Genomic DNA, 72,089 nt, shown 5'->3' with positions numbered 1-72,089 from the left:
ACATAGGCTGGCAACACTGCGAACATCTTCCCGGAAGCAGGGATAGTTCCCTCTGTGATGTCAAGCACTTCCAGGTTGTAGGTAATGTACGGTCAGCCAGAGAGACCAGGGGGACATGTTCAGTGCCCTCGGTGGTATGGCTCCCCAAGGCTCCCCACTTGTCTCCTGTCATAATCAGCTGCATGTCACTCAGGATTTCAATGGTGATTTTTCTAAAAAGATTTAATTTATTTACTTGAGAAAGAGCGAGAGCACAGAGGGAGAGGGAGAAGCAGACTCCCCACGGAGCAGACAGCCTGACACGGGGCTCAATCCCAGGACCCTGAGATCATGACCTGAACTGAAGGCAGCAGCTTCACCGACTGAGCCACCCACGTGTCACGGCAATGGTGATTTTTTTAAAGTAGCTGCATGCATCCCTTTTTAAAAATTGCTTCCCAGTATTGTGACTTTCTTAGAAGGCATTTCCATTACCAAAATTATAAAATAGATTCTTTCATAGTTTTCTTTTTCATAGTAATAATAATTACAAAGAGGCTCCCACTTGATTTATTGTAACATGGCTTCTGGTTATCCTGGCCCCGCTGACCCATCCATCTCCCCTCACTGATCTGATAGTTTGGCTGCATTTAAAGGGAGGTAGCAATTCTTTCTCACTTAAAATCTGTACATCTTAATTCCACTTCCTATTGGACATATCCTGCACTGTCGTTGGCATTACTTTTTACGGTTCAGAGTTACAGACTGCAGTTGTATCCCACTAGCCTCTGAGGAGAGCTGAGCACTGAGAGAGTCAAGCATTCAGACTTCCTTGCTCACAGCATAGATAGCAAACCATATAATTCTCAACCGCAGGCACTTGTCACAGGAGCTCAGGCTCTGGAGGCTGTTAAGGGCTGACTTGCATCCTCTCCAAATTCATAGGTTGAAGTCCTAACTCCCAGTACCTCTGAATGTGACTGTATTTGGAGACAGGGCCTTCAAAGAGGTAATTACATCAAAACGAGGTCATTGGGGGGGCTTCAATCCAAGGTCTGGTGTCCTTACAAAACAAGAAAATTAGGAGCCAGATGCACACAAAGGAAAGACAGGTGAGGAAGCAAGGTGAAGACCACCGTCCACAAGTCAAGGAGAGAGGCCTCAGGAAAAACCAACCCGGCCAGCCCTTGGATCTCAGACTTTTAGCCTTTAGAACTATGAGAAAATTTTGGTGCAAGTCTTAGAAGTTCAGATAGATCTACCACTGGGTCAGGTTCCCGGGACTCTGATGGAAATGTGCAAACAGCAGGAGCACTGGGAGTGTTTACAGGAGCCACACCGGTGAGGATGGGGGGAAAGGAAGCAGGAAGAAGGAGAAGTCGAACTGTGATGTCATTGCAAGAGAGGCCTCGGGGGATCTGAAAGGGAGCTCTGGTCCTGGGATGGCCTTCAGGCTTGCCAGACAGAGGCAAGGGCGTTGGCTTTTGTACCCCAGCAGGCTGTACCCTGAACGAAGGTGTCAACTTCGGTGAGGAAGCTCTGTGTGGCTGAGGGCAAGTGCCAAGAGGGCCTCGGCTGTGAGCCACCAGTGTCCAGCATGGTGGCAGCAGGAGAAGGGGTGCTTGGGCCTAGAGAGGGCATCTGGTGGCTCCCACACCCAACATGCCTACCTACACAGAAGGGGATTTGTTAGGAGGATTCGGGGGAAGTTCACAGCATGGAGGCACAGCCTGGGAGGCACCCCCAGAAAGGACATGGCCCAGCGGCCATGAGGATTTGCAATTAGGAACAAATGGGACAGTCTGTCTAGGCAACAACATGGGGATGAATCAGCCCAACCATCCTTAGACCATTCCCTTCAGTATTCAAATTCGTAGGAGAGAAAGCCTACTTAAGCTTTGATCACCTGCTTGCCCTTTGGGCAGAGGAGGCCATGGCCCCTTGAATGACATTTCCTGGAAGGTTGTGCAGCTTGGGAGAAGGCTGGTTCCCCAAAAAGACCAACTACGTTGTCATCACCAGAAGAAGGGGGACAGATACTGGGTAGATGAAAAAACACATGGCTGTTGGGCCTGCATCATCTGAGTTGGAATGTTTTGGGGGCAAAGAGCTTGACTTCATAAAATTTTAAAGTGCTTCATCTGTAAAATAGAAATATTATCTACCTCATAAGATTTTTCAGTCTTAGATTATATCTATATCTATACTTATATCTCTCTACCTGTATGTGTGTATGTGTATCTGTCTACATAAAAGAATTATGTACACACATGTATACACACAATTATGTAATCTATATATGATGCCTGTATAATGACAATCACTATTTATTTGAATGTCTGTAGTCCCTAAGACCTCACCAACTCTTTCCTTTTATTGTATCTGTGCATGTTTTGCCTTCTCACCTCTTCCTTGAGAGCAAGAGAAGCACCGAATGGCCTAATTCTCAAATTCCAGATCTGGAAACCCCTTTAGAAATGCTGCCTCCTTTTACAGAAAGAACTATGGCCTTGCAAAGTTTTACAACTTTATATTCCTCATACTGGGTGTGGGGGTGTGCATGATTTTGCATTTTTTAAAAAAGATTTTATTTATTTATTTGACAGCAGGGGGAGGAGCAGACAGAGGGAGAAGCAGGCCTCCCACCAAGCAAGAAGCCCGATGCAGGGCTTGATCCCAGGACCCCAGGATCACGGAGGTAGATGCTTAACCGACTGAGCCACTCAGGCGCCCCATGTATTTAAAAAATAAATTAAAATGTCAGGACTGGAAGGGTGCCTGGCTGGCTCAGTAGGCAGAGCATGTGACACTAGATCTTGGGGTCATGAGTTTGGGCCCCATGTGGGGTATAGAGATTACTTAAATAAATTTTAAAAACAATTTATTAAAAAAATTTTAAAATAGAAAAGTCAGGAGTGGAATGAGAAAAGCAAAAGGAGAGTTTGTCTGATATATAACCTGCTCCCTGGGGCACACACAAAGCCTTCTCAGGGTTCTCCACACCAGGAGATGTCAGACAGGCTGAGAGCAGGATAGCCAGGTGTCAGGACACCCAAGACTGCCTAACAAAGGTCAGGTACCAGTGAAGTTCCAGAGTGGAGCACACAGTCCCATTTCTTTCTTTGCTGATTACAGAGAACAGCATTTATCTCGGGACCAGGCTGACCTGAATGGAGAAGAGAGCCGTGAAGAGAGAGTGGGGCGAGGGGGGAGGGGCTGGCATTTTCTCCCATACAGCTATTTTCCAGAGGAGATCTAATTCCAGCAACAACGTTTCAACTTCACTCCCACCAAGAGGGATGGCTCCTGTGGATGCCTCTCAGCTTGCAAATGTTGCCTCTCCGAGGTCACACAAATAGCGAATACATCCATTTCCCTGAAATGAATGCCATCATGGAGGTCTTCTTGTCACTGTCAGGGGTTATGAGCAGTGTTGATGGAGTGGGGTAATGACATCGCAGGGTGATTGAAAGGGTTTGGGATGTGATTTCCTATTTGGTTCAGACAAAATAAAACCATTATCTGTGCTTCATCTTTTTTAAAGACATTGTTTCCCGGGCTCTTCAGCGCTTGAACTCTGTTGCAGCACGGAGGAACAATATTAGCCTGTCACGATTATAGATCAGTTCATCACCACAGTAAGCCTCCAATCTCCTTGAACTCTTTCCAAGCGAAATGACTTTCCGGGGTCTACCTTATCCCTGGGTATTTTGCCTTTTGAAAAAGATGGCGCAGTGGTCATCTGTTTGCTGTGGAGGGCTGTCGGGCAGCACGTGGCCAGGTACCCTGGGGAATCTGCAGACAGCCGGCTAGGAGAGACAGCGACCCCCATTAGCTCATGGGNGGAATGAGACACTCAGGCACGTGGATGTGGTGGGGGGCAAGTGGTTGCTTAAACGGGTTAGAGATACACTTGCTGTTGAAGGACATAGGGTTCCCTGGTGCATTTCTCATCTGTCACTAAGGCAAGCCCAGCTCAGTGAGCTCATATGGTCAGGCCACAGTGAGGCTATCAGGAGGGCTCTCAATACTCTCGTCCTCACATTTTTACTTCCGGCCAATCTAGGAAGCCACGCCATTACTGTCCTGGCCTCCAACCCCGCTTTACTCAACAACAGCCTGTCACCAGACCTCCTGTCTAAGTCCCAGGTGCCGGATTGTTAGCTCTACACTGCAAAGAATTTTCCATCCCAGGGGTCATCCGAGCAGCAGGCTTCAACCCAGCCCTGCACACCTCCACACAGGGAATAGAAAGTCCCGTGGCCTGTTGCTTCTTCCAGAATAAAAACATCTTTAATTCACCTCCAGGCAAATGCAGCACATATAAGCAGCCATCAACCACTCAGCTGGTGGGTTTTTTTTTTAATTGTGGTCAAATACATATAACCTAAAATTTACCATTTTAAAACATACAATTCTGTAGTATTAAGCGCATTCACATTAACGTACAACCATCGCCACCATCCATCCCCAGAACTTTTCCATCTTCCCCAACCGAAACTCTATATCCATTAGCTAACTGTAACTCCCCATTCCTCCCTTCCTCCAGCCCCTGGCAACCACCATTCGACTTTCTGGCTCTATAAATTTAGCAACTCTGGGTACCTCATGTAAGTGGCATCAGACAGTATTTGTCCTTTTGCAACTGGATGATTTCACTTAGCATAATGTCCACAGAGTGCATCCACGTTGTACGGTGTGTCAGAACTTCCTTTTTAAGGCTGAATAATATTCCATTGTATGTACATAACACATTTTGTTGGTCCATTCATCTGTTTGTTGGCCACCTTTAGACTGTTGCGGGTAACATTGTTGTGAATGTGGGTGTATAAATATCTATTCAACTTCCAGGTTTTGATTCTTTTGGTGTTTAGGTATATTGCCCAAAGCAGGACTGCTAGATCATACGGCATTCCATGTTTAATTTTTTGAAGAACTTCAATACCGTTTTCCACAAAGCTTACACCATTTACATTGCACGATTCACAGTGCACAAGGGTTCCAATTTCTCTACACCCTTGCCAACATTTGTTCTTGTCTGTGTTTGTTTGTTTTTTTTATAATTGTCACCGTAATGGGCGTCCTGTTGATGTTTTTAAATGTAGTGACCACTGTTCATTTAGAAAGTTGCTTCAAAAGGAAGGGAAGAGAAGGAATATGGAAAGAAAACCAGTGAAGAGAGGTCATTGAGTGCTGAACCAAGAAATTAGTGAGTTAAAGAGGAAAGTAATGGGGAGTAGTGTGTGTGTGTGTGTGTGTGTGTAGTGTGTGTGTGTGTGCAGTGTGTGTGTGTTGGGTGCTGTGTATATATGTTTTACAAGATAACAGCCACCATCATCAATCATGTTGCTGGTGACTGGACCTCTTTTGAATCTGAGAAGATGGACATTTCAATCATTCATATGCCTAAATTTTTTCATATATATTCCTAAGTTACAACAAGCTTAGACTATTGTCATTCTCTTAATCTATTAGCTCCACAAAACTAAAATATATTTATTAATAATAATATCAATAAAATTAGGTAAGTAAAGGGGCGCCTGGGTGGTTCAGTTGGTTAAGCATCTGCTTCTGGCTCAGGTCATGATCTCAGGGTCCTGGGATCGAGTTCTGCATGGGGCTCCCTGGTCAGCGGGGAGTCTGCTTCTCCCTCTGCCTCTGTCCCTCCACCCTGCTCATGCTCTCTCTCTTTCTCTGTCTCTCTGTCTCAAACAAATAAATAAATAACATCTTTTTTAAAAATAGGTGAATAGATGACCGCCTGGGAGGAAATATTTGCAGTATTTAAAACTGATAAGGGATTAATATTTAAAACATATAAATAACTCCTATAAATTAATACAAAAAATCAAGAAATCAAATGGAAAAGTGGGTAAAGAATATAAATAAACAGTTTGCAGACAGAAAATGAAAGAACGAAAAGAAGTACATGAAACAATCCTCGGCTTGAAATAGAGACTAGAAATCAGAGAAATTACAATTAAAACAAGGAATCCACCTTGCACTCCTTAAAACAGCAGAATGTAGAAAGATAACAAACAAAAAAACAAGTGTTTGTGAGTAGACCAAGAACTCACACACACACTGTTGGAAATGGAAAATAAACTGATGGTTTTTCACTACATTAACTTTGTTGAGGACAAAGGAGGCCGAAATCCCTTTCTTGAAAATCTCAGAGAAATTCTTGGACAGGCATGTAAGAAAATACGAATGAGGCCCTTCATCACAGCGTGGTGTGTGGTACTGGGGGGGAGGGAGAGGCAATTTGGTGCCCGCAATGGGGCAAGATCAACAGAACTAGTGGACATGGAATACAATGAAGGAGTCAGAAACAGCAGTTTGAAGCTACATGCAGCAGCAAGGAGCTCTGGTAAGACAAAATGTTAAGGGAAAAAAATCAGGAAACAAACTGAGATAGACAGCATGTGACCTTTAATACATTATGTACCATAAAAGCTCACACCAACACAAAACAATGCTAAGATTTTTTAAAGACTGCAGGCATATGAGGGACGCATGTCAGTACATGAGTATGGGTACCTAGGAGGGGGAAGGAGGATGGATGTGAGAATTAGGAATAAAGAGGAAAAGAACAAAAATAAACAAGAGAGGGGACTTGCAGCAGACTAGTGATGATACCGTGCTGAAGATGTTCAAGAGAAATGAATATGGTTAGCTCAGGGTTCCTTAGCTGGGGCCAAACGTAAAATAAAACAAAGGGAAAAAAAGCAGAAGAAGACCCAGTGATCAACATCTGAGCTGATCGCTTGCCTTACATCATGACATTTATATCTATATATCTATATCCCACTACCCAGAACATTTCAGCATAGAGAGCGAACAGTTCTCCATAATAAATACAAGGGCTTTCCTCATACTTGATAGTGAAGGATCGAATGCTTTCCCCCTAAGATCAGGAACAAGATGAGTCTGCTGTCATTACTTTTATTCAATATTATACTGGAGGTTCTAGTCAGGACAACCAGGGGAAAAAGACGGGGTGGGGAGAGAGAAAGAGATAGAAGAAAAAAAGAAACACAAGGCAGTCAGACTGGAAAAGAATTATTAAACTATTTCTATTTGCAGAGGGTACGATCTTATCCACAGAAAATCAGGTTTAACAAGATTGCAGAATACAAGATTAGTGACAAAAATCAATTGTGTTTCTATATACTAGTAGGGAAGAATGCGAAAATGAATTTGAGAAGTTTACACAAGAATCAAAAAGAATAAAATACTTAGGAATAAATGCATAGAAAGACATAACAATAAGATGGCAATACTCTCAAAATTAACCTACAGATTCAACACAGTCCCTACCAAACCCTAGCTGGCCTTCTTGCAGATGCAGCCAAAGTGATGCTAGAACTCATACAAAAATTCGAAGGACCCACAATAGCCAAAACAATCTTGAAAAAGAAATACAAAAGGGAAGACTCATTCTTTCCAATTTAAAAACTTACTACAAAGCTACACCAATTAAGTCAAGGTGGTACCAGATAAGGATAGACATTTAATCAACAGAATGGGAAAATCCAGGAATAAACCTTTATATTTATAGTCAATTGATTTTTGACAAGGGTGCCAACACAATTTAGTTGAGGAAAGAACAGCCTTTTCAACAAATGGTGCTGGGACAGCTGGATATCCACATTCAAAAGAATGAAGTTGGACTCCTTCCTTACACCACGTGCAAAAATTAACTCAAAATGGATCTTAGACCTTAATGTTAGAACTAAAAATTGTAAGATTCTTAGAAGAACACATAGGAAGAAATCTTGTGACCTTGGGGTAAGCAGTAGCTTTTTAGATATGATACCAAAAACACAAGTGCCAAAGTATAAAATTGATAAATTGGGTTTTATCAAAATCAAAAATGTTTGCACTTCAAAGGAGACCAACAAGAAAATGAGAAGACAACCCACACAAGGGGAAAAAATATTTAAAATATTTGTGAATCGGGGAGCCTGGGTGGCTCAGTCGTTAAGCGTCTGCCTTTGGCTCAGGTCATGATCCCAGGGTCCTGGGATCAAGCCCCACATCAGGCTCCCTGCTCAGCGGGAAGCCTGCTTCTCCCTCTCACACTCCCCTTGCTTGTGTTCCCTCTCTTGCTGTCTCTCTTTGTCAAATAAATTAATAAAATCTTTTAAAAAATAATAAAATAAAAAATAAAATATTTGTGAATCATATGTCTGTTAAGGGAATCAGACAAGAAATTCAGCAATAAAAGACAACCTAATTTTAAAAAAATGGGCAAAAGGCCTGAACAGTCATTTCCTTCACAAAGATACAAATGTCCAAGAAGTACTTGAGAAGATATTCAGCATTTTTAGTCATTACAGAAATGCAAATCAAAACCACAAAATGAGATACGACTTCACACCCACTGGGATAGTTATAATCAAAAAGACTCGCAATAACAAATGTTGGCGAAGATGTGGAAAAAATGGAAACCCTTTGACGGCGAGAATTTTAAATTGCCTAGCCACTCTGGAAAACCGTTTGGCAATTTTCTATGTTACACGAAGAGTTACCCTATGACCCAGCAATTCCACCCCCAGTTATAAATTCAAGAGATATGAAAATATATATCCATCTAAACATATATGCCTAAGCATCTGTGCCGGCATTATTCATAACAGCCCCAAAGTGGAAACAATGCAAATGGCCATAAATGATGAAAGCATAAGCAAAATGTGGTATATCCATACAATGGAATACTACTCAGCAATAAAAAGATATAAGGTATTAATATGTCTACAACCTGGATGAACCTTGAATATATTACACTAAGGGAAAGAAGCTGGTCACAAAAGATCATATATGAGTCCATTTATAAGAAATGTGCTGAATAGCCAAATCTATAGACACAGAAACAGACTAGGTGTTGCCAGGGGCTTGGAGAAGGGGGCAATGGGGAGTGACTTCTAATGGGTACAAAGTTTTTTTGGGGGGTGGTGATGAAAACATTCTAAAATTAGATGGTGGTGAAGGTTGCACAACTCTGTGAGTATACTAAAAACCATTAGGGGCGCCTAGGTGGCTCAGTGGGTTAAGCTCACGACTCTTGCTTTTGACTCAGGTCGTGATCTCATGGTTGTGAGATCGAACCATGTATTGGGCTCTGTGTTCAGCATGGAGTCTGCTTGAGATTCTCTGTCTCCCTCTGCCCCTCCTGTTCATGTGTTTTCTCTCTCTCTCTCTTTTTTAAAAAACAAATAAATCTTTCAAAAAAAAATAAAACTATCAAATTGTACATGTAAAATTGCTAAGCAGAATTGCTATATGAATGTCTCAATAAAGTTGCTTTAAGAAAACAAAAGCTAGGGGCTCCTGGGTGGCTCAGTTGTTAAGCGTCTGCCTTCGGCCCAGGGCGTGATCCTGGGGTCCTGGGATTGAACCCCACCTCGGGCTCCTCCGCTGGGAGCCTGCTTCTTCCTCTCCCGCTCCCCCTGCCTGTGTTCCCTCTCTCGCTGGCTGTCTCTCTCGCTATCAAATAAATAAATAAAATCTTTAAAAAAAAAAAAAGAAAAAAGTAAAGAAAACAAAAGCTTTATTTGTTTTGATTTTGTTTTTAACATCACTATATGCAACTCTGTGCTGAAAGTCAGCATTGGAGAGGAAAAGGACTAATTTAGTGCGTTTCAAGAAGAACGCCAAATACCTTGCTTTAAATGATCAATCACTTGGGGGTGAAGTAACATGCAAAGTAAATATGGAAATAAGTATTTTTCTCCTTCTGTTGCACAGCATGAACACATTGACTGCTATGGAAAAGAAAAAGAAAGTTCCAGTAATGTTTGGCCAAATTATGTAGTTACATTTACCAGCACCAGAAAAAAATTTCAGAGCACTGGAACTGGACACTGTGAAAGGCTCTTCAAATTACCTTTCTAGATTTGATACTAGTCCTATTCATCTTGGAGAGAGTGAGAGCATAATATGCCAGAAGGGAAATAAGAAAGGGGGCTGTTTTATATATGACTTTGAGAAAGAGTTGTCCCCTGGCTGGAAATGAACAGCAGCAGGAACCCAGCCTCAGACTACACACCATCAACTTAGCTGCAGTACACCTGGAAAGACTGGATCCGTTATCCTTTGGCAGACCTTGCTCATCTCCACCAAGATAGAAGGAGTCTTACTGCCATTTCTTTGTTGTGCCTCACATAGCACATAAAATCTCAAGTGCAAATCTTCATCAGTGTCATTCATGGACATGGGCCATTTTCACCAGTGAACAAGTATCTACCCAGATCGCCATATTTATCGGACTAATGTTGAGAGTAGCTATAGGACACATTCTGTAATAAACATACTGTCCTTTATGGACGATTTCCCTTTCTAGTGGTGATATGTTAGTTCAACTTGTCTAAATTAAATAAATAGGCACTTCGGGACATGGAACTGTATATTTTATTTTTTTGTAGTCTCCTAGCCCCATGGAGCCTAGAATGAGGTCCATCAATCGATATGTACTAAATAAGTTGGAAAGAAATGGTACTGAATAGACTGAAACAATAGACTACCAAAACCAGAGAAATGAATGATAGAAGACACATCTAAGAGACCAACCATGCTTATTGGGATGCTACAACCCCAAGAATTTTCGCTTACAAGACAAGCGTTTGTTTCCAGAAGCTCAACATGGCAGGTACGCAACATTGTTTGTGGAATTAAAAAAAAAGTCCCAAATGATACAACTCAGTATTGTGTATAAAATCAATTGTTAAGTCTATTTTTCTGTCTGAGGAATTCCTGATTTTAATGTTTAGCAGCTTGTTATCTGCCTGAGGAATCTCTGGACTAATCACAAATTCGGACAAAACTGAATTTTATTCAGCCTGTCTACCTTTGTGCTTTTGTGAGCCTCGCAGGCTGCCTGGGTTGAAGATTCAGAAGTATTCCAGAATATCCTAGTAGGCACAAGTAAAATAAACTAAATGAAAAAGGCCCACATTTCTACAATAATTTTTCCTTTTTTGTTTTTTTTTAAGACTTTATTTATTTATTTGACACAGAGAGAGAGACAGCGAGAGAGGGAACACAAGCAAGGGGAGTGGGAGAGGGAGAAGCAGGCTTCCCGCTGAGCAAGGAGCCCGATGCAGGGCTTGATCCCAAGACCCTGGGATCATGACCTGAGCTGAAGGCAGACGCTTAATGACTGAGCCACCCAGGCGCCCCTCTACAATAATTTTAAAACTGTCAGATAACCAGGAAAAAAATCCCAGTCTCGTTTTACAATGTGAGGTTGGCACACTGTGCATATAAGTGATGCTGAAATACATGGATAATTGTCTGGTTAGTTTGATAATTGTACGGACAGTCAAATCAGATAACTTAAGGCAAAGCAAAACATAAATTTTTTAAAATATCTTTTCTGGGAAGCAACTGAGCTTGAAGCAACTGACTCAGGATGTATGGCATAGTGAATTCTAATATTCTAGAGATTCCGGTTACCCGGAAAAGGTCACGTGCTTCAGCACTGCAGTGACACTGAGGTCTCCCTCTCTGTATCTCTGCAGTCTTCTCCCTTCCTTGCACCCCCATCCATGAGCAGATAGGGGAGATGAAGAAGGAGACAACCCATCAGAAACCAAATCATGTCTGTTCTACACCCAAAGCAATGCCGAGATGACACCAAGAGACAATGAGACATGGGGGCAGGTTGGGCTTAAGGTTTGATTCGGCCAGGTTAGCTGGCTGGTGAAGATGGACAGTTCATTGTTTCCAATTTTATTCAAAACAAAACAAGAATTGCCATTCTTGTATTGTATTGTATTGTATTGTATTGTATTGTATTGTATTGATTTAATTCATTCTTTTTAAAAAAGATTTTACTTATTTGAGAGAGAGAGAGCAGGAGAGCACAAGCAGGGGGAGTGGCAGAGGGAGAAGGAGAAGCACGTTCCCCAGGGAGCAGGGAGCCCAGTGCGGGGCTCGATCCCAGGGCCCTGGGATCATGACCTGAGCCGAAGGCAGTTGCTTAACCAACTGAGCCACCCAGGTGCCCCTGATTTAATTCATTCTTCACTGAGTCCATAAACACTGAGAATTGCTGGAGTCATGATCCTAGCTTTCATATTCCCACTTGTTTACTGAGGGGACACAAGAATTTCCACACCTTGGGGTAGGTGCTAAGGAAACAGGATGTTACAGAAATCAAATGCTTCCAGCCCATCCATGAGCTGTATGCCTATCTACCACAGGGGAGCTCGATTTGGCCAGAGGAAAAAAAGAGCATTTAATTCCTACCACATTAAGGAGTAGCAGATGGGGTGGATGGTTGACCAACCTAGTTCAGAGTGCCTTAGGTGCACTGCAAAAGAAAAACACGCACTGGGCTTCTGATTTGTTAAATGTTTTTCAGGGTTTGTTTGGTGACAAGAATATACAAGGGGACATTGAGCCAATGCATCTCACACCAGCCTCCAAAGATTCAACTTTTCATTCCAGTAACGACTATTGATGGAGGTGAAACAAGTTCAGGTTTATCCCCTAAGTCCTACTGCTAATGAATGCTGAGATGAATATCTCAGCCTCAGTCATTGTGGAAAGTGGTAAAGCCAACTCGGATGTGTGGTTCGCAAGTCCCAGGGGAGGTCCTCGGAGGCTCCAAGGAAAACAGAGGTGAAGAACAGCTAAGTGTGCTTCTGGGGTCCAGGTTCACGTGCACCTGTGCACCTCCTTCCATAGCCACTGGAGTTAAGTGCATGTGGGACCATCCAAAACATGGGAGGGGATTTTGCAGCATGAGCCCCCAGTGAACAGAAATGGTCTCCTTCTCATGTATGACTCATTCTATTCTTCAGATTATTTTTCTTGTTATTGATGTAACTGACATAGAACATTGTATTAGTTCTAGGTGTACAACATAACGATTTGAGACATATATATACACATATACACACACACATATATCAAAATGATTAACGCAATGAGTTTCATTAATATCCATCACTACAAAGAGTTACAAAATTGTTTCCTTGTGATGAGAACGTTTAAGATTTCCTCTTAGCAGCTTTCAGTTATACAATCCAGGAAACAGTATTGCTAACAATAGTCACCACACGGTACGTCACATCCACAGTACTTATTCTCTCACAGCCAGAGTCGTGTACCTTTATGACCAAGTTTACCCGTTTCTCCTGTCCTCACCCCCTGCCTCTGGCGACTGCCAGTCTGTTCACTGTATCTGTCAAGTTCAAGTTTGTTTTGTTTTCATTTTTGTTTTGGTTTTTGTCTTAGATTCCAAATGCAAGTGAGATTATATGGTGTTTGACTTGTGTTCTGACTGACCTCACTTGGCATCATGCCCTCAAGGGCCATTCCACGTGGTTGCAAATGACAAGACTTCCTTCTTTTTTATGGCTGAATAATGTTCCAGTGTGTGTGTGTGTGTGTGTGTGTGTGTGTAATACATACATTATATATATGTTCTGTATGTTATATATCATGTATATATACTTATAGATAGAATGTGTATATATAAGGTTATATATGTTATATATACAATGTGTGTGTATATATACACATACACACACAATGTATATTGTATACACACCATATATATCTCTCACATCTTTTTTATCCATTAATCCATCAGTGGACATTTAGGTATTTTACACATCTTGACTAGTGCAATACCGCTGCAATGAACATGGAGATGCAGATATCTTTTCAATATAGTGATTTTGTTTTCTTCAAGTTCTTTTTTTAAAACACAGCTTTTAAAAACATTCTCTTGGAATTGTACTCTAGTTACCCAAGATTTCAAAATTGGGGGAAAGAGAAATGAAGTGTGCATGGGACTTCCCAGTGATCTCTATGCACCTTTCTAAGAATCTATAATTATTTCAAAATAAAAAGTACTTATAAAGTCTGTTGGTGTATCAGGCATAAAATAAAATAAGAACAGGAAGAAAACAATAGCAAGACTAGAATATCTCTTCACTTAAAAACATATGTCCTGGATGCCTATCTGTCAGGGATAATGTTTTGCTTTAGGTAACATTTGCTATATAATAACTATCATTTACTTACTGAATTCTTTCATTCACTGAATATTAATTGAGCACCTATTATACGCCAGGGCATTGCCGTAGGTGCTAGGCATAGAATGCAAAGTGAAAACAAGATTTGTCCTCATGATTCTTACAGTTTAATAAGGAAGACAGACATTTAAAAGGGATCTCAAAAGAAATGCATAAGTGTCCTTATGATAAACACTTTGAAGCGAAGGTACATGGTGAGATCATAAAAGCTTCATCTGGAATTCTTATAAGGACTAGATGAGATAGCATATGTGAAGTACTTTTAAAGCCATTAAGCTCTTTGTAAATGTTCATGATCATTAATATTTGGTGAAGACATAGAAGTCATTTGGTTTTTTGTTTGTTTGTTTTTAACTCAGTCCTTCATGAAGTGTCCCAACTAACAGTTTTTAGTAGTTTCATCTCTTTCTTTGGCTGGACGTGCTTTCCCTACCTGACGGCCCTGGGAATTGTGGATGCCACCTGCCGCCCCCCCCCCAGGCATGTACAAGCAGCCCCCACCCACACACAGCCTGAAACATAACCTGGCACAGGCCCCCGGAAAACTGGCCCCGGATTCTCTGAGCAGCTGGCTTTCCTCACAGATTACTTCAGGGCCGTCAGAAGCAGCCCTCTTCGGAGGGTCCGCTAGCATGGCGTTGGGGAGGATCCAAGCGCTTTTGAGGAATTGCCAAGTTCAATTTTCAAAGAGTGGTGCATCTGCTGACACCAGTATCTCTTCCCAAAGAAGAAATGTGACCTACTTTCCTGTTACAGAAATCCCTCGGGAACTTGCGCGTGGTCAGAGCAATTCACATTTCAAGCACGGAAGTCATGCTCAACACCCCAGCTAAGGGGCATGGGGCAAACGGGTGGGTTGTCTTCTCGTGGAAGGACTCAGATTTTAAGGAACGAGGGGACAAGGAATGTCCACAGAGAAAGACATGTCTCGAAGGGGACTATGGGAACCACCCCACCCTCAGGCAACAAGACACATGGGATTGACGCATCTTGGGGTTAAACAAGCTGTTTCTGAGATGCAATCAAGTCACCCTGTGAGCCACTTCACGTTGGGGGTGAGGGAAGCTGAGGAGGCATCAGAAATTCATGCCATCGACAGTAATGAGAGAACAAGAGATGTTGATGGGTTTGGTCCAACCAAGCTTGAAGGGCCAGACACAGTGAGGTAGAGGTGTCCCGACGACAGCCGGCAACTCATGTCTTCCACCTTGACAGGGACTGAGATGAGAGGCTGTCCAAATAGAAGAGGCCATTGAAGTGGTAGAACGGTCTCGCTCACACAGGAAGAGCCGGCGGCCAGTTGGTGACTAGGATTCCAACACTGTGGCTCGCCCAAGCTCACCTCTTGAGGAACTTTGAACTGCTACCACATTCTTGCCCCCTACGGACCCTGCACACCTCTGCCTTCCACAGAATCCATTTCTCTACTGTGTTTGGTGAGGAAAGACAAAAGCAGGTGGCCAGAGACTCAAGCTGCCATGTGGCTGACTTAGGACAAGCTACTGAACTCACCTTGCCTCAGTCTCTTATCTGGAAATGGAGATCATGGTAGTTCCTGCCTCATAGTGTTGTCAGGAATATTCAAGCTTTTAACACAGTATCTGTTCGTGCTCAACAAGCAGCTGTTACTGGGGCGCCTGGCTGGTTCAGTCAGAGCATGCGACTCTTGATCTCGAGGTTGTGAGTTTGAGCCCCACATTGGATGTAGAGATTACTTAAAAATAAAATCTAAAAAGAAAAAAGAAAACCGAAGTAGCTGTTATTAATAGCTAGAAGACACAAGAGACAGAATATGCACAAAGAAAAGGTGGTTGTCTATTTTCATACCAATATTACATAAAAGTAGCAGTTCGGTTTAGATTGTAACCAATCTAAACTAGTAGACCAAAAAAATTCATGACACTCAAAACTTAAAAATACATGTTGAACATTTGTGCATATCCGTATATGTATGTAAGCATACAAGTGTGTGGACATACACACACAGGCACACACATATGTCTCAGGATAAATTACCATACCTGTTTTTCTTCAGAACACTTGTTGCAATTACAATTTTGCATTTCTCAGTGTGGTTACTGGAAGCCTTTCTTCCCATTGGATTGTAAGCATCACGAGGGCATGGATTTATGCAACAACATAGACCCACGTCTAACACTGACGATGGCATATAACAGGAACTCCATGACGACTTAGTGGGTGAAACGATGGTTGGAAGAGAGGTTGATGATGCGTGGAGAATGGTACCCAAACATTAGCTACAATAAAAGCCTTCCGTAGACAAATATTATCCCAGCACCAAATAACTTGAGAAAACTGGATTTCTTTACTTATCTAATTCCCTAATAGACTCTTAAATTGAATTTTTGTTTTTAAAAACTTGAAGAGGGGCGCCTGGGTAGCGCAGTCGTTAAGCGTCTGCCTTCGGCTCAGGGCGTGATCCCGGCGTTCGGGGATCGAGCCCCACATCAGGCTCCTCCCCTGGGAGCCTGCTTCTTCCTCTCCCGCTCCCCCTGCTTGTGTTCCCTCTCTTGCTGGCTGTCTCTCTGTCACATAAATAAATAAAAATAAATAAATAAATAAAAACTTGAAGAATAAAATAAGCCATGAATGAATCAAAATGGATTTCTGGATGGTGACTATGTGCTATAAAATCTAAAACAACAACAAGAACAAATTTCTTCCCAGCCCTGCTCCTTTCCAATTTATGTGTAAGCCAGCTCCTTTTCTGTGTAAGCCAACCAGCAAGTATTTCCTGAGCACTGATTATACGTGTGACATTAGACCAGCACTGCGTGAAAATGGCAATGCGTGCCCCCAAAGGAGCTATGCTATTCTAAAAGACATATTTTGAAAATTAACATTTACAATAACTGACATTTATTGAATTCTCCCTACATTTCAAACACTGTTCTAAGCACTTTGCAAGGCTGACAGCTTTTTTTTTTTTTAAGATTTTATTTATTTATTTGACAGAGAGAGAGAGAGCCAGTGAGAGAGGGAACACAAGCAGGAGGAGTGGGAGAGGAAGAAGCAGGCTCCCAGCGGAGGAGCCTGATGTGGGTCTCGACCCCAGAACGCCGGGAATCATGCCCTGAGCCCAAGGCAGACGCTTAACTACTGCGCCACCCAGGTGCCCCAAGGCTGACAGCTTTTAAACTTGATGATGATTCTCTGAAGTAGGCATAAATTGTTGCCATTTTATATTGAGGAAGTTGAGGCACAGAGAGACTAAGTTACCAGCCCAAGATCACACAGCTATTCAGGGAGCTGGCTCTTGAGAGCCCATGTGTTTATCATTACACTTTATTTTCTCTCAGCAAAGTAGACAAAGGTGGGAGTTGGACGTTTGTTCAGGAATTAAGTGTATACAGAGTTTGGCTTATCTTTTTTCATTGTCCTTAGAGCAGTGTACCCAAGAAATTAAAATAATCTCCTGTTGGCTTTTCGAAATCACACAGCCTTCTTGGAGCCTCTGAAAATAAGTCATTCAGAAAATTTGAACACACAATGCAACATTGGCCCAAGAACACTATTTTTTCATTGTTTTAAATTACATCGAGTTGATCCCTTACGATGTATATGGGTTTCATTTCCTGATACTTGAAGCAACCACATCCTAATGTGTCATCCTGAAACAAAAGTCAAGAATAACATCACCGACATAGTCATAGAATTACAATGCCTTGTCACTGACTGAGATATAGTCATCTCCAAAATCATGGGAAGTCTCCAAGTAGCTACTGACCACTTATACAGTGACGTGGCGTTTCTCTGTGTCTCCTTATTAACTGAAATACAAAATGAGAAGATATTTATTTACAACTTTTTGTGAAATATCCACGTGCCACCCTACCTTTTTCAACTTTCCTGAAGCTCCGCTATTTCTATCTCTAGAATCATCAAATATAATTTGCAACTAGACGCTGCCAAGCAAGCCTAACCCACCTTCTTTCTCAAGAAGAGGTAATGAAGGGTCTCCACCATAAACTTCTCCACTTCCTTGACATTTTAACTATACCATTCTCTCTGCATGGAATGCTCTTCCTCACATTGCTCACCCGATAACCTCCTCCGCACTTCAGCAAACGTATCTGTTAGGGGTTGATTTTGATGACAGAGATTACCAAATAAGATAAAGGTTTATTTTTCTCTCTCGTGACCTGAAATTCATAAGTAGAAAGTTGGGGCTGGCATGTTGATACCTCAGTGTCTCCCAGGACTTGGTCTTTTTTAATGTTTCTACTCAGTTTTTTTTTTAAGATTTTATTTATTTGTCAGAGAGAGAGAGAGCACACATAAGCACGAGCAGGGGGAGTGGCAGGCCAAGGGAGAAGCAGGCTCCCCACTGAGCAAGGAGCCCGATGCGGGATTCGATCCCAGGAGCCTGGGATCATGACGTGAACCAAAGGCAGACGCTCAACTGACTGAGTCACCCAGGCGCCCTCCTACTCAGTTATTCTAGCTTCCTCCTACTCAGTTATTCTAGCTTCCATCTTGAAGGTTGCTTCATGGTCTCAAGATGGCTACTGGAGCTCCCACTCTAGACAGGAAGAATCAAGAAGCGGAGAAGGGAACATGATACTTTCCAGAAGAGCAGACTTTTTAAAGAACTTACAAGAAGGTTTCTTCCCATGACTTCTATTTACCTCTCAGTGGACACCGCCAGCTCCAAGAGAAGCTGGGAAATGTAGACTTAAAAAAATCTAAGTTAACTAACAACGCAGGGGTTCTGTCACTAAGAAGGGAAAGATGGAACTTAATTAGACACCTAGCAAGCTCTGTATCCTTACTGTGATGGTTTTAAAACATGTCTACAAATTCTTGGACACGCCTCTCATTGAGACGTGACATCTGTGTCCCACCCCTTGAATCTGGGTTGGCCTTAGTGACTCACTTATAGCCAACAGAATTCAGAGGAAGTGTCATTACAGAACTTGTGAGTCTAGGTCATGAAAGGCTTTGCCAGCTGCACCTGCTTCTCTTGGAACACTCACTTGCTTGACTCTCCTTCTGAGATGCTCCCTCTTGGAACCCAGATTCCATACTGTGAGAAGCTCAAGTCATATTGAAAGGCCACATATAGAATGTCAGTCCTAGCTGAACACAGTCGTTGAATCATCCCAGCTCAGGAGCCAGACAGGTGAGTGAAGGAGTGTCTGATGACTAGAGGCCCAGGCCATGAGGTCACCTGCAGCTTCAGTGTCTTTAAAATCTTAGAGAAGAAGAGATACGTCACTCCTGCTCTGCCCTACCTGGATTCCCAACCCACAGAATCTGTGAATTCAATACAATGGCTATGTTAAGCCGCTGGGTTTGGGAGTGGTTTGATATGAAGCAATATCTAGAACACCTCTCTTGCTCTGGAATGAGACAATTGCTCCTAAATGTATCTACCACTAAATGTTTGTATCAGCTACACTTTCTATAAATTCTATTACCTAGGATATATCAGTCTTCACCTCATGTTGATGGAACAAATGGGCTATATAGAGTACTTTACTTTGTTTTAGTTAATTTTTAATGTGACATCTTCCTGTTAGATTGTGAATTTTAGAGCAGGGACCATTTCTAAACTCTGTGAAATTGAATTTACAATGGCTAACTTCGGGCCTCTAATTGGGACTATACAGGAATGGATTTGGCTGCCCTCTGAAACACTGACCACAAAGATTTATATTTTATTTTTACGGGAAGGCAATATAGGCCATTCAAGCTATGTAAGCTGTTCACAGGGAAAAATCAAATCAGGGCAAAGGAATGTCAATTATAATCCAATAATGTACACAGCCTGGGCTTATAGCCCAGACTACATCACCTTCCAGGCCTGACCAACAGTCTCTACCTGGCCTCACACACACTTAGAGGTGTCTGGCCCTGAAGAGGAATGAAACAGGTAAACAGTTTAGTGGCCCGGGCTTACTTCAAACACTTCTTCCACTCCATCAGTGAGTGCCCCTGATAAGTATAGCCAAGATGCTGGGTACACTCAACATTCCCGAACTGTGGCTTGGTGCAAGGTGGTTACAGAAGTCAAGGTACAATGACAAAGCCATGGCCTCTAATGGTCCAGTGCTATTGGGCCTGCAATTTTCACTGCCTGAAATTCTACAGTGTATTTATCAGAATGGGTATACTAGGTTAGTTGCGGTAACAAACATCCCCCAAACCTCAGAGGTTTAACCCAACAAGATTTATTTCTCATTCCCCTGAAGGTCTAACGTGGGTCAGCAGATCCACTGTGACATTTGCTTACAACTGCTGAAGCAGGACAAAGGAATGTGGAGAATCACACACGGAGTCCCACAGCTCCCACCGGAAGCAACACATGTCACTTCTGCTTCCATTTCGTTGGTCAAGGAAGGTGGTGTGGTCATACCTGATTAAACAGGGCTGGAGAAGTTCAACGTACCTTGCGCTGAGCAGGTGAGAAATTGGGACACCATAAATCACACAGAGGACCATTTGAGGGGTACGCGTGCCTGTAGCTGTTGACATGAAGACAGTGTTGACACAGGGACACCGCACGGCCCATCAGCAGGCATTCATAACCTCCTGTGGTTATTAATCACAGAGAGATGACACGGGATTCTCAGAGAACTCTCCCCAGGAGTCTGCTGAAAAGTAGATAGCAAAGAGAAACTTCAGGTTGGGAGGGAAGAGACAACAGCTTTTAAAACTATCCAGTCCTGATTCTGTCTTTAAATAGCTAGAAATTCTTGGACAGACCCTTCTGCTTCTCAGCATCTTGGCTTCCAATCAATATCCGAAGGCTATTGGAAGTTGTTGTTTCTTTTTTTTTTTTTTAAGATTTTATTTATTTATTCATGAGAGACAGAGAGAGAGAGGCAGAGGGAGAGGGAGAAGCAGGCTCCCCCCTGAGCAGGAAGCCCAATGCGGGATTCGATCCCAGGACCCCGTGATCATGACCCAAGCCGAAGGCAGATGCTCAACCAAGTGCCCCTGGAGGATGTTGTTTCTAACCCACCAGCCAACCTGCCAATATATGAGATAATGGGACTCTCACAGATAAGAAAAATCACAAATACAGAGCAAGAGAACAAGAGAACGAGAAATGGCAAAGCACCTTCCCCGACCTCCCGGATTGCCGCTCCCCACAAGGCTCTTGGCCCTACTGGATTTACACTAGAGTCCTTTCAAATGGCAGGTCAGGTCGCAAAACGTTTCTCCTGTCAGTTAAAGAAGGAACAAATCTTCATTCTGGGTGGAAAGAAAAAAGAGCCAGCTCTCCTTTAGATCTAGAGCTGCCCTTGAAAATACAAGCTTATTAACCTCTGAATAAGTAAGGGAGAGAAAAAAGGGCTCATAGGACAAAACTCAGCCAAGAGAGACTCCGGGGGTAGGTTTTATTAGTAGTATAACCTCTTCCTTCAGGAATTTTATGGGGAGCTGTCAGGCAGCATGGACCTTGGCAGCAGAAGCCACCCGACTGCTCAGCATCTGAAGACCTTGATTTGAAAGCATATTCTCTGCAGGGTCCTGATGTATTTTTAAGCAGACAGGCAGGAATTACTTATTCCTCCCAGTGTATGATTTCTCATTTTTCATCCAGCAGAAATAGGGAATGAATTGCTCTGGGATTTGCAAGCTTCCTGAGCATTCGAGAGGGTGGCAGTTAGAATGACAGTAATGACTTAGGTCTCCTCTGAGGGTAGTCCCTTCATTATGGGGACAGCTTGAGCTCTGGCTCCATCATTCACACTCTGCCACTCTGTCCCCGGCTCCACTTCCCAGTCTGTCCATCACAGCCGTGCACCCTGTCTCTTTCTGGGACAGCCTGTCAGCCTCACCTGCCACCCCCCCCCCAAAAAGGGGCACAGGCTGGAGAAAACCTCACAGAGTTCCCTTCCTCACCCTCTCTGACAACACACATACACATACCCACCCCCCCACACACACACAAAGACACACATGCGCGCCCACGGACATACAAGAGATCTTGTACTTAAGTGAACACAGTAAGCGATCTGGGGAATGAATAATGAACCTTGAGCAGAGAGGTGTGGAAGTGGGATGAGCCAGCTCTGCCCTCTTAAATCTGGCTAGGGTTGAGGAGCCAAAGGTATTGGTTAATTATATGTACCAGGACTATAAAGCATAGGAAGGGACTGGGTTTCACAATCCACTCATTCACATCTCTGTCATATTTTCCTGAAAACAATTTAGAGAGTGACCATGCGGTATTGTATGTAGCAATATGGAAGAATCTCGTAGACATAATGTCCAGCAAAAGACAGAATACACAAATGTGTACTATATACTCTTTTTTAAAAATTTTATTTATTTATGAGAGAGAGAGAGAGAAAGGCAGAGGGAGAGGGAGAAACAGGCTCCCCGCTGAGCAGGGCCTGATGTGGGGCTCTATCCCAGGACCCCGGGATCATGGCCTGAGCTCAAGGTAGATGCTTAACCGACTGAGCCACCCAGGTGCCCTATATACTCTTCTAATGTGAAGAAATCCAAAGAGCTGGAGGCAAAGATGGCATGATAATGGTGGACCAGTGGCTACAAGGAGATATGAGGAGCTTCTGGTCATGTCTTGCTTCTTGGTCTGGATGCTGGCTAGGGGAGAGCATTAAATTTGTGAACATGCATCACTTTCATGCATGACATCTGATCATCTTGCTCCCCTGCTTCAAAAGGTTTCTTGACTGACCATTGTCTATACGACAGATTCTGAACACCCTGCTCAATTGTCACTTCTCCAGGAAGCCTGCCATGATTTCCGTTATCCCTCATAACTCTGCTGTAACACAGACTCCATCACATGGCAACACGTCTGATCTTTGTGTGTGTTTCTCCAGTTAAATCTCAGGAGTCCCTGAGGCCGCAGCTGGGTCTTCCTCATCTTTTGGGCCTGGGTGCCTATCACAGTAGCTGGCATGTAGTAGACACTTGATAAACAAATAGATGAATGAATGAATGAATGAATGAATGAATGAATGAATGAATGACTTCTGATCAATTCCCTCAGAGCCCCAGGTCATCTTGGAACCAGAAGCACGGGGTCACAGGCATGGGGAGGTATACTGGGAGTCAGCTTCCTAGGGTCATGGCTCCCTCTCCTTGATATACAGCTCACCCTTGACTCACCCCAATTTGGCCTCTGGCACTACCACTCCACTGGAAAAATCTTTAGCTTTGGTCAACAATGACATTATAAATGTCAAATCCATTGGACTTTTTTTGAGCTTCATTGTGGGGGACCTCTCTGAACATTTGACATCCAGGGGCACTTCCTCTTCTTAAAACATCACCTTCTGCTGTCTTCTAAGACAGTACTCTTGTTCTCTTCCTACCCCCCTGACAGCTCCTTCTCTAGCTCTTCTCCTAGCTCCTCATTCTCTGTTCCCAAGCACTCATACCTAAGGCCATCTTCTCTTCCACCCCCACACTCCAGACACCCATCTGCCATATGCTGATGTCTCTCCTCCCCAGAATGTTAAGATCCTTCTTAGGTGCCCCCATTGACATCCAGGATCCAGTATCTGACACTGAACTTAAACTTTTCTCTCCCAAAACTATTCTTTTTTTTTTTTTTTCCACAAAACCCTTTGTTTTGAAGAATGGTGCCACATCTGCCCTTTCCCTAAACCACAGGCCTGGGGGAGATGCTGGGTGCCTCCCTCTCTCTCACCTTACCCAACAAATCAGCTCTAAGTTCTGTAAATGGTTTCTTCTTAACATCACACTGACCTAACTGTCTTCTCTTCACCCTCATTGCTATCGTTTTTTGTTTTGTTTTGTTTTGTTTTTTTGTAATATCGTCTTTGTCCACTTCCCGTCTTCATTCTAAGCCAGTAGGATCCTCCTAAAATGCAAATCAAATCACGTCACTTCTCTGCTTCAAGCCCCTGGAATGCTCCCCCTTGCCTGCAGATTCACTCCGAAGTCCTTGATATGGACTACCAAGGCTTTCTGTGATCCTGCCCAGCCTGCGATTTCCAGTCTAGCCTTATCTCTCACCGACCCCACCTCATCCTCAGCATTCGAGAACTTACTCTACTTCAATGACCCAGAGGTGCCTCTGTGCCTTTGCTCTTGCTCTGAGCACTCCCCTCTATCTATGCCACCTAGTAAGCCACTCGACCGAAGTGTCACCCTGCTGAGCCCTTCACCCTTCCAGGCTCAACTCAGGGTCACCTCCTGGAGGCTGCTTTTCTCGAGCCTTCATTGCCCTGGCAGACCGGGCCGTGCTTCTTCGGACTCCCACCTCTTCCCCAGCACCAACAGTACTGCATTGCCCTTGATGAGTTCCACATGCACCTCCTCTGAAACCTTGGTGGCCATGATAATGTTTTGTTTGTGCCTTTATGTGCGATGACCAGCAGACGGTCTGAATAGGCGCTCAGTAAAATGTCCATGGAATGTTGTCACTGAATGTGTTTCTCAGAAACTTTATCTTTGTAGTTCTCACCCAGAAATGGAGAAACAGCACAGAAAGGCAAGCCCGCAAATACAGTATGATGACTTCTGCAATACAGAATCACTTTTTTGCCTGCCTTTTGCTAAAAGCCCCTCAGCCTCCCTTTGGGAACCAGCTTCTTTCCACTGCGCGCAGTTCCTGGTAGGCTCTCGGGGGGGGGGGGGTGTCAAGCAGACTCCCGGAAATCTGAAACTCAAATGAATCTTACAAGGACAGAAAACGGTTCCTCTGTCTAGTCTCAAAACCATTCTGGTTCCCATCCTGTCTCAGACGTGGCTGGTCATATTGTCTTCCTATTATTAGAGGGCACTCATAGCCCTCTAATAAATTGCATTTCTCCCTTCTTTGCAGTGAAGGGAGTTTCTCTTGCTTGCACTTAAAGAACCCGTATAGATATAACAATGCAAGTCATCACGATCTTGTTTTCTGTCTCATCTTGCCCTAACTGCCGTGTTCCCAGAAGTCCTATCTCAGCTCAGGTGATTTGCCTGCTGGCTGCTTTTTCTTGTGAACACCTGCTTCTCTACTTCTCTTGTCACTACTACTTCTGCTACTTAGCTGGCCATGATTTGAATGAAGGATTTGTTAGAGAAGCGGAGCCTCAGATCCCTTAAAAATAAGGGCAATCCTTACTACTTCTTGGCAGGGATGCTGCCTGATTTGGCAGGAGAGAGTGGGGAAGGATGCGTGTGGTGTTGGGGTTGGAATTAGGGAAAAGATGAAGCGAGGTGAGGGTGGGAGAGTCACAAAAACTGACAAAGTGGTCACAAAAGAGGACTTCGACTACCTCTATTTTAACCTCAAACTTTCTAATTAAGTTCTCTCTTAACTCAGAGGTGCAGTATCCCTTGATGGGAACGGAAACTACCCCCTCAAGCAATAAGGACCGCCCTGAGCCAGCAAGACATGCCAATGATGGATTTGACCTTCACTGCCCACCTGCGTGTCCCCACCAACCTTTGTCCCACATTTTCCTTAGATACACTTGGAAGTATTTTTGGCACTTTGGAGACAGTCTTTGAGAGCTAGTCTGCTGGCTCTCTTCCCTCTTTTGACCTCATTGAAACAAATTCCTTTCTCATTTCACCCCCACTTGTTTCTGTGCGTTTGGATTTTGCCAGCGGTGAGTGGCTGAACCTGGTCTGTGTGGGACCCCGGGGGCAAGGCATTCTTGCACCTCTGTGCCCCGGCTACAGTCAGAGTAGTAAAACATTTAAACTACCATCGGAAGCCAAGGTTGAGTCTCATGGACTTTGCTTGAGGACACCTGCTTTTATTTTACCGGGGGTGGGAAGAGTAAGGGCACATGGGTATTGGGGCACGGGGAAACAGAGCACCCCTAGTCTCTGAATACTTACTTCCCAGAATCTCGCTTGTAGAGCTGTCGCGTGGAACTCACAATGTACTTTCTCATTGAAATAATGTAATAAACGTTGGCTGTGAAGACCCAAGTTAAGCCAAATATGGGCGGGGCTGCGCCATATGTTGGAGTCACTAGCTCCTTCTGGTCTTCCCTGAATTTTGCTAAATCCTGTGGGCGGAGCTCAGGAACCACAGGTAGGCAGTGGAAAGGTAAGAGGGACATGGAGTGTGGCCCAGGTGCCAGCCATGCCCCGCATCCGGGGTGCGGAGAATGGGGATGTGAGAAGAGTCAGGGAGTCAGGGGCACAGGGATAGATGCTCTGAAGAGTCAGATGTTTCTGCCTGCAAAACACATTCCCACCGCTTCTGGTAGCAACGCCCCTATTTCCTTGGGGGCACTGCCCTTCCCCCAACCTCAGCCCACACGGAGTAGGAGTAGGCAGAGCTGGCCCCACCCCCGATCAGCAGCCAGGCTGAGCGTGTGACCCTGGCCTGGCCAATAAGAGCAGACACTGGCCAGCGGTACGCATGCACGAACCAGACAGAGTCCTAGAAAAGGCTCGATTCCAGGACTTTTGTTAGAATGATTAAGAACCGCGACTCTTTCAGCTGGAGTAGCCTGGAGGCTCCGTGTGGTCACAATGTGGACAGATCTGGAGAAGGAACCCATGCCGGGAAAAGCTGCCTGAGACGTGAAGAGAAAGGGACTGAAACCTGAGGACATCATTTGGACCCCGGCAGTTGTCGCTTCCTCTGAAATGTATGATTATGCCATCCTAGCCTGTATGGCCTCTCTTCACCAAAGCCTTCCCAGCACAACCACCAGAAGGGCGCAGGCACTGTTTCCTCCGTCTCCAAAATGCCACTGGCACTTACTGCCTGGAGCTCCCAACTTAAATCATAAAATGAATAGTTGGGCGCCTGAAACTTCTCAGTCAGATGCCACCAGAAGACAAAAGCTCAGCAAAATGCATTCACTGTCCTTAGCCCGTGGCCTGACCAAAGGAAGAAAACAAATATGGCTGATTGATAAAAAACCTGCAGCACAGAGAGGTAACGTAATTTTCCCAAGAACACACAGCTAGTAAATTCTGGAGTTTGTATTCAAGCCTTGAGGCTGTGATTGCACAGCCTGGGAAATTTAACAACTATTCGTTTTGTCTCTCTGGTCTGTGAAAGATGTTGTTATAAGCATTTTCTTCAGTGGGTTTCGTCTTGGAGAGAGTCCTTAGTTGGAAAAAGGCACTTAGAGACCCAGATGAAGGTGGGAGCTGGAAAGGCCTTATCTTCACATAAATCTTTTTTTCACTGGCCAGAGCCTGGGAGGTGGTTCCTGGAGACAGTTCTCCTGCTGGTCCATACATCACCATCTGGATGCATTTGGGTTTGTGCTCACCAGGTTCAGCGGACAGTCAAGTGGGACAAAGTGCATTTGTGACAAGCACTCCAGCCCTTCTCCACCCCCAACAACGTTCCCTTAGGAACAGGGAGAAGCCACATCTACTAGCTGTGGTTTTCTTCGGCGGCCACCAGCCAGCAGTTCCTTAACATTCCACCACTTCTCCCCCATTTTCAATCAACTCACTCCCCCCTTACCCTTAATACAATGGACACTCTGGATGTCAGCAGGGTGGCGCAGAGAGGATAACCTCTCTGGAAATCCCAAACTGGCAGAAGCCTTGAGATGAGCTCCCTCTTAAGACTTCATCACCTCGGGGTGCCTGGGTGGCTCAGTCATTAAGCGTCTGTCTTTGGCTTAGGTCGTGATCCCAGTGTCCTGGGATTGAGCCCACATCAGGCTCCCTGCTCTCCCTCTCCCGCTCCCTCTCTCGCTCCCCCTGCTTGTGTTCCCTCTCTTGCTGTGTCTCTCTCTGTCAAATGAATAAAAAAACTTTAAAAAAAATAAAAAAGACTTCATCACCTAGGCCAAAAGGAAAGCAGCCTATCCTAAATTATGCCTGCTTCAAAGCTGGCCCATTTCTTTAGTGCTCTGACTTCAATTTTTAAAAAAATTAAAAATGTCCTTTGAAGAATGCCACTAAATCATCTCTCAGCCTTTTGCAGACTAAAGCAGTCAATTCCTTGATCTTTTGAAAAACTGTTTCTCTACTGTCTCAACAAGTTCTCTTGTCTAGCCCTTTACTACTCAGAGTGTGGTCAGTGACCAGCAACAGCAGCAACCCCTGCAAGCTCATTAGAAATGCAGACTTGGGGCACCTGGGTGGCTCAGTTGGTGAGGCATCTGGCTCTTGATTTCAGCTCAGGTCATGATCTCAGGGTTGTGGAATCGAGCCCTGAGTCAGGCACCGTGCTCACAGAGTCTGCTTGAGATTCTCTCCCTCGTCCTCTGCCCTTTGCCCCCGTTCCCATTCGCACTTTCCCTCTCTCTCTCCAAAAAAGGAAGGAAGGAAGAAAACAGGAAGGCAGGAAGAAACGAAGAAATGCAAATTCTCCACTCTCAGCCCCAATCTCCTGAATCAGAATCTGTGCTTCGCAGGACCCTCAAGGGATGCACTTTTAAGTTTGAGAAACACAGATCTAGACCAGTGGTTCTCAAACTCTAGTGGGCGCTGGAAGTCCTGAGAGGGCTTGTGAAAACCCACATCGCCAGGCATATTAGTAGGTGTTGCATGCCTTTGTCAGTGGAGTGAGTCAATCCAGGCTGAGACTGCAGGACCGAGTTCTCTTGGAAAGCAGCGAGACCCCTTAATGCCTAACATCCTCACCATCAGTGGCAAACATGGCCGTCCACCTTTATTTCCCTCTGCTCACACTGCTCTAGGGATTCTGCTTGGACCCACCAACCCGTTGCCCCTTTCCACTAAACCTCAGAAGCACCACGTTGGTAAACAGGACATCATCCGCAAATGTTCCCTCTACCTCTGGTCTTACTGAGCCCTCCTTGGCTCTGCCCCAGGTTGCCCATTCCCCGAATGCTTTCATATTATTGCTTCTCCCTCTTGTATAACTCCTACACTTCAGGGCTCAGGTGCAGGGATGGCCTCCCACTCCCTCTCAGGCCCCTTCACCTTTCTGGCATCCCTTCCCACCCTCAGAGGCTCTTGGCCACCAAGAGCCTGGATGACAGCATCATTCAGGCTTCACCCAACCCCACCCCACCCATCCATTCCCAAATTGAGTAGCACAGATGCACTTACTGAAATGCAAACAGATGGCTCCATTGTCCCAAGGATGACAGTCTGGCTCCTTACCTTGGGAGTAGTATTAAGATGTGCACCCCAGGCCCATCTCTGCCCTCCCTGCCCCCTTTCTACACACTGTCATTCTCTGCTCCAGCCACTGTGGCTGCCTCTACCCAGAGGCATTCAGACTGCACCTCCCTTTGTCTCCCTAATCCCTACTTGCTTTTCATGACTCAACCCAAATGCTGTCTCTTCTAGAAAATCCTCTCTGATCTCCCCTTCTGTGGGTGGCTCTCAGTGTGTGCATCCAGAGAACCAGGTGTCTCCTCTTTATGCTGCTAATAGCGTTGGGTTATAATTGCCTTTTAATTATCTGCTCTCTGTCCATACATCAGGTAGGGCTTATGACTCATTCTCTGTACCACTTAGGATTTTGAGCTGAATGACAGAAACTAACCAAAACGGTGATTTAAACAGATTAGGAGATTAGTTTTCCTCACATAACAAGAAGTCTGTAGGTCCATCTCAGTGATTTGACCATGCTGCCAGTGATGGATTCTTTCAAGCTTTTTGTTCCAAAATCTTTAATATAGGGTCTTTGTCCCTCATGTTCAGTTTATGGTCCCAAGGTGTTTGCTCCTCTCCAGCACCCAGTCTACTTTCCAGAGGTGAGGAAGGGTGCAGGCTCTGGGCAAAGCTGATGCCTGCAGATTGAGCCAGGCCCCTCCTAGCTGCAAGGGGGCTGGGACATATGGCACATTGCTGCCCTGAACAAACTTGGCATTTTCTTAACAAAGAAAAAGGAGGGAATGGATGTTGAGATGCAGTTGTTGGTGTCTGCCATGTCCCAGAATGCTTAGAGCTTAACAGAAGGCCGAGCCAAGAATACAGCTCAATAAATAAATTTTGGTTGAGTGAATGAATGAGTTATAATAATGCACGTAACCAGATCTATAGGGTCATAGAAGGAGGAACTGGGAATCACATAGGTGGTGCTGGTAGGGATAGGAACAGAACTGATCCCTGCTTTGACAAAGGAAGGGGACCCCTCATATATTCTCTCTGGGGCCTTCCCTCAGATCTTCATGCTTCCAGGGTCCCATCTTCCCTAGGTCCCTGTTGTCCACATGGTGCCCACGTGGTGTCCCATCATGGGACAGCCCTGGGGCCCTGCGGGATCTCAGGCCAGTGTGATCTTCCCGAAGTGCTCGAGGCTCTAAGGTTCTCCTCCTCTGGGCTGAAACAATTTTTATTATGGGAAATTTGACAATGCAATTGTGCAAAAAGACAAAAACAAAGACTCCTGCAAACCAGTCAACATTTTGACATAGAGCCTTCTAAAATGTTTCTGTATATAGACATTTTTCCAAACAAATTTGCACTATGTATATGTGCTGTTTTGTAATCCCTCCGCTTACTTTATCATAAACATCTTTCCGTGCTAATTAGCAAATGTTTGCCATAATTTTAGGTGTTCCTGCCTTGGATTCCTTTGTAATGTCTTGTTTGTACTTGATCTTCACTTTCCACCCACAGCTCCACAAGTCAGACCTCAGGGCTTAAATCTAATGTGTCAGCTTGGGTCCTACGAGAAGCAGATGCCAGGATGGATTAAGAAATGCAAGAAATTTCCTGGGGGAAATGCCTGTAAAGAATCAAAGACAAAGGGCACGGGAGTAGGCAGGGAGAGACTTCAGAACAGATGCAGGCCTGACTCCAGAGAAGGGAGGGTGGGGGGAAGGAGAGGGATTGGATAGGATGTGCCTCAGGTCCCAGCCAGGTCCCTGGGGAGCCTCAGAACAAGGGTTACCCTACTTTTCTTACCCCCCCCCCCCCGTGTTTAATCATTTGCTGGCAGCAGCATGGCCCCGGTGTGAACGCTGAGTGGATCTGAAGCTGTAGCAGCTGGGGGCTCTCATCCAATGACGTTCCTCTCAGTAGGTTCTCTTAGAAGCTCCATGGATGCCATATGCATGCTCTTAGAGATTCAGTCATTTCCAGCAGAGTAGGAAGATGGAGCATTACCTAATTAGTCTAAAATAATGGGCTAGCTACCCCGTGCCCAGAAACTGAGCTCTTCTGGTAAGGCAAATGTGGAGGAAGACGCCCCCACATGCTGGCCCTTCCTGGCAGCAGTCGGCATCATAGCTGTTCCGTGGTGTTGACGGTGGATGAGCTGTCTGCCTAGCTAATGACAGAGGAAGGACACGCAAGTCAGGGTAAGCACTAATTGGGAGATAAGTAAGCCCAGGTCGACTGTACGAAGAATCATGCACTTGCTCAGAGCAATAACTCTCTCAGACCACTGCAAGGAGGCATTCTGGGTCCCTCATGATACGCATCAATCGGACAGTCTGTATTGACCTCTGAAGATTGACTGTGACTACTTGAAGCATGCCTCTTCCAGCCAGGTAGTCAGCCCTGCTTGGTGCAGAAGGTCTACTTTAACCGTTTCAGCACACTTCAGGGGTCTCCCTAATCCAAGGATGAAAACGCAGATTGTTACAAGGGGCTGGAAGCTGTGCCAGTCTGGGAATTTTGGTGTGCTGGCTCTGTCGCAGGAGCACAGCCAGGAGAGGGGGTGAGGGAAGCCGGGTAGAGCAGGGGAAGCAGCTGTGCTGGGATGTGGGCTCGGCTGGAGCTGAGCTATAGCCTGACACCATGGGGAGCTCTGGCATGAATCCTGCTACAGAGTTGGTCCCACCTTGAGCCAAGAGGTCAGCCTTTTGTATACTTACGTCGGCCAGTCATTGGCAAGGAGGTGCCCCTTGTGGAAAAGGGCATACGGCCTCTTAGGAGGCAGCTCCCCTGTGGCTGAGAAGGAGACGGGGACAGCTGTCAAACATAGTACTCATGGAAGGTGGAGGATGTGGACACTGGACCAGGTCACAGCCAGCATCTATGAAACATCTGTGAGCGAGGAATACCCATGGTCTTAAGACAAGGGAAAGAAGGGACCATGGCAAATGGGGAGTACAGGCCTGTCTGAAAGGACCAGAGGGTTTCTGCCTCAGACACTTAGGGCTGGCTCAGCATTGCCAGTTCATCTGATATTTTGACAGAGGCTGAAAGTCTGGATTTTTTGTGAAATTGCTGATTTTTAAATGTCGAGCAAATACTGGGAAGGCCAAACAAAACCCTGATGTAGGTCTCCGGTGTGCCGTCTCTGTGGAATCGTTCCTGCTTAGCACAGCAGAGTTGCTTTCCTTCACGCACCTGCTGCGTATCAGGGCTGGGAGCAGACGGGACATTGGGAAACACGTACTGTGAACCCATTAGAATTTGGTTTTGCTACAAGTGGCAGAAAACCAAAAACAACAATGGTTTAAAGAAGACGTATATATTTTTAATATAAATACATACATATATATGTATATATATGTATTTTTTTTTTAAAGAAAGTAAATCATCTATACAGGAAATTTCCTTTCTAATGTAAAACAGAGTTTAGAGATAAGCTGCTCAGTGCTGTCAGGGCAGCTCCATAAATCCAGGGACTCAGACTGCTTCTACTTTGTGCTTAGACATTTTTAAAGCATGGCCTCTCTCTACTGGTCTAAAACTGTGCTACCCAACGTAGCATTCACAGCTACCAGAGGTGCTCTGGGAAACTGTGGCTAGTTCAACTGAGATTTCAAAGTGAAAGGGTTCAGAGTCAGTCTCCCCAGAATGTGAACTTTGGCATGTGGACCATTTTGAGCTGAAGGCAAATGAGACCCTATGGTCTAAAGAGACACTTTTGTCCCTCCCTTAACTGCCTAGAAGAATCTTAGTTGGGAGCTTTCCTAGAATTAGAGTTGTTATAAGAGGTACATTTTATTTAAGTGACTCATCTGTATGGCGGGGTAAACGTCTCATTACCAAACATCTTCCTTACTGCCCTATGAATCGTCCTCCTCCCCTTTGAAGCCCCAGGCCCCCATCCCATTCCTTAGCTTGGGATGGCATATATACCTCATTTCATCTTTCTTTGAGCCTCTCCAGTATGTGGGGTTCCTGGATATATGAAATTAAATTTGATTTTCTCCTGTTAATCTGTCTCATGTCAATTTAATTCTTAGACCAGATAGAAGACATTTTTGAAAAGTAGAGGAAAATTTTTCTTCCCCTACAAAAGATTTAGTATAATAAAAGAAATATATAAAAGCCTGGCAAATAACTTGAAGATGTTGGAAAAAAATTCAACTACATTTGAAGATCTATTGGCTGTATTAAGCCACTCATGAGTTGGGCAGCGTCCCATCTAGTGAGTAAGGAGCTCAGAAGAGTCATACAAAATGGAAGGTTTTTATAGGAAGGAGGGTGGGGGCAAGGAAGTTATTGGCAAAAGAAAAGGATTGTTTCAAACAAGGTCACTTTCCCTTATGGAGAAGAACAAGGGGGTCAAATCACCCGGATGATCTCATCTTCCTTTGGGGGATGGAGAGGGATTGACGTGACAGATTTCCTCATTGGTGCTGACCAGAAAACTCCCTACTGACCTGTTAAAACTACATTTCTGATGGAGGCTGAAACTATGATTAGGATAGCTCTTCAACCCTGGTTTGGGGATCTGGCCTAAGAGACGCCATTTTGAGTCCATGTTTTTTCTTTCTTTCTTTTTTCTTTTTTTTTTTTCAACATTTTATTTATTTATTTGACAGAGAGAGAGACAGCCAAGGAGACAGGGAACACAAGCTGGGTAAGTGGGAGAAGAAGAAGCAGGCTCCCAGTGGAGCAGGGAGCCCAATGTGGGGCTCGATCCCAGGACTCCAGGATCACGCCCTGAGCTGAAGGCAGACGCTTAACGACTAAGCCACCCAGGTCCCCTATGGTTTTTATTTCTAACAAAGGTAAATGTTAGACAATCTGGGCTCAGAAATAGCACTGCCACCCACCCCCAGCCTTTCTCACAAGCTGACCTTCCTTGTAAATCCTGCCTTCCTCCCTGAGGCTGCCTGTCCCCGCCTGAAAACTGTTACTTGTTTGTCTCCTGCTCTTCAGGCTGCTGCCAGATGCTCCACGTTCCTCCCACTTCATGTACAGAACCCTCACGAAGCAATCTGCTCATCTACTTTAGTCCGACCCTACTGTGGGCCTTCCACATTCTCACTCAGAGATGCCTTGGGGCATTTTCCCAGATGAAGACCAGTCTCTCCCATGGAACTTATTTCTTAAAATTAAGCATGTTATTCTCTAACCTTGGGGTGAGTTAAGTAAAGCAGATGAAGGGAAGTGAGGCAGTCTTTGACCTGTATATGGAACTTTCCTGTATAAATGGTTTACTTTCCTTAAAAATACACACACACTAATTAATGGTCAATTATCTGATAGTGAACATATATTGACTTAAAATGCACCATGAATGAAAAGGACTCTTTTCATTATTGGCCATTATAAATCCAACCAAAATAATTTTCTGTTCTATCAAACTTGTCCCCTATGAAAGAACAGGGATTGAACCATGAGAGTCCAAGCCCTTTTCTGTGGACTTTGGGGGCAGGTAAGCCTATCAGGAAGCATCGACCACTTCATGGGGCAGCCCAGGAGAGGCTGGGCCTGGAAGTGTGGGCAGCACAGGGAGCGGGCTGGGTCTTGGGGCTGGTGAGCTGGGAGTTACGGCTCTGTCTGCTTTGGGGAAGATGGAGGTCTGCGAGGCCAGCCCTGAATGAGGAGTAGTCAGCAGCTCATGCCTTCTTTCCTTCCAAGGTGGACGTAGATGAGCGCTGAGTCACTCTCACCCTGGGCCATGGAGGAAGAAGAGGGTCCCGGAGGGCCGTTTCTTCCTTTACTTGTGTCCACATGACTAGTATTTTTCTTTCTGACGTTAAAGGTAATTTAGGTGAATGTGTGCCTGTGGGTGGGATAGAGAGAACTGAGGTAGGTTGGACACATCCATCTCTCTGCTCAGTCTCTAGAAGATTCCTACCACCAGCTTTGAACTGTGCCTCTCTATTCCCCTTTCCCTTCCTCCCTTCCCCATTCCATCGACTAGAAAAACCAAGGGTAGAGTCAGACTGGAATAAAAACATAATGAATGCAGGCTCTTTACCCAGCCTCTCATTACCCTGAAAAGGACCAGTCCAAGATAAGAGAGTGAGAGCCTTATCTTCAGTCAATTCCTTGATAACCACGCACATTTCTACATGTCCTCGTTCTATCCTCAGCCCCCTCCTTCACTCTGAATGACAGGGATGGTTCACCCCAGTCCTTACTGTGTTGGACCATTAAACCTATGTTACCTTCCTTTCCATTTTGACTAAGGTATAAGAAAAATTCCCTTTAATTCCTGGGTCAATCAATGACATTAGGATTTTTCAAATGTCACATTTATAGGAAATCAAAGAGAAGCAACAATGACCAATAGCAAAACAAGGTCATGTAGACATGAGAAAAGGTACAGGAGGCAGCTCTAGGCCTGGCATGGGTTAGACCCAGAGGGCATTGAGGACTGAGCGAGACTCAGCCTCCCTCTGAGCTGCTGGGGAGAGGAAGTGACATCCCAGCTGGCGACGTAGACTGGGATGGACAGTCTAGAATCAGACTGTCCGGGTTCATGTGATCTCATTTGTGTGACCTCAGTCAAGTCAGTAAACCCATTCTATGTTTCCTGACCTATTAATGTAGTACCCACCCATACAGCCGATTGAGGATTAAATGAGCTAATTCATCTGAGTTTATTCCCCAGAGCCTGGCTACGGTAAGCTCTAAATAACTTAGCTATTAAGGAGGGCAAGTATTATATGGTGCACTGGGTGTTACACGCAAATAATGAATCATGGGACTTTACATCAAAAACTAAGGATATACTGTATGGTGACTAACATAATAAAAAATTATTAAATAAATAAATAACTTAGCCAGTATTATTACTGAAAATCAGGCAGAAGCATTGGCCCATATTGACTTGTGCTATTGAAACTTTCTCTACTGGACTCAAAAGGCTGAGAAACAAGTTATTGTTTATTATTATTATTAATTATTATTATTATTATTTCAACACCCAAAGCATCATTGTTCATAGGCTTTGCTGAGCCAGCATCAACCTTTCAAGAACTTGGAGTGGAAACAATCAGCTTTGTGTGGGCTTTTCGGGCTAACAAGCCTTCTACTTTTCCACGGTCCTAGTAAAGAAGATGTGGTCCCCCTGTCCGAGAGGACTTCAGTGTCACTCCGATGCTTCGGGTTGGACTTTCTGCTCGAAGAGTAACGTTATGACATGAGGTGGTATTTATTCTCAATCTCTCATCCCCGAGGCTTGATCTGAGGAATACCCTGGCTTTGGGCAGCTAGCTCTTTTGTCCTCCTTGCTTTTCTTTCTTCTGATTTTGTTTTGTTTTTGCTTTCTGCAGTGATTCTGTAGGGAAGGAAAAAGACTTTTGAGTTCTTGGCTAAGACATCCCTGTAAGAAAAGAAGAATTAACAGGAGAAGGAAAAAAAATCCACAATGTTTCTTATGTATGTACTTAGGTCAAGGAGCCCCACAAAGATAGGAGACTCAGAAGGAGGCCAGTGATTGAGGCTTGCATTCCCAGGCTAAAGGAAGGGATAGGGATCCTGCACTTCAAAGAGGGGAAGGGGAGAAGAGGAAATGTTTGATAAACTAAGGGTGCCCTGCCGTGCAGACATCTCCTCTTAGGTGGCAAGTTATTTCTGGTAATAGCTCTCTTCCTGGCACAGGCCTTTTTAATGGAAACCTCCTTTGCAAAAGGATAATTTCTAATCTGTTTTCAGAGCTTCTCCTATGTCTGTAGTTTCTCAAAATAATCAGTTCAAAAGAATCCTTATGGTAAAGAGGCATATCTTGGGGTGGCATGGTCTGCTCCCCTTGAACTCTCACTCCGCTGTATCAGGGTGGATACCTGGTGCAGCTCAAGCATTTTGGAACAGGAGGCAGCAAGCATCTCATGAGTGTGTGAGTTGCTCTTTCTGAATCTCTGGCCACATTTTCTCTTTAGTATTCATCGCCAGGATGATTCAGCCCTGAGGCTTTCTCCTTGCCTTCTTTCTCTGACTCCAGATGGCTCAAAGGAGCTTCTCCTCTAACTTTAGATGGACTCTAGGAGGTTCTAAATGAATGCTTCCCTAACTATTTTCAAGGGTATGCATTGTAGTAGAGTAATGGACATTTCCATAATAGAGGAATCAAGGATCTTCTTGATCCAAGGAATTGGCGATCACTGTGTTACACAGAATGAAAAATTGGGGGCTTGCAGGACATGTCAAAATCTTTAAGATGCATTGTAAATCTGCAAAAGGGTGAACTACAATTTGAAATAATTCACAAAAATGCACACACACACACACACACACACACACATATATGAGAGTGAGCACATCTCAGAGAACTGGTTCTCATTAAACACCCTTTGGGAAATGAAGAGCTAAGCCTGGAATACTATACAACTGTTACAGAGGACACAGTAGGCTTATATGTGATTTGTTAGAGGGATGTCCATGGTCTATTAGGTAGAAAAACAAATTTCTCAACAGTATGAGCACACTTTTTTATTTTCATTAGAAAATAACATAGGGGCGCATGTGAATCCCAGTATGCCTGGTGGGCATGCAAAGGGGCTGGAGGTCTGTCTATCACAGTGGAATTATGCTCCCCTCCCCCGGAGTGGGAGGGTGACTGGAGGAGTGGGGAGGAAGAGTTTGTTTTATTTCTTATTTTACATAAAATGTTAAGTATGAGAAATCATTAATGATTTTACTTTTTTGTAGGCTTTCTGTATTTTTTTAACAGAAATCTTTAAAATTCACAATGAACACATCTAGTGGAAGTCCCTGCTCACTATATCCTTAAGCTTCTACTCATAATAAGGGTTGAGATGAATGGAAAACGATGTGCAACCAGTGCTGGAGCTTTGGGCCTAATTTTTATCATGAGGAATGTTTGTCACTTAAATTTGACCATTAGTGTTAAGTTTGCTGAAAGAAAAGAAATTTACCTCTCTCAGCTTTCCAATTTCAGGCAGGGATGTTGGCTGGAGGTAAATACGGAAGGGAATGGATGAAGAATAGGTGTTCGTGGTTGACATCTAATTGTTGCAGAGCCAGGGAGTCGAAAAATGAGAATGTCTCTGAGGAATCTCTTCTTTCCTCCCCCAACCTACCTGCCTTCACATTAGCTGAAATGGAAAAATTTGTTGGTTTTCTATTTTAACTGTACCAGGGAGATATTTGAATAACTCTTTGTTGGTGAGCTCTTGGTACCCCCAATATATTTCCGCTATTAGCCGATTTTGTCTTCATTGTTCACAGTACTATTGCTACGTCTTTCAAGAAATGAGGGGCGCCTGGGTGGCTCAGTCGTTATGCGTCTGCCTTTGGCTCAGGGGGTGATCCTGGCGTTCTGGGATCAAGCCCCGCATTGGGCTCCTCTGCTGAGAGCTTGCTTCTTCCTCTCCCACTCCCCCTGCTTGTGTTCCCTCTCTCGCTGGCTGTCTCTCTCTCTGTCAAATAAATAAATAAAATCTTTTTGAAAAATGAGAAAACTGTTATGGTTAAGTAATAAAGAGATAATGCTGGGTGACAAATGCCTGTGGAAGTGAGAGCCAGAAAGATTTAATAATATCCAGTGAGTTATGACCATAATCATGTTTTCTATTTGAAAGAAACAAAGAAAACTGGTAGCGGGGGCCCTACGGCAGATCTTCTATACATCTCTTCTCTCTAGCGTGGAATGCCTGGTTCCTGATTCTTAGATCATGACAGGGAGGGACCACCTTGAGGTTGAAAATGTTGGGTGTCTTATGCTGAGTTGCCCCCGCCAACTCCAAGCAGAACCCAAGATAAGTATTGGAATGCACCAGCAGGGGAGTGGACAAGCAAGATGGGAAGGGGGGAAGCCAATCTAAGACATATTAATGATTAGGTTGCTTCTCCAGTGAGTGACTGGGGCTCAGTCCTGCTTGGCACATCTGTGAGACTGTGGAGAACATGCCTCAGAATTGATTACCCAAGAGGCAAGGAAATGGGGGCATTAATCCTCCAACTCTTGTTTCTTCTGGTCTGTGGGTTGCTCCTGAGGTGTTCCCAACACTTCCAGACAGTCCTGTGGGATAACTGAGAATGCCAGAGAAAGCCTGTAGGATGTCCCAGGTGTTTGCAGGACATACATGGAGAAGGTACGTGCCAAGGGGATACCGGTGGGATGTTGAGAGCATCTTTCATAGGCTGAATGCATCAGAGGCAGATCTATGATGCTTTTATGTGATCTCCAAAGTTGGATTAGCCTGTCTTCCTATTAACGTTGGCATGTGGCTCAGGGAAAGAGCAGGGAAAGAGGAAGAAGAGAGAGGGAGACAAAAGAGGGATGGAAAGAGGGCAAAGAAAGGTAAGGGGAGGAAGAAAAAGCAACCTAAGATGGAGGAAATCCCAAGTGGCAGGGGGCGTTAGCCAAGTGTCTTCCTGCTGTAGGCCAGGTGTACCGGCAACATTGGCGCTCATTTATGTGATAGTAAAATAGGTAGAGTGGACCAGGGAGGAGTGAAGACCATGCCTGCAACAAGGGTAGCTGTGGCCCCTTAATAAGAACCCACAGTGCTGCCGCTTGAAAAGAACCGGGCATCGTGCTGTTTGTTTCACATGGATTAATGTGATTTTCACAAGGAGACTATTAGGTGTTTATTACTGTCCTATTTTGCAGATGAGAACACTGAGGGACAGAGAAGTTGAGTGATTTGTAAGCCACCATTTATTTCAGAAGGAGCTCCAAAACTCACGTTCTTTCCCCTACGGAGTGTTACACATTCAGAATCGCTTAGAAGAAAACTGAACTTGGAGAAGGTCAAGCACATGAGCTCAAGCATCCCTGGACATTAACTCTTTGACTTTGACACAAGGACATGACCCGTGTGCTTTGGCCAGATGTGTTGGGTTGATAGCAGTTCCTGGGTCACCAAGGATGGAAGCACTTCATATGGAATGGGGGCCTGTTTGGCCCTTCTGGATGCCCAGGCACTGAGTTCTGCCCCCCAGGTTCCTGCACAAAACCCAGCTCCCTGAGGATTGTAAACTCTGAGCGCATCTGGTGATGTCATCCTGAGGGTGGAGAGCGGTGTTCTCATTATGGAAGCAGACCCATCAGCAGCGGGCGGTGACAGCACCTAAGTGTTTTGGGGGCACCTATAAGGATTCACTTTGAGAACTTGTAGGAATAACTGATGCCTTAGATCAGGTTCTCTAGAAGCAGAGCCTGAGACCGGCTTCATTTGGAAGGCAGTTTACTGGGATGGGAACAAGGTCTTACCTGAGTGTAAGACAGGCTACTAAGCCAGAAAACATTTTGTCTACAGTTAGTAATAAACCAGTTAGAATAATCAAAATTGTCTTCAAGTTGGATAATTGAGCCAATACCTTTATAAAGATGGCTACCTGAGTATCTGAATATGGAATAAGCAAAAGGCAATGGGACTTCATCTGTGTTCTAAAATGGGACCTGGACTTTTTGGACTCATTCATTCATTCATCCATTCATTCATCCATAAGGAACTAGAGATGATGGAGGAGAGACTGGAACACTCAGGAACCCAGGGAAGTTTGGCCATCAGAATTTGTTGGGCTAATAAGCCCATGCAGGACTCCTTCTAGGTAACTCAAATGATCAAATCCTGCCCATCTCATAGGGTGACCCAGGGATGTCAGGAGAGCACAGAGTCCTTTCTTTTCCTACGAAGAGAGCCAGAGTCTTGATGTCATACAATAATGTGCTAGCTTTACTGTTCCAAGCGTCTGACACCTGGAGGAGATGACCCCTCCCCACCCCGGAAAAAGTCCCATATCTAATTGCAATACCCAATCTAATACACACACCAGGACCCCTGCTTAGCTTGCTTCACGTTTACTTATTTCATTTCAGCTCCTTCAGGACAGGAGCCCTGCCTGGCTGAGTATCTGAGCTCAAAAAATATTTGGCGAATGAATGAATGAATTCTGAGTATACACCTGAGATAGCTACTGGGTTCTCTGTCCCAAACCCACACTTCCACCCTCTGCCTTTGGATGCCTGGCGGATGGCGAGCCCTGTGATCTCCATGGCAATAAAGATCTAGGACAGTTCCCTCACCCCCCAAATTCCCTCATGCCGCCCCTAGGTCTGGGCTTCCTCCACCCCCAGCTCTTGGCAATCACTGATCACTTTCCATCCTTATAATTTTGCCTTTTCCAGAATGTCACATGTAAACTCATACAGCATGTAGCTTTCTGAGTTGTGCTTGTTTCACTGGGCATAATTTACGTGAGATTCACCCATGTTTGTGCAGAAGTCTGTCCCTTCTGGTTGCTAAGTAGTATTCCTTTACAGAGATGTACAGCACTTCTTCCATGCACCAACTGAGGGACATTTGGATGGTTTCTAGTTTGGGGCAAAGATAAATAAAGCAGCTGTAAACATGCATGTGCAGGTTTTTATGCGGACACGTTTTGATTTGTCTTGGATAAGCACCTAGAAGTGGGATCTCTGATCATGTGGTCATTTTATATCTCACTTTATAAGAGAAATGGCCAAACTGTTTCCCAAGGGACTAAATCATACCAAGAATGTACGAGAGTTCCGGTTGCTTCACATCCTCGTCAGCACTTGGCATTGCCGTTTTGGGTTTCGTTTTTATTTTTTTTAATTTTAGTTTAAAATAGGCATAGAGTGATGTGGTACGTTATTAAAGCATCTGGGTGGGACTTGGGACCAATAAGTTCCCCTCGGTAGGCTGCGTAACATCGTGGTTAAGAGTCTGGACCCTGCAGGCAGCTTTGGTACCTACCTTTGTGAACATGGGCCTCAGTTTCTTCATCTGTAAAAGGAGGAGAATAATAAGATACCTACCTTGAAATGTTGTTGGAGGAATGAGTTGATACATGTAAAGCACTGGCACAGAGAAAGTACGACCTAAGTGTTCTTTTTTTTTTTTTTAAGATTTTGTATTTATTCATTTGAGAGAGACAGAGGGAGTAAGCAAGAGCATTAGTTGGGGGGAGAAGCAGACTCCCTGCTGAGCAGGAAGTCTGACCTGGGGCTGGATCCCAGGATCCCAGGATCATGACCTGAGCCAAAGGCAGACACTTAACCGACTGAGCCACCCAGGCTCCCCCTAAGTGTAATTATTATTACTAGTATTTTTCTCAGGACTAGACCACTCTGCTTAGCCCTGTGAAGCCCACATTTGCATAAAAACAAACCTGAGAGGTCACAGGTGTGGGGCTGCAAAGTGCAAATCCGGAAGCCTCTCCACTGTCTCTTCTATCTTCGCAAATGCCTGCACCACAGCTCTCTTTGGAAGCCGCTCTGTGTGTAATGCAATGCCCAGCCTCACTTTGCAAAAGTCCAATTTTAAAGGCAGCATTTGAACTTCAGTGATTAAAGAAAGCATTTGAATTGTTATAGATTCTCATCTCTGTCCAAACAATATGCTTTTAATAGGAACCCAGCTTGTGATTTATACTGTTTCGCTTTGATCTGCAGTGCGGTGTTCATCAACATTAAGATGGAATTACTCCGCAATCACACACACGGAGCTCATACTTGCAGTAATTGCACAAAGAAAACCTCATTACCCTGCAATGTGCACTTCAAAACAAACATACAGCCTTTCCTCCCTCTAGTGGCACATTTAAAAAGCAACCTCAAGTATCACAGAGGCCGGTCTTGCCTATTAAAATGGAAGGAAACAAATAGAGAGTTTACACAGGACTTGGGAGTTCATAGTATTTGTTTATTATTGATCGTGGTGAAAAGTTTGCATTTTATTTACGGAACATGATATTGCTGTCAAGATAGCAAGCTGGATCGGAGCCGTAGGAGTTTTGTGATTTATCCCCACTTGGCACTTTATTTTCCATTAAAACCGGCAAACTAGAAGCCTACAGATACTGGGTGGTCAGGGATTCTGATTCCTGGCTACCTCTGGGAAGAATGAGAAGCCCTCCCCACTCCCTCGCCCTTTGTTTCTGAGCATCAGCGCTCAATCATGATGCCTGGCGTCAGTGGGATGAATAGTGTCACCCCGAATTCGGGGCTATCTGGAACCTCAGAATGTGACCTTATTGAGAGATGAGGTCTTTTCAGAGTCAAGATGGGGTCATGCTGGATTAGGGTGGGCCCTAAATGCAGTAACCGATGTCCTTGCAGGGGGGAGGGGAGGCCACGCAGAGAAACAGGCTCATAGGGCAGAAGTCCATGGGAAGACAGAGGCAGAGACTGGAGGGAAGCATCTTGTTAAAAGATAAACTGAGGCATAGTACAAATTTGGAGAGTTTATTGGAGCAAAAATCAATTTGAATCTGGCAGCATCAAACAGGAAATGTTGGGAGCACCCTGAAGACAGGAGCCAGTAGGGGAAAGACTTGTATAGTGAAGGCACGGAAGGGAAGTAAAGATGCGATTTGATTGGCTGTAGCTCAAAGCTTCATTGCCTGTGATTGGTTACCCTGAGGTTTCCATTTCTTCACCCTGGGGCATTTACAGGCTGAAGTTTTGGTTTGCTTTAAGCCACCCCTGCAGTAGGGCCTCTTCAGTGTAACTGCCTCCACGTTTAATTAATTTAACAGTCCACAAGCCAAGGAATGCCAACGGTTGCCGCCAACCACCGGCAGCTAGGAGAGAGGCACGAACAGATTCTCCTCTCAGAGTCTCAGAAGGACCCAGCCCTGTTGACAGCTTGCTTTTCTGGATCTCCCAAACGGTGAAAAACTGAATTTCTGTTTTAAGCTGCCCCGTTTGTGGTCATTTATTATCATAGACATAGAAAAATCATATACTTTCTCTGATAGATGAGAACAAGGACTCTATCCATAATTACTATGGTGTGCTTATTATATAATCCAGGCACATAGTGAGTCTTTTATATAAATTAACTTAATTCTTGCTATAATACTGAGATAGCGACTATAATAATATCCATTATACAGATGAGTAAAACTGAGTTTCAGAGAAGTTAAATAACCTGCCTAAGGCCACAGAACTTGACATTATTTAGATGCGGCCGTCATGTTGCTCTCTCATACCTTACATATTTATATATCTTTTATCTATTTTACTTACGTGTTTGTTTTATTGAAGAACACATCACATACAGTAAACTATGACAGTCTTTGCATACAGTGTAATGGATGTTTTTACATATGTAGCCACCGTACAGATCAGCACCCCAGAAGTCTCTGCCACAACTCTTCATAGACGCTACAGGTTTCAAGACTTTTAAAATATTAAACTACTTAAGGGACACCTGGCTGGCTCGGTCAGTTACACATCCGGCTCTTGGTTTCAGCTCAGGTCAGGATCTCCTGGGTCTTGAGATCAAGCCCTACATCGGGCTCCATGCTCAGCAGGAGCCTTGCAGTGTGTGCTCTTTCAAATAAACAAATAAATCCTTAAAAAATATATTAAGCAATTTAAAAATTCATATAGGGTTTTTTGTTTGCTTGTTTTATAAAACTTTCAAATATTACAAAGCTATAGAAATAAAAAATCTCTCTCTCATGTTATGCCTTACTCCTACGCCTGGAGTTAATCACTGTTAATGGGTGGAGTGCATATCCTTCTAGACTTTTCTGTGCTCTACTTTCACTTATGTATGTGACTACACACACCTAATTCTTGCATAATCACGTTTCGTACTTGTACGTGTGTAGTTTTTCTAATATGGTATAATTTTATAAATTCATCCTGAAGCTTGCTGTCTTTCCACTTAATAAAGAACCCGACCATTTAAAATTTTCAGCTCATACAGATCGACCTGGAAAGAGGAACACTTTGACTGCCATCAGTCTTTGAAAGAAGTTTCTAAATGAAAATATCACTATGCAAGAAGGGAAGGTAGGGCAGACATTCCAGTTTTGTCCACTCTGTTCCACCCCCCACCCCTGCTTATAACCTTCTTGCTAGAGGTTGAAAGACAAAGCCTACATTTGCCGGACACCCTTGCCCCTTGGGGGAACCCAGTTATTTTCAGGAGACATCCAGAGTATTTGGAAGGCAACAATAAGATAAGTTTTCCTGCTTCTTTGTTCCCTCTTATGTGTCTGCAGCGGAGTGTGGCCCGGGCAGAGGGCAGTTTATTGGGAGTGGTGACAGCAGGGATCCCAGGCTCTCAGAGAGTAGGGCAAGAGAAACCCATTTACCAGGAGGGGTCACAGCTGAGGTGACATGTTTGTGAGCTAACGGTGTGGTGGTGGCTTCCTGACCTCAGATCATTACAGAGCCCGTGTGGTCTGGGGCCCTGGGTAGGGTCTGCGGCTTCCTGACCATGGCCCCCGCAGCAGCTCCTTAGGGAGGTCTGTTCTGAAGGTCCTTCTGGAAACTCAGCCTCGAGCCTTTCTGCCATCCTGCCAATGGCTTTGGGAGCGCCCGCTTTCCCGTAGTAGATCCCTTTCTGTGTGAAATAAGGTGGCTTGGATGACTGCAGTGGACTACTGAATCAGACAAAAGCAGAAGGACAAAGACCAGAAGTTCTGCTTGGGGACATCTCTGAATTATTCACATGCATTAATCATACATTAAAAGAAGTGAATCATTTCAATTCATTAATGGATAATGAAATCATTAATAACCAGCAGCGGTTGCCTTGAAACATTTATATTTGTCTTTAATATTGTGCTAGAACCGCTAATTGAATATAGATGTTTCACGCTCTGGAAATTCACATTGCTGTTGGGAACTAAGGAAGCCGCGCCTGGAACAGGTGACATCCTCCTCTCCTGCCCCTTCTCACCCAACTTCTCCCTGGATGTAGGTGACCAAAGTCCCCTCAGACTACGTTCTAAGCTCGGTGAGACGGTAGGTAAATTACCAACAAATGTGGTATAGCGGTATCCCAGGCGTCTTCCCAGCCGGTTCTGTCTCTTTGTTCCTTTGTTTATTTTATTTTCCATACATCTTTTTAATTTGAAAAGGGAGTCAGTCTGCACCAAAGCTCCTGACTGCTGGGAAGATGCCAGACTCACCACCTGGTCCGCTTTCCTCTCCGTTTCTTCCTGCCCTGTCCACAGCAGAAAAGGGGAAGAGAATTTGTTGGACCAAATCTGAGGATATTGTGAAGTGGGTTCTCCAGGATATGTCAACACATGTGTTACCTAGAATGGCTTGAAGTGCTTTTGAAAACCTCTTGAATCCATTTAAAGCTTTTGCAGCTTTTCAAAAGAGTGTTTTTCCCCTGTCTTAAGGCATGTGACCAAAACAATTTTCCGAAAGAGGAGCCTTAGGAAGTTAATGGACTGTAACGACAACAGAGCTGTTCTGCGCCAGCATGCTGCATGTGCGGAATTCGTTTCACCGTGAATCTCATTTCCAGAGAGAGAGAGAGCGAGAACGAGAGAGGCAAGAGAGAGACCCTGAACCTTCTCTAGCCAGGGTGCCGCACTTCAAGCCATACACTTTGTGAGCACTCTGTTTTCTGTACACTCTTTTAATCGGAGGGAGACGTATTTCTGGCACTGGAGAGAAGAACCCCATCTTCTTACTGCACGGCCCCCAGCGTCATGTCTGAAGTCTCTATGGATCTTCTTTCCCTCCTGACTGATGCCTGAGGCTCAGGCTTCTCCCTGTGTTTTGGCCCCACCCTCGCCATTCGGCCTGGGGACCCCTGTCCGAGGCTGGAGGTGGAGGTCTTCTCAGCCCTCCTCTTTGCTGTCCCTGAAGACAAGGAATGTCGATCTTTTAGTGGTTTTACCACTGATCTCACAATAGAGAAACCAATAGCAGAAGACAAAATCACTGGAAAAGTTGTCTTTGGCACCTTGGTCTCTGGACTGTGGCTTTTAACTCGGTCATTGACATGCTAATGAGAATAGAAGCATCCTGACCCCGGAGCTTGGTACTCCCCAACTACACTCACTCTTTCTATGGGGCGCTTTAAAGGTACACTCTGCCAGGTTCTACTCTATAAAGACCCTCAGGTCTGTTAGAAAGAAAACCACAGGCCGAAAATTATGCCAAGTCACCAAACCAGGACTTAATACCTAACCTGACTGCCATTTTAACCTCCTCCAGAGATGTAATCTTAACCGGTCAATCAGGAATTTTTCGGTCAGCACCAATAAGGTAAAAATCTGTCACATGGGCCCTCTCCATCCCCCAAAGGAAGATAAGGTGATCCATCTTGTGAGACCCCTGATCTTCTCCCTAAGGGAAGGTGACCTTGCCCTTTCTTTTCTTTCGCTAAGAACTTTCTTGCCCCTCCCACCTTCCATTTTATACAACTCCTTGGAACATCTGCGTGCTAAATAAGACGCTGCCTGATTCCTAAATCATTGAATAATGCCAGTTAGGTCTTTAAACTCACTCAGTTGGGGGCACGTGCTGGCTCAGTCGGTTAAGTGGGTTCAGTGTCTGCCTTCAGCTCAGGTCATGATCCTGGAGTCCTGGGGTCAGTCCTGGGATTGAGCCCCACGTCCAGCTCTCCACTCGGCGGGAAGCCTGCTTCTCCCTCTCCCTCTGCCTGCCCCTCCACTTGCTTGTGCCCTCTCTGTCAAATAAATAAATAAAATCTTTAAAAAAAATAAACAAAATAAACTCGCTCCGTTGAGTTTTATTTTTAATAGGTCTTAGCACCTTTAATGATGACAGGTACCAAATACTCCAAGTCGCTGCCTGTGTTTTGTACCAGAAATCCATTCCCTTTTGTTTAGTTCCTATTGACCAGAGTTTTTAAGAATAAGGCCTATAATTTAGTGCAGGGTTGGCAAACTATGACTCCCAAGCCAAATTTGGTCACAACCTACTTTTGTACAATCCTCAAACTAACGCGTGTGTGCACGTGTAATACCTAAATTATATATATGCCTGATATATACTATACATACCTAAGAGATACCACCGCATGTGCCACCTCCAATAATTTGGTTGTGGATATTTGAAACGCTGCGTTAAGTTGTATTTAGGCTTGGCCTGGAGGAGATCGGTGATGGATTAGTGATGTCTGGGCCCAGTTTTGTCCCTGGAAAGGGCCTTCTATGGCTGACTCAGTCTGTTAGACTCCATCACGTTTAAGACAAGACCTCCCCCCTCCCTTCGCTCTGATGCTCCGCCTCCCCGCCATGCCTGCAAGCCGCCTTCTCATGACTGCTCTGACCCTCCACCCACCTTCATCCTGGGAAAGAGTTGTCTAGGATGGAGAACTTGAGTACTCTGAGTACTGAAGGGGCATCTCTTCTCTTGCACATTAGTAAGCTGGCGTCACCCTGACATACATACCAGTCTTTGATGGGTTGAGTTTGTCAGCAGACGTGGAAAATGAACAAGTAGAATCCTGGATGTCTCCACGTGACGACCAGACCATAAGCCCACGTTGTCCACATCAAGGGCCGAAACCTTGGGAGGGGGCGTCCTGCCCGGGCAACCAGCCTGCAGACCCACCAGCCTCGCTTGCCCCCCCTCCCCCCATGGCTTGGTCATCACTGGGTCTCAGGGCAGGGCTCTGTGAGCTGACACAGGTCAAAACCAAGTTAGCTGCTGGTGGGAGGTTTTCTGATCCCCTCCTGCCACATTGCTGCCCCAGCCTTAGAGTGTCAATTCCCCAGCCTCGCGCATGTGCTATGCAGACTGGAAGACCAATGAATTCACTGGGCTGCAGGGAGCTCCGCAGAGCTCTAGGCTCCTGGAGGACATCGAGTTGGCTCCCCATTTCCCTTAGTAATAATTGAATGTTAGGATAATAGATGAGGGGCAGGGAGGATGAACCAGTCTCACTTTTGGCAAGTGGGGAAAAGCTTTGTGGGGGAAGGAAGGATGAAGGTTTTAAGATTTCAAGAGTTTTCAAGTTTTAAGTTAGTTTGGCGTCCACTCTTCTCAACGGTTTGGAGAGCATTTGGCAAGTAAAGAAAATGAGAGCACAGCCTAATTTCTCAACTCTGCTTGCTAAAAATTCTCTTTATAGGAATCGATGTAGACCCCTTCAAGGATAGACCTCCATGACTGACTGTGGGGGAACAAGTAAGAATTCTGAGACAGAGGTCGAAGCACCTGCTTAGACATTTATTGGCCATTACGATTCTAAGTAAATCACCTTGACTTGTCCTCAAGTACTAAAATATTTGTCCTACCCACGTGACCTTATGGGACTTCAGTTAATTTGATTTTCCTATCATCCATCTCCTTCCAGACAAAGGTTTGTTGTTGTTGTTGTTGTTGGGGTTTTTGTTTGTTTGTTTTTTTAAGGGAAATCACCCCCTCTTCAACTCTCGGCCCCACAGGTTTAGGTGAAAATAAGCCCTCCTTGCCCCTGGCCTTAGTCACCTTAGTGGTCAGATGACCCAGTACTGGCCAATCAGTGTGTTCTGTGGATCTTCCAAGAGATTGTAGTACAGGAAGAATTTTTCTTCCACCCCCTTAGGGTCCCTGGCTGGGTCTGGAAGGGAAACTGTCAAAGATTAACAAGAGAAAAGTATATATGTTTTATTCAATCTTTACGTGTACTTGAGGGCTGAGAGTGAAGACCCAAAGAAGTGACCAGAACAGGAAGTTTTATACCTCATAGCTGAAGAAACAATAAATCTGGAAAGAATGAACAAGACAGAGGGCTCTGGGCTGGGGCAGTAAGTGGTGAAGAAGCAACTAAGGGTTTAAGGGTGAATTTAACAAGTTTGTTTGCAGATTTTCCTCTGGCGCCATGACTGGGCTGGTAAGAATCTGTCTCCGGTACAAGCAGAATTTATTTCCTGCCTTTAGGCAAAAAGGGGAAGGTTTTTCTCTGTTTACTGCTTCTTAATTGCCTCTAGCTGAACATAATTTTTATGTCAAAGAGGCATATCTTGAGGTGACGTATTTTGGTTTTCTTCAAAGTTAGCCCATCAATGGGAACAGGACCTGAGGTGAACCTAATTGCATAATTCTGGGGCTCTCCTTGGACCACTTGGAAATAAGGAGCCCTATTTCCTATGGTATTTCTAGCTTTAAAAAGGATGTAAGCCTGAAGATGCTGTGGTCAACCTGCGAATTATGTCAATATAGAGGAAAGCAGAAATGTGCTATGAAGAAAAGGAGGGATGAGCCATGATGATGTTCTCTGAGCTCCTGTGGGAAAATTAATATAGGGAAACCTCACTACAATAGAGCAGGTAAGCCAGAAGGGGGAGCTCTCGCTCCCTGCCATTTAACATCAACTACAGACCTGGACAGGAAGAGATGTACCTTGCATTCTCCCCTGGAAGAAGTCTATACCTTACTCCCCAGCAGGAGGAAGAAAGATTTTTCTCCTTGTCTGGCAACGCTTTGAGCTCCCAGTTTACCCTGTTGTATTATTTTGTTTATAACACCCCCGCCCTGCACCCACCACCACCCAACCAATTCCCTCCTTTCCTCTGTAGAAGAATGTTCCTTTCCTTTGTTCTCCGGGCTTGCCTGTAGTTTTGCCATAACTTACTTGTCGCAAATTGCAATTCTCTGCTATTTTGGAATAAACCCATTTTGCTGGTAAAATAACTGCTGGGGTTTTTTTAAGGTTAACACCTGCCATCAGACTTTTCTGTCCTGGGAGTCAAGTTCCATTTTGTTCAATCCCTTTGGAGATGGAGGACTTTAATCTATAAATGAGAAAGCCTACTGAAGTCAAGAGGTTATGTCAGCTTTAACTTCTGATTTTGCCCACATGGTATCTATTGCTCATCCCCCCTGCCACCCCCACCAGAGTCCCAGCCGCTATCACACTCCCTCATGGTCTGCTCTTCAAGAGTAGCTAGTGATCTTTGCTTTTGTTAGTTTTTGTTTCCTTTTTTAAGTTCTCATTTTGAAATAATACATGATGTCTAAGAAGTTGGCAAAATTTGTGCAAAAGAATTTCTGCACACCCTTCTCCCAACTTCCCCAAACATGAACATCTCAATACATCACAGATGAAGTGCTACTACCAGGAAATTAACACCGATACAATATTACTAACTAACCTGCAGACCTTATTCGAATGTCACCATCTGTTGCACTGATGTCCTGTTCCCAGACCAAGTTCAAATGCAGGATCACATGTTGCATTTAGCTGTCGGAAATGGCTGAAAGCAGTATTTGGCCCTGGAGCTATAGGACCTTAGTTGTAGCAGGAAGCTTTGAAAACATGTCAGTTAATGTCATGCCTCTGATTCAAACCCCCTCCTCTTCCTGCCACCCTGCTGTTTGGCATTCGACCTCACTAAGAGAAAAAGCTTGAGTCCTGTATTACTCAAGCTTTTCTAGAGAAGCAAAATCACAGGGCCAGTAGGGGGGGAGAGAGAGAGAGAGTGAGACAGAGGGAGGTTTATTTTAAGGAATTGGCTCATGTGATTACGGAGGCTGGCAACTTCAAAATCTACAGGGTGGACCGCCATGCTGGAGACCCAGGGAAGAGCTGTTAACAGCAGTTCAAGTCCAAAGGCCATTTGCTGGCAGAACTCCCTGTGCTCAGGGAAGTCAGTCTTTTGCTCTGTTTAGGCCTTCAACTAACTGAACGAGCATCACCTATGTTGCGAGGAGCAATCCGCTTCACTCAAAATCCAGCAATTTAAATGCAAATCTTACCCCAAAACACCCTCACAGAAACATCCAGAATAACGTTTGACCAAATATCTGGGCACTGTGGCCCAGACAAGCTGACGCACAAAGTTAACCATCACAAGCCCTTATCAGAGCCACAAGGCCCCCTGTGATCAGGCCTCACTCTCCAGCCTTGCTTCCCACCGCTGCCCTGCTTGATAGTTGCGCTTAGTCTAGACCGGTGGTCGTCGAATTTTCCCCTGCAGCAGAGTCACCTGGAGGGTTTTGAATACAGATTTCTGGGCCCCAGAGTTTCTGACTCGGTAGGTCTGAGGTGGAGCCCCAAAATTTGGAAGTCTAAAGACATGTAAATGTCATAAGTGGTGAGGAACCCTGTTCCAGACATACTGATCTTTTTGATATTTCTCAACTAATAAAGCATTCTTGCCACCCAGGGCCTTCATACTGAATGTTCCTTCTGCTAAGAAGACTCTTTCCCTGGATATTTGCATCCAATTGGGTATCGATAAATACTTAATAACTGACTGATTCATAGCATTTACTGATCTGTGGTGGACAAATCCATCGTGGCTGATTTTAAGCTCCCAGCATGATGTCACTGAACATGGAGTTGAGAAGACATGTGCCCCATCAATTCTTGGGAGCCAAGATGAGCTGGCTCAGGGCACCAGGGTCTGGGTGACTTCTTCATGTCTCTACTCAATGTCACCTCCTCTGAGAGGGCTTCCCTGATCACCAGGTGAAATGACACAACCATGTCCCAATCATTCTTCTTGTTTTATTTCGGTTCACTGCATGTATTTCCACCTATGATGGATTTCTATTTTTAAGTTTTTATTGTCCCTACTAAGTCATAATCTTCAAGAAGGCAGATTTTTGTTTCATTCCATGCTGCATCCTCAGTGCATGGAAGGATGCCTCGAACAGAATAAGTGATCCATAGCTATTTGTTGAACGTACGACTACATGAATGAATGAATGAATGAATGAATGAATGAATGAATGAATGAATTTATGCATATGTTTGCTCATTGTCTGCCCCCCCCCACCTTACTAGAAGGTAATTCCAAGAGGGCCAGGACTTCCCCTAGTTTTATTCACCATGTGTCTTCATCCATACGCAGCAAACACAAAATAAATAATCCACCAAGTTGTGGTGAGCATAGCATGAGAAAGTGTGTTTACAAGTGGTAGGGAACTGGGAAATTTTGATACAAATGTAAAAGGAGCTTTACACCTACCTGGTCTCTGAACACCTGTAAGGAAAAGCTCTGGCCCCATTAGGAGAGAGTAGAGACAGATAACATCTTGAAATCACGCCCCCACTTAGAATCCTGTTAACCATGGGAAGAAATGAACACTTTAAGTTGAATCTTTGTCCTGGGAGAACCTAAGGAAGCACAGGGCTTAGGGGTTATGATTACCTGTTTTGGTGGCTGAACCTGAGCTTACAGTTGGGGAAGCTAAAACGTTCACCCAAGTTTTGAGAGCACAAAATTGACAAGGATAAATTCCTCCAAAGAAGTTCATGTAGGGACTGTCTCTAGGGCAACTCAATCCATGAGGACAGAAGTTCACAAAGTGTTCCCAGGATCCAGAGCAGATACCCAGTTCCCTCTACCCCTGTATGACTTGCCTTGTCAGACCGTGTCCCCGAAAAGGCAGAGCTGTGCAGGGAACCTGGTGGATGTCAGCCCAAGAATTATGGGCAGCTCATCTGCATATCTTTTAGTGACCTTCTGGAATGACAGCCAAGCCACCAATGCTTCCCTGTTTGCAAATGATAGAGATCTCATTTCTGGGGACGGCGGGATTGATGTGGCAGCCGCAGTGCCATTAGACCTGGAAGATGCTCTGTTCTCATTACTGTCTCCTGGCAACATAGTACCAGATGCCGCCATGAATATTAACGATCCTCTTTCACGTAACCTTTCGCGCCTTCCTCCAGCATCTCCGGGCTGCAGCCAGGGATCGCTGCTATCTGCTTCTGCAGTCTCCAGCTCAGCAAATCTTTTCTTCTTCCTTTCGTTTGAGAGAAGAATTAGTAATGAGATTGTTATCTAAGGAGAGGGTTTCTAGCTCTCTATGGCAACGCTCACTTGCCAAGCCATATCCCATTTTCTAAGAAAGATACTGGCACTCCCATTCTGCGGGAGCTTGTCTGTGATCACTTTCACTGACGTTATCTGCTGGGTGGAATACGTAATCTGTCTAATATCTTTGCTTCTCTGGGCGTGGAGTTCGAAAATAAACATGGAAAAAAAGTCAACGTGGAATGGGGGATTGGGGGGAATCAGTACTAAAATCTCAGTGAGTTTCATAGCTCTTATCAGCTCCCGCAACTTCAGATCTGTCGAAAAGTGTGGATTAGCCATGGTCACTGCAGGCTCGCCCGTCTGACGTCCTTTGGTTTTTTGTGCTAAAAGGCAAACCCTTGAAAAGGTGAGGCGTCTGGATCGCTCCAATGGGATTGTCTCGTGCCTTTAGCTCTTTGTTTCTTTAAATCTGTAAGCCTTTGGCCAGAGGCTGTTCTTCAGGGCGATTTAAGGTACTGCAGAGAGTAGCATCTTCTCTTTCCCTCCCTTTACTCTTCCTTCCCCTAGTATTGAGTGTGAGGTGTAATTAGTGGTTTAGAGGTATCGAGGCCAGTCAATAGCTCCGGGCTCTGTTATTTATTAGTTGCAGAACCCTGGGCATATTGTTCCATCAGCTCAGACTTTGTGTCGTATTTCTAAAGTGTCGCTAAAGGCACCAACCGCTCTGGGTTGTCAGTCAGTTAAATGACATAAGATATGTGAAATGCTTGGCCCAGTGTCTGGTGATAGTAAAGATTCAGTAAGTGGTAGCCCGGTCCAGTCGATTGTTTTAAAAATGGCCCCTGAGGAAACATGGCGCCCGGTATCAACACCACTCAAAATGAGTCTGGAGTTGGCCACGTGACTTGCTTTCACCAATGGGGTATCAGCTAATGTGAGGAAAGTAGCGACTTAATAAGCCCGCATGCATTGGTGCTTCCCTCTGGGAATGCTGCCACGACCATATGAGGAAGCCGGGTCAGCCCCCTGGAGAATGAGGGACCCCATGGAGAGAAAAGCCCAGCCAGCCCTGAAGCTCAATGCGGCTGCATGAATGTCCCCGTGCTCAGCGCAGAAAAACCACAAAGATAGCCACGGGATTTTGAGATAATATTTTTTTACTTAAGTCGCTAATTTCGGAATCATTTGTTATGCAGCAAAAGCTAATTGATACACTTCGTGGCTGTTTTTCCCCCCCATAACTGTTGTCTTACTTAAACCACACAATAATCTCATGAGGTGGGGGTTACTATCTTCCACTCTACTGATGATGAAGTGAAGGTTCTAGGCCATCAGGTAGATGCCACCTTCATTGTCCAGATCCTTAAGCTAGCTGCTGAGGTATAAGCATATTTCAGCACACGTCCCAGTGAGACAAAGTCTTCTCACCTAGGTGGAATCTTGTGTTAGCTCTTTTGGTATTTTTTAGCTTTCCTAACATAAAGTCAAGAAAGCATGACTGAGCTGAGGAAATGAGTTCATAATCCAAACCAGCTCTCCTGTCCGGCCCTAACGAAGGAAGCTGGAAACAGTGGCCCATCTGACATCGCTGGTCCCTGTTGATGGCTTTGCGGGTGCACTGACGTCACTCCTAGCTTGACAGAAGAATGGAAGCTTCTGGAAGCTGCTGTTCCTGAAAGCTTAGATGCAAAGCAACAGCTTAGATACAAGGCATCTTTCTGAGCTCCTCGCCACCCTCGTTCTGACTTTGTCTCTCAGTGGAATAAGTTACTACACGTCCAGAATGGCTCCTGAATTTCATTAGAAACAAATCCTTCAGGATAAAGGTCTTTAACAGTCCCCCAGAAAATTCAAATACCCTCCGAAGGACAACCCATCAATCCAGTGAATGCCACACATAACAGACTTATAATTGTGGGGAGCCAGGGCTAATGCATTAATCTAGACCAGTGCTGTCCTACAGAAATATAAAGTGAACTGCAGATGTAATTGTCAATTTTCTAGCAGCTAAAAAGAAACAGCTAGGATGAATTTGAAATTTTTTTTATCTAACCCAACTCAAACTCTTTCTATTTCAATGTGTATCAATATGAAAATTTTATGAATATTTTACATTATTTTTTCTTACCAAGCCTTTAAAATCTTGTAGGTGTTTTAGACCTCTATGACACATCAGTTCTGTCTTACTACCTTTCCAGTGTTCAGTAGCCGCACAAGGCTAGCGGCCACTGTGTGGACAGCACAGGACTGGAGATCCAGCTTACTGATCGTCAAGCGAGGGCAGTAAGCCGACCTCATGGTGTGCTGGGCACATTAGCTACGGTCCTATGTGAAAGTTCCGAGTCATCCCACAGAACCACACAGTGTCTCGCAGAAGTCTCTATGTAGTTTTTTTTTTAAAGATTTTATTTATTTATTTGACAGAGAGAGAGACAGCCAGCGAGAGAGGGAACACAAGCAGGGGGAGTGGGAGAGGAAGAAGCAGGCTCATAGCAGAGGAGCCTGATGTGGGGCTCGATCCCATAACGCCGGGATCACGCCCTGAGCCGAAGGCAGAAGCTTAACCGCTGTGCCACCCAGGCGCCCCTCTACGTAGTTTTAAGCATGAATGACTTCAGAAGTATCAATGCTACAATCTACAAAAAAAAAAAAAAAAAAAAAAAAAAAAATCCTTTGGCAGTTTGATTGCTTAAGCGTACTTCCACATATTTTACACGATACATCTTAAATTGAACTTTTTATGTGCTGTGGTTGCTGGGTAATGCCTCTCAGGCCAGTGGGTCTGTCGTGGGGTTCTTCTTGTTCGGCAATGTCATCATCTGGTGTAGCTCCATGAGGCTGTTTCTGTGGGGGTCACGTCAAAACTATCCCGTCTGTGACGAAGCCTCCCTTGTTGGACGATCACTGAACAGCAGCTGATACAATTTACAATGTTTAAAATGGACTGTAGCCATGTACAACATAGGACAGTGGTTATGTTCAGTCTAGTAAGAACATATTGCCATTTGAGCATTTTACTAATTAACTTTCTTTCTTTTTCTTTTCTTTTTTTTTTTTAGAAAAGGGGCCGGGAGGGGCAGAGAGAGAATCTTAAGCAGGCTCCATGCTCAGCACGGAGTCTGCTGTGGAGCTTGATCTCACAACCCTGGGATCATGACCTGAGTGGAAATCAAGAGTTGGATGTTTAACTGACTGAGCCAGCCAGGCGCCCCTCTTTTTTTTAAGTAGGCTCCACACCCAACGTGGGGCTTGAACTCACAACCCTGAGATCAAGAGTCACCTGCTCTACAGACTGAGCCAAACAGGTGCCCCAGTAATTTACTTTTCAAATGCCATTTGTCCTAAGTTTATACCATTCGTACTTCCAAAGCAATTAAAGCTAAATTGGCACTAGCATTCTGGACACCCTGGATTTACGTCACTCACCCTCCAGGTGGTAAGCATTGCTCTCCCTCAATCAATCTAGACTGTCTTCACAGAATTATCCCCCAAAGGGCTGTGCCGCAGACAGTGTTATGCCAGCTCGGGGTCAAGAAATCTGCAGTGATGGACGGTTCTTACATGGCCTAGAAAATTCCTCACCCCATTTTGTTTGTGAGAATTAGGACATTTACCTCCTTTTTTTTTTTTTTTCCCTGCACTGTGGAACAACTAGACTACTTTGTATTTTACTGGAGGCTTTTCCTGGGAAGGGCCCTGCAACAATGCAGAGATCTTCGGTATTGTCAATAAACTACCACGTCTTGGTGAAGCACCATAGTAGAACTTGCCAGGAACGCCGAAATAACTTGGTCTCCAAATCAGCAGAAACCACACCTTTGAGGGCTATGGCTAAGATTTTTAGTAGTCCATTTGGCCGCCTTTGTGTTTATTAATTTTTTTCAAAGATTTTATTTATTTGAGAGAGAGAGAGATCACAAGAAGGGGAGCAGCAGAGGGAGAGGGAGAAGCAGACTCCCCATTGAGCAGGGAACCTGATGTGGGGCTCAATCCCAGAATCCTGGGATCATGACCTGACCTAAAGGCAGACACTTAACCGACTGAGCCACCCAGGTGTCCCTGCCTGTGTGTTTATTAAGGAAAAGTGCCCCTTCCTCTAGGAGGGAAATAGCCCTGCCCCAGGGTACATGGCTTGGTGAGTGGAATGTGGTTGGATTTTGGTCCCAACTCAATAACTCGATTGAGTTTCTTGGTAGACAACCTGTACAACTGTATATGGTAGCCCCAGCTACTGTCCATTCACATTGCCTCTAAAAACAGGAATGATACTAATGGGGCAGCAGTCAAGCTGGCTCATGGACCGGTTTGGATAGGCTATGGTTCATTACCATGCCTTTAAAAATTAATCAAATATAATACTCGCTTTTTAAGAACAGGAAAATAGGAAAAAAAGAACCCCAAGGCTGAATGTCCTTAATGATATTTAGAAACAATGAAACTCGGGGCGCCTGGGTGGCACAGCGGTTAAGCAACTGCCTTCGGCTCAGGGCGTGATCCTGGCATTCTGGGATCGAGCCCCACATCAGGCTCCTCCGCTATGAGCCTGCTTCTTCCTCTCCCACTCTCCCTGCTTGTGTTCCCTCTCTCCCTGGCTGTCTCTATCTCTGTCGAATAAATAAATAAAATCTTTTAAAAAAAAAAGAAACAATGAAACTCAACTTCTAACCTCTGACATGCCACTAAAAGATCTTTCATTTCGTTAATATTTTATGCCTTCTCCCTAGAGCAGTTGAATATATCACATGTCACAAGACCAAATTACATTTATTCCCAATAATTTAAAACTAGAATTTGAGCCAAGAGAACCCAGGAGAAAAAAAAAGAATGATTTCTTACCACTGTCTAAATGAATTGCACTGTTCCCAAGTGAGGCCGTGGCCCTTCAGACCAGAAGAATACGCACATTTATGCAACAAGTAAAGAAACAGCACTGAAATTATGTCTAGTTCATTTTCTCTGGCTTTGATTAGAAATTAAACAATTCCCAAAGAATGGTAAAAACAAGAGAAAATATACACTCCCTGTGTGTTAGAGCAGATGGCTTATGGAAACTCAATGAACTGATGATAAAAATACGTACCCATAGTATTGACACTTATTGGTGTAAAGAGAATTTTGAAAATCTAATTGGGCTTGATGATGGAGAGGCAATGACTTGGCTTTATTATTCTAGTTGCAAATGGAAAGAGAATTTGTTCCCTCGTTCCTGAAAGACTTAGAACTACCCAGACCCTTTCTACAATGGCACTGTTACTTTTGGTGAAAATGACAGGTCAGGAAATTTTCATTTTCTTATGCCACTTCTGGAACAGTAAACACCGCCTTTCTTCTTTCTCCGTCAAGTAAACACACGCACACACACCCTTCGGTCTGCTGTAATTTAACGCAACAGTTAGTTCCTTTCAACCTAATTCTCTCCTTCGTGTCCTGTGGTCATAATCTGAACTCATCCAGAGAACTGAGGAAAGACAGAGCTGCTTTTTATCGAACTTTGCCGTCAGGAATTCAGGAAAGCTCCAATTTTACCTGTACCGTTGGTGCCCTGCCCGTGTCCTGTTGCACTCACCATTCCAATACCAGTTGAGAGCATTTTCTGTAAGATTGCTACTCTCTGCCTGATGTGTTTTCTTCGCAGCCTGTCTCCGGACCAAGCCACAAGAACCAACCAGTTAATACCATCAGGTGTATCCTTTAGTCAGTGATGAATGAGTTGGAGGATAAATACCCCAGCTCCCTCAACCCTTGAATGGGACAACGTTGAGGCATGCTCTAGACTGTCTTCTTTCCTAGAGGCCTGCAGAGAAGGGCTAGACCCAATGTAGGATACCCAGTTAAATTTGAATTTCAGATAAATAATGAAAAACTGTTTTAGTTAAATATATTCTAAATATTGCCTGGGACACTGTTCTACTAAAAAAAATTATAGTTTGTTAGATCTTTTCATTTAACGGAGCATCCTGCATTTTTATTTGCTAAATTTGGCAACCTTACCCTAGAAGATTTGAACCCCTGTTGCCCACATGACCTGCTGATATTGCAGACTGTTTTGGCTTCCTTCCCCGTACCAGTTCACCTGTTTCCTACCAATGCTTCCTGGGATTACCTCCTACCTTATGTCAAGTTCTGAAGTAGAGCCTGAGATGCGGAGTCTTACACGAGGGATTTATTGAGGGTGTGCTTTTGAGAGAGAACCCTTATCGCTCATGAGGGTAGCAGGATAAGCAAGGAACGAGCTGAGCAAGGATGTGGTTTTAGGGGAAGTCTAGCTTCAGCCTGATCTCATGTGGGGGCTCTGGAAGATGACTGCCATCACAGGGCTGTCATGCCTTGAGTTCAAAGGGACGGATCATTGACCACTCCCCTCCACCCCTAGTATTTAGTCATTGACTGTGGTCTATCCAGATGACTGCAAGGTGTGGGCAAGGTGCCAGCAACATCTATAACATTTCCCAAACAACTTGCCCTCGTGTCTTCGTTTCATGGTTTATTTCTGGGCAACCTGAACCGAAAATACTAACAGTAAGATCCTTGATGGCTCCTAATTCCTCAAGGGTAATCATTTCCCTGGGGACTAAATTCTATGACTCCTTTGGACGCTGAAACTGCCACTTATTTGCAATACTTCACACATCATAAATGGTCAATAAGTATTTGTTGCACATAGAAGCATACCTAATATTTCAATAATATAAATATTAATAAAAACACACTTTTGTTTAGTATCCACTACTATAAGCCAAACTAGGTACTCTATTAGAGTGTTAATTTTTTAAATTCGATAAAAAAAGCACTGCTATTGCGTCTCAAAAGTACCCTGGAACTAGTCCCAACCTTGTTAGATCCTTAATGAATTAATAAAATGCAGGACCTGAGAGTGCCATCTACTGTCATTAAAGCACAGATAGCAGCTCAGAGTTGGAAGTTGAAGGATGGTGTGAAAGATCTGCTTTTTCCCCAAATATTCCCCCTGGTTGCTCCTTCCTTTCGGTGTAGGCAGCTCACTATGTTAAGAAACTGCATAGCATTGCTGGAACCCTGGGTGAGGCCCAGAAGGCCCACTTGTCAAAATTGCCATTGCCTAGATTCCTGGCAGCTGCTTCTCCCAAAGAAGCCACCTAGCCCACTGACACTGCCTCTTAGGCACCACATCTTCAGGGGATGGGCACCAAGAGAAGGGGGACAACGGATGGGACATGGAACACCAAGTCCTGATCCACCGATTTTGGACAGGAGCAATGTGACCTAGCTTTTGTAAAGGCACTTGCAGAGGGCTTGGGCCACAGGACACATTCGATTTACTGGTGCTCAGTGAACAGTGGATCAAGTGAGACACGGAAGAGAATCATCAGAACCCAAGCATGGCGGCCATAGCAGGAACAGGTATACTGTGCCCTTGAGCCTTTAAGTGGCCTTGTGTGGAGACAAACTTGATCCTGGAGGCAATTAGCCTGCCATTTTAGGGCCTGGAGGAACAGAGGCAGGTTTTCAGGAAAGATTTCTTTCTCCAAGGAAAAGTTCCAGAATATTTAGTGTCATGCAAGATTAGGGTATATGTGTGTTCAGCCAAACCCTGGGCAGTCAAAGGCAGTAGGCAAGCTTGGAATTCTGAGTTAATGGGAGGTGGGCGATGGCAGCGGGTAAGGACTGGACAAAAAAGTAGGAGCAGAGATAAAGGAGCATTAAGAGAAAGCTAATGGTCAACTACTTCGGGAAACTCCTTGGTAGTGTCTGTAAACACTAAGCATTTGCATACCCTATTATCCAGCAATTCTACTTCTTCGTATATGCCCAACAGAAATGTGTCCGTGTGTTCAGGAATGATCCTTGCAACATTATTTGTGGTAGCCCCAACCTGAAACAGTCCAGGTCATCAACAGTAAAACAGATAACTGTGGGATATTCACATAACAGAATACTACGCATCAACGGAATTCTACGTTTACAGGCAACAACAGGGATGTATGTCAAAAACATAATATCGCGTGAAGAATTCAGCACTAAAAAGCACATATTTCATGATTCCACTCATATAAAGTACAAAAGCAGGCAAAAGGGCTGACCGGGGCCACAAGCAAAAATGCGGATTCATAAGACAGCTCCACAGACACCCGCAGCAGAGGGTTCCAAGTCTCTACACAGCCAACTAACAAGACTCAGTGACACGCTAATGAGTCTACTTCTTTCCATCTCTCGATTTTCTTCAGATTGTCCATTCCCTTGTCTTGTCTACTGGAACATGGCCCAGGAAGGCTCCTTTGGCTTTGAGATTACTTTCTAAAATAAGATTTCTCTAGGGTGCTGAATTAAATTCCCAAGAATTCCCAAACTGAATTTTTCATAGGTCGACAAGAAGCCCATGGACTGACAGCCTTTGACTGGGGTGCTTTCCCTGAAATCACCAGCTGGGGTGCTGGTGATTCAGGGTCACATGATAGAAATCAGTTACTTCAGCATCATGGGGCTACCAGCAATTGTTTCTAGAAAAGGGTGGTGTGCTTCGTACTCAGACCCACTACCTCTCCGTCTTCCCTTCTTCCTTTAGTCTCTAAAGTCAAACTCTCAAAGCAATCACTTAAGATAAACATATTTTTTGTCTGCCTGGCCTGAGTCTTGCCTTACTTCTGACCTCCATATAGTTAGCTGTCAAGTTTCCATGTGAGTGATAGAATGAGCTCTTAAAATTCTCAGAATGTCCTGCCCCTTCCATCTGGGGCATAGTCCCACCTCCCTCTCACCCGGACCATTCATCAGCCGGAACAACAATGGTGGTTCATGGCTCAGCTCCTTTAATTTCCCCTGCTGCCTACCTTCTGGCGGCAATGCTAGCGAGCAGTGAAATGGTCAAAAAGTGGCAGAGAGGAGGCAGAAGCCACAGTGTTGAATAATGACCTTCTGAATGGTGAGACCTGACCGAGCAGGGGGGTTCCTGAGCAGACTGCAGGGGAGGGCGGGCGCCTCTTGACGGGAAGTGTGGATGCCAATCCATGGGGAAACACCACGGGACACACTGGGCTTGGCAGGACTGTAAAAGCTCCAGTTTCTCTTGAATAAACTCTTCTTGACACCGTCTCCGGTGGATTTCCACAAATTTGTTTTCTCAGAGTGTTCGGAATTCATTCTTTTGTGGTTCTCCTGCTGCTGGAAGCGAGTCGGAACCCAAGGGACCCAGCTTCTCAATGTAAAATAAATACAATTCTTTCTGGACCAACTGAGCCAGAAGAAATTGGGACCAAAAAATGAATAAGACACAAGGCTAAAGCAAATCAAATTTTTCTGTCATACTTCTGTGTCTGGTTGAGCAAACGGATGGAGGTATCATATCCTCTTTCCTCAACTACCAACAGTTGGTCTACACGTTCTTACTTATAATGTATTTTCTTATAGTGTTGCTTTCAAAGGCTTTTCTGCCCAAAATCAATGTCCCTCTCCTTCACCTATACACCTTCAGGCTTTCTCCATCTGCCCAGTATCCCTGTGAATCTCAAGGGTGATCTCATACGCATTTGCACTCCAAAGTGCCAGTGACTGATGTTATAAATGATCACAGCCTCGGGGTCACCTCCAGCATCCTGACCACTGCCAACTGCTATTAATAATGGGTCTTGACCCTCCAGTGTTATTCCAGGCCACTCTGATGACTCACAGGCTTTGGACAGAGCCCACTAGAGAGTCGCTGCCAGCCACCACCGGGATTCAGACCTCGGCCAAGCTCTGTGCACCCTACCTGGGAGTTAGTTCCTCTCCGCCATAGATGATGCCTGAGGACTAACCTCACCTTCATCTTATTTTCTCCTTCGGTCTCTTGGAAGCTGATGTCTGGGATTTTTCAGGTGCGGCACACCTAGTCCCTCAGCCAGTTCAGACCAAGGGCAAACAGGCTGTCAGCCACCGGCCAAGTCCCACCAGGAGCAAGGGGTTGGTTTTGGTGTCTCAGACAAGTGTCGCTGAAGGTGGCCCAGTGCCCGAATGTGGAGTGCGGTGGACTGGTGACCCAATAGAGCGGTGAGAGACATCTGGGTCCAATTCGAAACTATCACACGTAAAGCTGTTCACCAAGTACCGCCTAGATATGTAAGTCGATGTGGTATAAGGGTCAAAACAGTCATCATTTCGAAGATGAGTTCGTTTCACTGAAAAATAAAACAAGCTATTGACTCAGCTTTTGTGTGTGTGTATTATTTTAGTGATCTCAGCAGCAAGCACAGAGGGGAAAGTCAATTTTCTCTTTTTTTCCCATTTCCAAATGATGTTTGGGGGGATGTTGGCTTATTAACACAGTGTCAGTGGGCTTATTCATAATAGTATCAGTTGGGTCTTCAAGTTACCAACCAAAGCCTGTTCTTTACCATTTTAAAGCACATCTATTGCTTGTTTACATTTGGCGTATTGGATTAATTGATTTTGCAATGTTTCGTGAATAGGTTTTCTTTTTACAAACTTTAATGTCTTTTTATTTAAACAGAATGGCAATATCTAATAGGATGTTAAAAGAAGACTCTTTGTTGCAAGTTTCCACCAAGGCCTCCACAGGCTTAAAATAAACAAACAAAAAAACAGATGCCGAATTCTCCCACATTTCCTAGTGAGGCTCTAGGTCAGCTATGCCAAAGTCCTGGTCGGTGAGGCAGCCAACATCCACCTCTTGGGTATGAAAGAGATGTGGCTTTTATGTTTTTCTTCTCATCTTCTACCAAGATTGCTTAGAAGAGGAGGAGAGAAGGCAATTGCTTACTCTCATCTCCAGCCTAAGGAGGAGGGCACTGAGGCGAGCCTACGAGAATCTGACATTCGTCTTGTGGAGACTGAGGATAATAAATATATGAACTATGACTTTATTTGTTTTAATTTGATTTTAATTAATTAACTTATTTTTCATTATTTTGTTCCATTAGCCAGCATATATAGTACATCATTAGTTTTCGATGTAGCCTTCAACAATTCATTAGTTGCATATACTAAGACTTTAAAGCCCCCGTTCTGGCCACATCTCTCTGTCAATACCCACACGTGAGCGCTGCTCGCATTACGGGGATGGGCTGTCATAAGATGTTATCACTAACCTGTTATGGTTGCTGGTTTACAAAATCCATGAAGTCTATGGCCAGCTTGGGAAACTGAGTAGCAGAGCCAACATCGGCACTTATCATCGCTAGGGTCAGTATATAGTACGGTTGGCTAATTTGCATATAGCCAATCATGGTAAGGGTTTTTGCAAGAAAGACCCTTGAGGGAACCAATCACAGAGAAGGCGTTCCTATTACAGAGAATAAGAACAATAGGTATTCACTCGTGAAATATAACCTGATTGCTACGCCATAGAGAAACACAACTATATTTCAATAAATAAACTTAAAAAGAACCATAGTTATTCATAGCTCGGTGGCACCTGTAGTGAGCTACAGGGGCACGTGCTGTCTGCTTAATTAATGCTGGGTGGTTGACTTGCTGGCCAGAGCTCTGGACTTCATTGGCATCAGAGCCCTTGTCTGAGATCCAATCCACAGTGATGGTCCCTACAGACCCCAGGGAAGGAGGGAGGGTCCAGACCTGCCGGTAACCAATGGCCTTTCATGGGATCTCCTAGAGAGTAAGACATTGTGACTTCTACCCCTGTTCCAAAGAAACATGTGTATGAATCGATAGGGAAAATTTAGTCTAGAGAGATTAAATTCTTTGATATATTGAATGATACTGTAACAAATCTTAGTAATTTGAAAAGGCCATCCCTGGTCAGTTTCCGCTCACTATGTCAAAGTTGGTGGAAAGACGGTAACCATTCACCAGTTCCTTGTATGTCTTACCCCTGCAGCTGTGACAGAGAGGCCACGTGACCCTCACAGCGAAGACTCAAAGCCGCAGGTGGAAGGGGGAGCTTCCTGCCTCATGGAAGTTTAATCTAGCGGTTGCTTTGAGAAACAAGGGAACATAGTAGGGTAGAGCGCATGCTTCCCGTGGGTCAGACTGTATCCCATAGGAGTGGCTGGCCTGGCCACACTTGCAAAATGCCTTTATACTATTGTATTCAAACCTTGTCCCAACCTTACAGATTCATCAGCACAGGCCTTATTGCATTCGGGAATTATCTGTTGCATTTTATAGAAAGGAAATGGAAGGCCAGGGACATGAAGAAATCCACAGCCTGCAAGGAAGGTGTGGGCCCATGAGAGCCCCGTGGAGCGAGAACACAAGGATCACAATGAGAGTGAGGATTTAGGAAGAAACCCATTGTTAACTGAGTGAGGGGAGGTAAAGGAGGCCAACTCTTCCTTCCTTTTCTTTCTCCCCTCCCTTTGGCCCACTAGGTCCCTTGGCTCTTCTACCCTGCCCCCAGGGTCCCATTTCTCATGTCTCAGTGGTTTTAGCCCAGCTCTATGTCATTACACATTTTTTTAAATGTGAGTATCAGAGTGAAGCATATACAAGATGAAATGCTCCACAGCCAAGGTCAGTCTCTGCTTCACATAATTCCAGAGTGTGGTTACACTCGAGTCTGCTTTCATCACTTTACCAGGATGCCTCTGCATGTTTCTGGGCCAGGCTTTGGTTCCAGCAGCGAGGTGGGGCTTGTGCCATAGCTGAAGAAGCCAGCAGGAGAGAAAGTTCCTCATCTCCCACATTTCTACTTCCTGGTTTAAAATTTGGACAAGCCACTTAGAAAATGAGGATGCTGCAATTCATATCTTTTTACTTCTGCTTTGGTAAAATAATTATTTGCCTTATCTAAGTATATAAAGTTTACTTTCTAGACCACATTACTCCGTTTTTCTTCTTAATTTTGTATATTGAGACCGCTGTCTCCGCCGGTCTCACTGTGGCTTTCCCACGAGTTTTGGCTGCTATATTTTATTAAAAATGTGTCTTCTTTGATAGTGGCTCATGGGTATGACATCGTTTGCGTTCTTATTGTCTAAGAATATCACTCTTCCTTTTCCCACGCCCACATTCACAGAGATTGGGCCACACTGTTCCTCCAGATCTTTCTGATACCGTTCTACTTCCTTCTAGAATTGAGGCGCTCAAAGCCAGTTTTAATTTCTCCATTACACATGACCCTCACCTGACTGGATAGACAAATGATTATCTTGTTCAATAAAAATCCTGCACATTATCTCAGAGTTGATCATTCTGTAGCGGGTTTCTTTATCCCCTACCAGCACGCTGGGGGATCGGAATGGAATCGAGGCATAAAATTGTATGCATTCGCCAAAACTCACCAAATCGATGAGTTAAGATTTAAGCATTTCACTGAATGGAAATTTTACCTTAAAAACAAACAAATACTGGGGGCACCTTGGTGGCTCAGCTGGTTGAGCGCCCCACTCATAGTGATTTCGGCTCAGGTCATGATATTAAGGTCATGAGATTGAGCCCCTAGTGGGGCTTTGCACTCAGGGCAGAGGCTGCTTGAGACTCTCTCCTTCTGCCCCTCCCCCTGCTTGCACAGGTGTACTCTCTTTCTCTCAAATAAACAAAATAAATCCTTAAAAAAACATAAACAAATACTAATGTCTAGCTAATAAAACTCATACTGAAGTGTTTAGGGGTGAAATGTACTTATATCTACAACATAGTAATAACTGAATCAAGTTTTTTTTTTTTTTAAGATTTTATTTATTTGACAGTGAGAGACAGCCAGCGAGAGAGAGAACACAAGCAGGGGGAGTGGGAGAGGAAGAAGCAGGCTCCCAGCAGAGGAGCCTGATGTGGGGCTCGATCCCAGAACGCTGGGATCACGCCTTGAGCCGAAGGCAGACGCTTAACGACTGCGCCACCCAGGCGCCCCAGTAATAACTGAATCAAAAAGTAAAATGGGCTGATAGATAAATAGGTTTGTGATAAAGCAAAGAAAATCGCCAACAATTACAGAATCTAGATGGTGTGTATCTGGGGGCTCATTGTATAATTCTTTCCATTTTTGGTATGTTTGAAGATTTTTATAATAAAGTGTGAGAAAAAAATGTAAGCAAAGTAATTATTGTGGCAAATAAAGGACCTTGGATATACTACAGAGGACATAAAAATAATTGGTGTTGAACAATACATTTGGTGACCTATAACATGCCTAAATGTTTGTGAAACAAATTATTAAACTTGACCCTGAGAAGCAGAAAACTTGCCTACATGGAAATTCTTTTTTAATGATTTTTAAGCCATATCAAATAGGAGTTAAGTGGTTGTCCAAGAGTGCAGAAGCGTGAACTTCGAGAGGCTTGAGGAGAATGAAGAACATTTAGTGCATTGAGATGGAAAGGTAGTAGTTACAAGAAACTTGACCTTTGTTACTGGTGTCGCTTCCTGGTCTATAGGAAAGGTGACAATTTGGGCCTTATTCCACTACACTACAGATTAGAGAAACCATTCTTCAGCTTGGGTGTACATCACAGTCCCCTGGAAGACTTGTTAAGACACCAGTCACTGGACCCCACTTCCAGAGTTTCCAAATTCTGTAGGTCTGGGGTGGGGTTCAAGAATCTGCATTTCTCGGGGCGCTTGGGTGGCACAGCGGTTAAGCATCTGCCTTCGGCTCAGGGCGTGATCCTGGCGTTCTGGGATCGAGCCCCACATCAGGCTCCTCCGCTATGAGCCTGCTTCTTCCTCTCCCATTCCCCCTGCTTGTGTTCCCTCTCTCGCTGGCTGTCTCTATCTCTGTCGAATAAATAAATAAAATCTTAAAAAAAAAAAAGAATCTGCATTTCTCACAAGTTCCCAGGCGCTGCTGCTGCGGGGCCGGGTTCACACTTTGAGAACATCCCCTAAAGAAGTGCCTGCTACTATTTTATTCATTCACCCCACATCTGCCCTCTGTTTTTACTCTCAGCAACTCAACAAATAAAACAGATCATTCGTTCAGGTAATAATTACAGGCAGAGACTCAGATGTGCAGAAACCCACACGGATTCGTCCCCAAGGAGCACGGATATCATCGTTTTGATCATCTTACCTGTTTTGTATCCTTTCCTGGAAAGCCATTAAAAGGTAACAATTTTCTCTTTTTTTTAAGGAATACATATAATACATTACTTACTTGTTTTGTTCTTACCAGATGTATATAACTTTAAGCAATTGTATTTTATATTAAGGCATTCATCATTCTTGTTAATTACATTAAAACGCATTTATGAGGTTGTAATGAGTTCTTTTTTCTTTTTAAAGATTTTATTTATTTATGTGACAGAGAGACAGCCAGCGAGAGAGGGAACACAAGCAGGGGGAGTGGGAGAGGAAGAAGCAGGCTCCCAGCAGAGGAGCCTGATGTGGGGCTTGATTCCGGAACGCCGGGATCACGCCCTGAGCCGAAGGCAGCCGCTTAACCGCTGTGCCACCCAGGCACCCCCGAGGTTGTAATGAGTTTTAAAGGTCACGTCCTAAAATTGGCAAAAGGCCAAGATGCCCACTTATCTAATCTTTGTTAAATGCCACATGTAAGTGGAAACCTCTGCACACATAGGTTACACACACACACACACACACACACACACACACACACAGAGTACAATACATTATAGGCAAAGGGCTTCCGTGAGCATGATTTTATTTATATCTTAATTTGGAGATAAAAACTATGGGTATGTTGTCTATCCTTACCCCTGCACCCTCTCCCTAGCCCCTGTGAATAGACAAATGGTCTCTGCTAACAATTGGATTTGTGGCTGAGAAGATAAAGTACAATGTGAAAAAAATCTTTCTCGAAACAGAAAGAATAATACAGAAATAGAAGCTGCAAGGAAAAAAAAAAAATCTGGAGGCCAGATCTAGGAGACCTAAGAGAGACTAATAGGCATTCCAGATGGAGTGGAAGAAACAGATGGAAGGGAGTTAATCACGCACATAACTGAAAACTTTGCTGTCTGACAAAGACTTGGTTTGCAGATAAAAGTGCTCATGGAGTTCCAAATGTGATTAATGACAAAAGACACACACTTCAGCACATCCTGGTAAAATTATGAATTGAGAATAAGCAGTAAAATGTTGCTTTGCCAAGCAGAGGAAAAAGAATAACATTAGCATCAAGCTGTGTCTTCAGCCCGGAAATTCCCTGTTTCTGGAACTTTCAGAATCTAGAAGAGAGTCTGGTTTGTCATCACGGCTTCACGTGGTGTGGTGGATTAACGATGACTGTGGGGCGCCTGCGTGGCTCATCTCGATTTCAGCTCAGGTCATGAGAGATGGAGCCCCGAGGTGAGCCCTGTGCTCAGCAGGGAGTCTGCTTCTCTCCCTCCGCCCTTCCTCCCACTCATGCTCTCTCTCTCTAGAATAAATAAATAATTCTTTTTGATTTTATTTAAAGATTTTATTTATTTATTTGAGAGACAGAGAGAGAGAGCACAAGCAGAGGGAGTAGCAGGCAGAGGGAATAGCAGGCATCCCAAATAAATCTTTTTTTTTTTTTTTAAAGATGACTGTTGATTCTCCATAACTCCATTTTGAGAGGTAGAATTTGTCTTCCTTCCCTATGCTCTGGGTTTGGCCCAGCGGCTGCTTAGTCAGTAGGATGTAACAGAGTGAGACTCTGCCAGCTCTGGGCCTCACCTATAAGGAGACTTCTTACAGTGCTTGCACTTGGGCTGCTCCTTCTCTGAACCCAGCTGCCATGTTGTAAGGAAGCCTGGCCTTATAAGAAGGCCCGAGCAGCCTTTCCTGTTGACAGCCCGATTGAGTGTAGATACTGGGCAAAAGAATGAGTGTCTGGAACTAGAATCCCCTTAGTGGACTGGGAGGGAAAATTCTAGGATAGAGAGACTTTAATAATCCTATTAAATTTCACTTCCTTGGCCACTGAAATGGGATCCCTTAAAGGAAGTATCCCATAGATTCTCTATGAACAGAGAACTGCCTCTTCTGCCTACTTAATCCTTTATAATAGGATTATGTTATTTTATTTTATTTTATTTTATTTTGTACCTCTGGAACCCTCATGATCACATTTAATCCTCTTCATTGCCAAAACCTAAGTCTTCTGCCTGGGTATTACAAAAGGTAGTTGGGGGGCAAATAACCAAGAGGTGCCCCTGCTCGCGTAGGACAAAGGAGAACGTTGAGCAATCAGGTCATTCATCTATTAGCTGAAAGACTGTGTGACAGGGGCGCCTGGGTGGCACAGCAGTTAAGCGTCTGCCTTCGGCTCAGGGCGTGATCCCGGCATTCTGGGATCGAGCCCCACATCAGGCTCTTCCGCTATAAGCCTGCTTCTTCCTCTCCCACTCCCCCTGCTTGTGTTCCCTCTCTCCCTGGCTGTCTCTATCTCTGTCGAATAAATAAATAAAATCTTTAAAAAAAAAAAAAAGAAAGAAAGAAAGAAAGACTGCGTGACAGTTGTGACCATGATGAGATCTAAAAAAGACCCAGGAGAAACATGGATCCTGCTAGGGTGCTGTGTTACCCATGTCTTTTATTATCTGTATTCTGTTGTTTTGACATCTGGTGGTCTTGCTGACCCTCCCAGGACTAGCCAATTCCTAGAGATGGTAAAAAAAAAAAAATGTACCTGTGAGCACCCTTTTCAAATACAAACCAACCAGTCCAGAGCCCACACTCCTACCACTTCCTTTACAGGCTCTCACACTCTGGGCCACTATCTACTCCCCTGATCGCCCCAGGGTTAGGGACCAGACAACCAGGGACAGCTCCTGTGGCCCAGGGCCTGCTGACCTTGTCTCACCTCTTCTTTCCTGCCGATACCACAGGACAGGCTCTCACCCACTGTTCCCTTCTCTCTCTGCATGTGCCCAAGCTGAGGACTTTCTCACGTGGACCCCCAGGACATGGCATCCCACCTCCTCTCAGGAACTGTGACTAACAAACTATCTTTTCAATGACAATCATCTCCTGATCGGTTGGCATTTCTGTATCTCAGATTTTCTACGAAATACACTATATTTCAAAGCAAGCCTCTAGATATTGGCGCCAGCCTTCTCTTTCTTCTAGATATCGGAAGATTTTTATGTTAGTGATAACACTGATGGGACAGCTCTGTCACTGCTCACTTTATCATCACACAAACATGCTCTAGTTAGTCTGTGGTGGGTCCCCTATGTTTTTCAAAGATGGCTGCAACACAATCTTCCATCTCACAAGTTCTGTTTTATAGTATGACTTTTATACTCCTCCCACTTATTTCCTCACCCTGAATCTTGTGATTAGGGCAGAAGTGATACAATATGACTTCTGAGGCTAAGTCATAAAAGACAATATAGCTTCTGCCTCGTTCTTCAGTGGAGTGCTTACTGTAAGGACCCAGGCGCCATGCTGTAAGGAAGCTCAAGCAGCCCCCAGAGAGGCCCACATGGAGAGTGACCAAGCCCACCCACGGGCTGAGCTCCCAACCAACAGAGAGAACCACCTTGCCAGCCACGTGAGTGTGCCATCTTGGAAGTAAATCCTATGGTTCCCAGGAAAGCTATCCCAGTTGATGAGTAGAGCAGAAATGAGCTGTCCTTGCTGAGCCCTGTGGAATTTGCAGATTCATTAGCTGGATAATATTTGCTGTTTTAAGTCACTGAGCTTTGGGCATAGTTTGTAATGTAGCAGTATTTAACTAGAAAACCCTACCACAAAGGCTCCTTTCAGCCTGCACCAAAACACGCAGATTGTTCATGGAAACTGCCAGTATGTCTGGGCCGGGGGCTGAGGTAG

This window comes from Ursus maritimus, unplaced genomic scaffold (assembly GCF_017311325.1).
Source record: "Ursus maritimus isolate PB19 unplaced genomic scaffold, ASM1731132v1 scaffold_22, whole genome shotgun sequence".
Classification (NCBI taxonomy): domain Eukaryota; kingdom Metazoa; phylum Chordata; class Mammalia; order Carnivora; family Ursidae; genus Ursus; species Ursus maritimus.
This window is presented reverse-complemented; position numbering follows the sequence as displayed.